The sequence below is a fragment of the Vipera berus genome (assembly GCF_964194415.1).
Source record: "Vipera berus genome assembly, chromosome: 2".
Lineage (NCBI taxonomy): Eukaryota > Metazoa > Chordata > Lepidosauria > Squamata > Viperidae > Vipera > Vipera berus.
In genome coordinates, this window is record NC_138203.1 from 134,893,921 (window position 1) to 134,966,009 (window position 72,089).

The 72,089-nt window shown below is 40.7% G+C and overlaps 3 protein-coding genes across 8 annotated transcripts; 2 read left to right on the forward strand and 1 right to left on the reverse strand.

Moving 5' to 3' along the window:
* Positions 1–6,948: 6,948 nt before the first annotated feature.
* On the forward strand, positions 6,949–35,950 carry TAC3 (tachykinin precursor 3). Of its 5 annotated transcripts, none has more exons than XM_081315792.1 (7): positions 6,949–7,195; positions 16,164–16,314; positions 23,305–23,413; positions 25,944–25,973; positions 27,873–27,926; positions 31,585–31,691; positions 35,552–35,950. In XM_081315792.1, exons 2-6 carry the CDS (start codon positions 16,201–16,203, stop codon positions 31,665–31,667), a joined length of 390 nt encoding a protein of 129 aa, XP_081171918.1. In that variant the 5' UTR covers positions 6,949–7,195; positions 16,164–16,200; the 3' UTR covers positions 31,668–31,691; positions 35,552–35,950. The 5 variants fall into 5 exon arrangements, with proteins under 5 accessions (XP_081171918.1, XP_081171919.1, XP_081171916.1 ...); XM_081315793.1 differs by lacking the exon at positions 35,552–35,950 and adding an exon at positions 29,608–29,682 and having other exon boundaries at positions 31,585–31,692; XM_081315790.1 differs by lacking the exon at positions 31,585–31,691 and adding an exon at positions 29,608–29,682 and having other exon boundaries at positions 7,063–7,195.
* A 7,393-nt stretch (positions 35,951–43,343) lies between these two features.
* Positions 43,344–47,688, forward strand: ZBTB39 (zinc finger and BTB domain containing 39). 2 transcript variants are annotated; one of them, XM_081316678.1, is made up of 2 exons: positions 43,344–43,651; positions 45,117–47,688. In XM_081316678.1, exon 2 carries the CDS (start codon positions 45,215–45,217, stop codon positions 47,312–47,314), a length of 2,100 nt encoding a protein of 699 aa, XP_081172804.1. In that variant the 5' UTR covers positions 43,344–43,651; positions 45,117–45,214; the 3' UTR covers positions 47,315–47,688. The 2 variants fall into 2 exon arrangements, with proteins under 2 accessions (XP_081172804.1, XP_081172803.1); XM_081316677.1 differs by having other exon boundaries at positions 43,344–43,582.
* A 6,897-nt stretch (positions 47,689–54,585) lies between these two features.
* On the reverse strand, positions 54,586–58,586 carry ACKR5 (atypical chemokine receptor 5). The gene is made up of 2 exons (XM_081318144.1): positions 58,348–58,586; positions 54,586–56,416 (listed from the first exon to the last, which is right to left on the reverse strand). The coding sequence occupies exon 2, from the start codon at positions 56,395–56,397 to the stop codon at positions 55,330–55,332; it is 1,068 nt and encodes a 355-aa protein (XP_081174270.1). The 5' UTR covers positions 56,398–56,416; positions 58,348–58,586; the 3' UTR covers positions 54,586–55,329.
* Between the last annotated feature and the right edge of the window lie 13,503 nt (positions 58,587–72,089).

Here is a 72,089-nt window from a genome sequence, read left to right on the forward strand (position 1 = left end):
TTTCACTTTTTTCTTCTTTTAGAAGATTACCATAAAAAGTTTCCAGTCTTTTGAAAAAGAACTTGTTGTTTTTCCCCTGACCAAACAGGTCAGTTTTGCCATTTCTGCTAATTCTGATAGTTTTACAATCCATTGCTCTATTGTGGGAATATATCAATACTCTTCTGTCTTTGTGCATTTAATAATCTTGCTGCCATTGTTATATACAAAGCTATTCTTGAATGAGTCTTTTGTAATTTAGTATCCCTAAGTCCTAATAAAAAGAATTTCTGGTTTCTTTGTAACATTAATCCTTAAAATTCTTTCTATCATTGTATGCAATTTTATCCAAAATTTCTTGGCTTTTTCACGTCCAATGTGCATGATAAACTGTCCTTTCATGTTTTTCACATTTCCAACATTGACTTCAGACACCTTTTACATTTTTGATAGTGTCCCTGGTGTCACATACCAACAATACATCATTTTATATAAAAAGTTCTCTCCAGCTATAACACAATGTAAATTTTATCCAATTTATCTACCTTTTTCCCCATGTAACTGTCTGTATATCACAGCCAATTGGCAGCCCATTTTAATAAACAATCCTTAACTTGTTCCCTTTCTTTTTTGAAATCTTAAGAAAAGTTTATATAGTTTTGCAATCACATGTTCATGTACAGTATTTGTACATAATTCATTTTCAAATTCCATTTTTATGTTTTTTAAATTCGTTACCCTCTTGCCCATATTAAATCTTTCTTTTAATTGTGCACAAGAAAACCCATCGAAAACGATGTTCCTCTGCAGTTAATTGTTCCCTTGACTTCATCTTAAATTTGCCATCCTTAAAGAAAGGAATGGTACATTTTAATATCCTTGCATCTGTAGAAGATTAACCAATTGACTGTATAGGTGCCTGGTTATCGATTTTCATTCTGGCTGATGACAATAGATTTTTGTTAGTGTTTGAAATGATTAGAAATGACTAATACTTTCATTGTTCAGCTATATACTTTTTACAGGCTGAGATGCGGACTGCCCTTCTCCCCTCCCCCTGGGGTTCCTATATCAAGTGTGTCTGAATCAGCCTGCTCAATTAACACAGATCAGTTTTGTCTGGCAGCACCAGGCAGCATTGTATGGTTCTTTTGTCATGAAATATGAATGTCTCAAACAGCAGCCATCTCTCAGTGGTGAGAACAACACCCAAGGTGACTGTTTCCCTTGCAGGATATTTGAGGGGAACTGAGGAGAGACCACCACTGTGGAGCTATTATGTCCTTGCAATTAGGAGGGGCAATGCTTTTATTAATTATCTTCCCACTACTTGTTTAATTATCATCCTTGCCATCACAGATGCTCCCCTCTGCTCGGGGCTGAGAGCTGGATTTGTTCATGACTTACATTGTCCCTTCTCCTCTTGGCCTGTATGTGTCGAAGTGATACTGTAGGCTGAAGTGCTTCTGGTAACAATGATGATAGATAGGAAAGTGCTAAAGTAGAAGCGTGAACCCTGGAGTGGAGGGGAAAAAAGGAAGTTGGGGGTTAGGTAGGGAAGGAAAGAAAAAAAGTCACGGAGAACGATAAGAAGTTCAGGAGTGCCATATACTATCAACTGATGTAAAAAAAAGAAAGACTTTGCCTCAAAAAGATGTGTGTAGTCTAAATTTTTTGTCAGATGCAATTTCACCCCCAAAATAATTAGAACTGTTCCACAAGCATTTAGGAGAACATGAAATTCATTTATTTATGATTTTTGTCCCACCTTTGTAAGTAACTCAAGGTGGCAAACATATCTAATATTCTTCTAATTTTTACCACAACAAACCTCTGAGGTAGATTGGCCTGGGAAAGAGAGGTTGGTCCAAGGTTACCCCACCAGTTTTTGTGCCTAAGGAGGGACGAGAACTCAGTTTCCTGGTTTTATTTTGGATTGATTTATTTCTGTATTGGTTAGTTAGTTGGCTTGTTGGGTGTATATCCTCCTTTTCCTTCAAGATTCAAAGTGGCTTCCCTAGGGAATCTCCCTTCATTTTATTCCTCTACTGGCTATCTTACGAGGTAGGTTGGGCTGAGAGGAAGTCAGAAAAGTCATCCAAAGGATTTCCCTGGCTAAGGATAGACTTTTACCTAGGTCTTGTCAGCCCTAATCCAACAATTTAGCCACTGGGACAAAAGCATGCAGGGCCTTATGGACCAAGGGCTGTATTTTACTTTTAATAATAGGCAGAACTGGAACAAACACTAGGTTTGATGCTAGTTCATTTACACTTAATTCATCAGTATGAGTCATTGCCATATTTTAAAATATGAAATTAAAATGTTTTGGCTGCCAATTTCACCCTTTTCATCCCAAAGAAAAATCCTCAAAGTGCTTTTTCAAAAGGCAAGTGATTCTAAAAGCACCTTTGGGACATCCATGGCTTGGATGACTGATAATCTCCGTAGACATTATGCTTCCAAAGGTTTCCCATCTCCCATCCAGCTACATCTTGGTCCGCAGACCACTACATTCAACTCCTTCCAACACGTTCTGCTGGCTGAGTTTATAGCCTTCGCTTTGGTATAATCTCTGCAGCCCTGAAATCATCCACTAGTCGCTCGGCTATCCTGATGTCTCTGCAGTTCCAAGGTGACTGATCTGATGATATGCTCCGCAATTTTCTCCATCCCGGCCCTTCCTTGTGTGCAAAAACCCTACATATATCTAGTGCTATTTCATGTTCCTTTGGTGAAACTCAGAAACTCCTCTTTTCTAGAATTTATATTCTAAAAGTTCAGTTTCCATCTTCTTTGCTAGGCCTTTTGTAAGACTTTAAAAATGTCGCTGTGTACCCGGGCCTGGGCCTTGGAATCTGTTAAGGATCTTGTTTATTGGCTTTACTGTTAGTTAACTATCTTAATTGCTACACTAATTTTATTTTTGGATGTTTGATTGTTTTTAACTGCTTTACAGTTTTAAAATTGTAAGCTACCCAGAGTCACTTGGCTGACATGGGCAGCTATAGAAATAGAATTAATAAACAAATAGAGTAATATTATTTGCCTAAAGTATTAAAACTCTTTGGCTATGGTTCACCTGAAATTTCCTTTCTGTAAATTCTCGTATCAAATATGTTCCATGATATAAAGGTGTGTCCCAATATAAATTCAGCCGCTTTGAAATCATATTGGCTACCAAAATGGCTTTTATTAGACTAGGGTTTGCTAACAGGTTGTTAAATTAAGATGCTAGCCTAAAAAATTGACTTCCAAACACTTTATTTTCTTTTAAAACTTCTGGAAACTTGATGGAATAATTGTATCCACTGTGACATTTCTCATACCTAACTTGATGGCAAGCTCCTAAGAAGAAATTTCCATTTCAAAAATTGTCAAGTTCTAGCTGCAAAGTTTATTTTAGCCTGACCATAAACATCCAAACCTAACTATGACAATGCCAAAATAATAAAAGATGCATTGTGACTTTTATAACCCCAAATTCTGCATGGTTGTACTTGCAAACCAAAATTACATGCAAGTATGCCACAGGCAGAATTTCCACCTTGATGCGGAGACAGATTAATTCACTGCTTGCCACTCATATCCATATCCATCTCCTTTATTTTTGACACTAATTGTCACCCAGCTTACAAAAAGTACAAGAAAAGACTGCAGACTTCCGCTATTTTATTTGGCAGATGGGGGAATCTTTGCAGAAATCTGTGTTAGCACCATTATAAAATGGCAATAGTTGGGATCTATAATATCAAATGTAATAGCTCTGCTTTTCCTTATTGCAGTGTTCTGAAGATAATAAGGAATATCAAACTGAACTTTAAGTAGCCCCACTTTTTCTCATTTCAGTGTCCTGAAAATAATTAGAAAGTTGAACTGGGGTTTTTTTTGTTTGTCTGTTTCTCTGTATTTGTCAATTTCAATCATTTCTCCATTTTCCCTGAAGTAGGAGATGTGGATGCTAAGTTTCAGTTCTTCTACTCTACAAGTAGCTACAAGCAGTGGTGGGATTCAGGCAGTTCGCATCACTTCAGCAGGACACGTAGCTAATTTTTTGTTGCCCAGGCCCAGGATGGACTTCCAGAAGCGGCATCCACAGAAAGAACTGGTTGTTCACATATTTGAATCCCACCATTGGCTACAAGTAGTTCCGGACTTACCACCACAAATGGAACCATAATTCCTGTTGCTAAATAAGATGATTGTTAAGTGAGTTGTGCCTATTTTGCCTCCCCCCCCCATGGTTAATAAGTGAATTGTGCAATTGTTAAGTGAATCTGACTTCTCCCATTGACTTTGCTTGTTGGAAGCCAGCTGAGGTCACAAATGATGATCACATGACCCCAGGATTCTACAACTGTTGTAAATACATGCCAGTTACCAAGCACCACAACTGTGATGATGTGACTATGGGAATGCTGCAATAGTCATAAGTATGAGGATTTCTTACAAGTCACTTTTTTCAGTGCTGTTGTAACTTCAAACCGTGACTAAACAAATGGTGGTAAGTCGGGGACTACCTGTAGTTGCACAATCATGGCAGGGTCTCTCACCTGTCTTTTTCTTCTGCCCTAGTGTCTACTTACCTTTCTTTCTTTCTTTCTTTCTTTCTTTCTTTCTTTCTTTCTTTCTTTCTTTCTTTCTTTCTTTCTTTCTTTCTTTCTTTCTTTCTTTCTTTCTTTCTTTCTTTCTTTCTTTCTTTCTTTCTTCACATTATTCTAGCTCGCCAAATGAAATATGGAGTATGGAAGGAGGTCCTGATAAGGCAGCCTAGACAGGCTCCAGGCACAATTTTGAAGTCATGTTCACCCCATTCATCTGCACTGCCCACTAGTGGTTGGGGACACATTGAATGGAGACAGAAGCAAAGCCAGAGGAGAATAACTGGCAACACAATTTGACAGTAACACAATAATTGGCTATAAAAACTGGCACACACAATTTGAAAGTATATCAGAACTGATGTGGCATAGACAAACTCCTATAGTTTCATTGTTTTGTGCCAGCTCCAGGAGAAATAGAAGGCTCTTTCTCCATTATCGAGTCTAAGAATTCTCTATTCTGGTTCTGGCTGAAGAAGCTTCTCGGATGAGGAGCGAAATGTCTTCAAAGAGAAAAAAAGTCAGTTGCTTCATGAAAAAGCACCTCTGGGACAACCATGACCTGGATGACTGAGAATCTCCATAGACAAGTGAATTAAACAAACAAAAAGACTCTGTCAGAGTAACAGGTAGAGTATAAGCCTTGGAAATGTGATGGACAGATAAACAATGAATGTCTGTTGAGGATGAAATGGTGCAATCATTTCCAAACATTTTAATCATAATTCAACAACCTTCACTGTAATGATACAGTCTTCATCTATAAAAAAAGAAATTACCACAACTGGATTTGTATATTTCCCACTTAAAATGTTATCATAGCACCCTTTAATAATTGATGCAACAGAAGGCTTCCCCACTTGTCTGACCGGGATTCAGATCTATAGTGCATTGAGAGTAAATTAGCTTGGTGTCAGTATTGCCATCTTATTTTTTCTACCTCACCCTCAATACTGATAAAGAAGAAGGGAAAAGCAAGAGAATACAATACCAGGACACTTTGAAAATAGAAACTGTGCCTCTTATAAGTCAGTAAATTAATAACAGAACTTGCGATTGTTTGTGACAGATCAATAGTCGGACTTACCATGAGGTATCATGCTGGTCACCAGGAGTTAGAGCCAACAGGAAAAGATTAACTCTACTTCTCCAATCATAAGGCAGGGCACGGACTTTTTTATTCCACAGACGTAGTCCCTATCAATACAATCACCTATTGTACAAGAGGTACGAAAACATCCATTTTATCAATAAAACAACATCAATATAGTAAAGAAAATCAGAACATAAATATTGTAGATTCATATCCCATATACAGTATGTATGTGTATATGGGATCAGCCCAGGTTCGAATCTCAGAAGGGTATGGCTGACTGATGAAAACTAATAAGTTTGAAATGCATATCAGTCTCCCTTAATTCTTTGTTAGTAATTTACATAAATATATGAGCTGTCACCGGTGTGACTACTGCCTGTTCGATGGCCTTCAAGATAGGCTGAAACAGGAAATAAAGATTTGTCCCATGTTTGGGGCCTAGCAAGGTAATCTAAACAGTTAACAAGTATTTGACACATACATATATACATATATACATGTATACATATACATATACATACACACACACACACACACACACACATATATATGCATTGTTTAGGCATCCTGTGGATGGGACTGGGTCCATCTTCTGGTGATCACAGTGATACTTCACTGTAAGTTCAGCTGCTGTTCTTAATGATTGTAAATTATGCCGACAGGAAAGAGATAATGCTGTAGGTAGGCCAATGTTTTATATTTTCTGCTAGATTGTGTATCCAAAGGCAACTTCCACGGAGGAGAACTTAACTGGAGGAAGCCTTCAGACAAGTTATTTAGAGAAAAATTCTGCTTCCACTGCTGTGTATTACTGACATCCTGGATATGGGCAATTTCAAAAGCCTGTGGTGAGATATGAACTCCAAAATGATCTGTGCACATGTGGACCTAAATATGTCTGAAACCCAGGGGGATTAAGTAAGAATAGGCTTGGCAGGTGAAGGGCTACACGACCATTTTCCTGCAAAGGCGGACGTCCAGCCAATGGATGGGCATAGGGGAGACTGTGAAGGTATTGTGGAGGTAGCACATCACGAGAGGTGGGGTACGCATGTGTGCATCGTTATCTGGTAGGTATGATGACGTGTGAGATTTGTTGTGTGTTGTTATCTATATGTGAGCGTGGCGAACCAGCGGAGAAACTTGTGCAACGGTCCGCGTGGGCGTACTGCGCGAGAAGAGGTCGCTTTCCGTGGGCCCTTCCTCCCTTTCTCCTCCACCCCCTATCGGCGCTCTCCAATCCACCGCAGCCCGCCCTTTATTAAAGTGGCGGGAACAGGCGGCGAGGAACTCTCGTCGTCGACTTTGGGCTTTGCCTCCAGCGCGGTTGCTGCTGCTGCTGCTGCTGCTGCTGCTGCCGCTGCGCACGAGGGACGCCAAACTCTTCGCCCGGGAGCCAGAAGCTGCGGAAAGAGCCTCTTCTCTGCCCATCTCGGCAAAGCAGTTCTCGCCGCTGGCACGGAGGCGGCCCGCCGAGGCTGCTTAGCCCGCTTGCCCTCCTTCTTCATCAAGTGGCCGGGTAGGATTTTGACGGCAGTGTGGAAAAACTAGTGATTTGGGGGCAAGAGCAAACAGAGCGGGGAGCGGAGGGACATGGCGAAAGTTTCGTCTAACTTTATTGGGAGGATGGTGGTGGCGTTTTCATTGCGGGGGGAGTCTTGCCTGGCTGGCATTCTTCCTGCCTTTCCGATCTGTAAGAGGTCTTTGACAATGGTCCACAGGTGCATTTTGTTTATGATACTGTCGCATCATCCATCACCGATACTAATGAAAAGTGAATGACGAGGGGGGGGGAAGGTGGTTTAGAAGAGACTCAAGAAAGCACTTCTTCACAAGCCATCAATAACTTGGGGAATTTGTTGCCGCGGCCACTGACTTGTGTGGTTTAAAAAGGGATTGGATAAATTCATGAAAATTCAACATTACCTGTGGGTCTGGGGCTAGATATCAGCTGCAAGGGAATAACAGCTGGAAGAGCTGTCTCTGTGTCTTGCCTACTTAACTGTAAACTTAACATTAGGGGCGTCTGGTTGGCCACTCTGACAAAATGCCCCAAATTCAGACTGTTCTTATGTCTTTAATGATTAAAAGTATATATAAGCATGCTAATTTGCATTTAAGGGGGAGCATGGATACCACTTTCCCATTATAGATGCTGGACTACAGTTCCTAACTGTCAGACAGCAAGGCAATGGATATCTAAACAGGAGAACAGCAGATAGCCAGAGTAGAGAATGTCAGTTAGTTGTTTTGAATTGATAATAGAAGATAAATATATATGTATAGAATCCAGGGTCGGGATGGGAAGAGAAAGTGTCTGATGCGGAGAGCTCTTATGCACCCCAACAAAGGAGATGCATGGAGTTATGATATGGTAACATGATTAAACTATTTGAATTGCTGCAGTGCATAAGACATTGCAGGATTGAAATATAGGAAAACAGACTTTGCTGAATATGTGGAGAAATTCCTTAACAATACAGATTATTCAACAGTGGACAAATTGCCTCCAAAGGAATTCTCCTTTGCTTGAAAATGCTGAAGCAATGTCAGAATGGTAATCTGTTAAGGGTTTAATAATTTTTCCCTTGTCCCTGGACTGTACCAAATGAACTGAAAAAAATCTATTCCAGATCTAAAATGTTACAAATTTTCATGTAATGGTCAATAATGGCCTATTGCACCTGGTCTGATAGTTTGGGCCAGAGTAAGGTTGGTAGCAATTGCCCCTCTGCTTTGTAGAGCAAGAGACAAACATTTAGTTAGAGTGGCAGTGAGCAGAGAGATGCTTGCTTCTTCCTGGCCAGTCCCTTCCTGACTCTACTTAGGATTTAGTCATGCTGAGTCCACAAAAAAAAGGTACACAAGGTATTAAGGTATACATTTTATATCATTTGCAAGGATTCTGAGTATGCATCCCACAGAAGGCTGAAGAAGGCCTGGCATCTTGAGAACCGGCATGTGTATAACACAAGTGTTTACATGCATGTGTTGATTGCCTTCATATTTGTGGAGTAAGAAAGACAGTAGCTACTTTGATAAGGCAAACACCATCCTAGGATACTAAAGGCTGCTTCACCTCTGAAGACTTTGAATGCACAAACTAAGTTTTTCACATAAACCAAAAGTAGCACAGAAAAAATAAATAAAAAGTTAATAAAACAAAGAGCCCCAAGTAGTCTATTTTAATTGCTAATCTGGTCCTGCCTGACTACTTGGATTTCTCCTGTGAAGAAATCATTTCATAGGCGGGAATAAGGACTGCTGACTGCTCAAAGATTGTTACGTATATTGCATGAACGGTGGTGGATGGCTGATCAGGTTTTGATTTGAATGTATGAGTGAGGTGCAGTTAAATATTGCATTGCAAAAATGAAAAACCAAAAATTTAGATGTGGTAAAGTAGATGAATGAAAAATCTAATAGCGCATTTGTTTTATATGGTCTTAATATAAGCAAATGCGTTTCTGTCTAAATGTATTCTTCACAGAATTACAAAACTTAAAATACAGGTGTTTTGCCTAAATATAAGAAACTTTCATGAGCCTTTGCTATATATTATTTGTATGCATACTGTACAAATCACATAGACATAAAGTTTACATGCATATTAAGAAAAGTCATGCATATATTATTTTAAATTAGAATTGGAGGTTATAAATGTGATCCTTAGTTTATTCATCCAGCCTACGAGCTTTCCTTTTGTTAGAATTCAAAAGTACTTACTATTCATATGTAAAACATGTAAAGGGATTAAAACTCCTGAGAAATTTAAATACAATTTGAAAAGTGAAGATTTAATGCAAATACCGAAGAAACACTTTAAAAAGCTAACTATGGAATTAAAAGAGTTGTAAAACACAACTTTACAGTGAATAGTTAAAAAGCTCGAAAGAATGACAGATTTTTTTTCTGCAGAATACATCAGATGAATCTGAAGTGTGTAGTCGTAGAATCCATACATTCTATATGGGAAAGTTGGTGATACTCTGTGTGAAAATTTGTTTGTATTTATTCCCTGCTCTCCTAAAGCTTATAATCCAACCCTAATAGTTTCTTAGGAGCCCACACCAAACATATAACTTGCTAGAATGTATTTATTATGTGCATTTATTAAAACTGGAAAAATACTGAAATATATCTGTATCATAAGGATATCTGGATTATATTCAGGAGATATTATTAAAGACACATCCATATCTGTGAATGAACATAACATCAATATATTAAAAGCAATGAAAAGGTTTATGTTTCCATGAATATAAACTAGCAGTAATCTTGATTATAAAGTTAGAGTACAAAGTTTATAAGGATTAAAATTGTATGAATATCATGCCATTAGTTTAAAATATTGCATAGCTGAATACAAAAATTAATTAGTGTAAGTTAAAATTTCAGGGTGATATAAGTGTGCATAAAAGAAGCAAGAGTAAAAAAAGGATAAGCTAAGAAGATTATAATTAAAGGGAAATGAACCATAGTAGCAGTCTTGATGATCAGTCTTGAGCAGTATATTATATTAAAAATACAAAGGAATTCTATCATTGCACAATGAACTAAAATACAGAAATATTGCAGACATGTAATTAGCTGCTTAAAGCCCATTGAACAGAACTGTAGCTTGGAAGTCATTGAGTGATCTCATCAACCCTGTTGTAAGTTTTGTTGATTGTGAAAGAATTAACTCTTTATAAGAAATTGCTTGTATCATCTTTCCATATGTTCCCAGTGTTGAAAATCAATATGATAATCTTTATATAGAAGACTTAAGTGCCCATCATCAGACAGAACAAAGAAAGAGGACTTCTATACAGGAGGCTGCACAAAATCTGATAATTTAAAATGTTATACCATAAACATTGGGCAGGATTTTTTTTAATTGCAGCACATAGCATTAAACTGTGGTTTGACTGTGACAAGCTAAGTGATGTATGCCAATAAAAAAGGTGAACTAAAGGTAGAATTCCAAGCATTTTCTCTCACAAAACTTACTTTAGCTTTTTCAAATACAATAAAGGTAAAGGTAAAGGTTCCCCTGCACATGCGTGCTAGTCGTTTCCAACTCTAGGGGCCAGTGCTCATCTCTGTTTCAAAGCTGAAGAGCCAGTGCTTGTCCGAGGACGTCTCCGTGGTCATGTGGCCGGCATGAGCTAAAGGTGCATGGAACACTGTTACCTTCCCATCATTGTGGTCCCTATTTTTCTACTTGCATTTTTATGTGCTTTTGAACTGCTAGGTTGGCAGAAGCTGGGACGAGTAACAGGCACTCACTCTGCTACGCGGCACTCGGGATTTGACCTGCCAAACTGCTGACCTGATCGACAAGTTCAGCGTCCTAACTCACTGAGCCACTGCGTCCCTCTTTCAAATACAATACAGGCAGCCAATTACTAGAGTTGAGAGTATTTACTGCAAGAGGATGGAAGGATGATTGAGAATATGATGATGAGGGCTGTTATTATTATTTAAAAACTTAAAGTGGTCCTCACAAGAGGAAGCTATCATCAGGGGGCATGGTTTTGTGTGCTGCCTGCATCCCAAGAATGCTTGTTTGCCCAGCTTGGTTACTGGCATGCTGCGGCCCGGTAGCAGTCCATGGACTGGGGGTTGGGGACCCCTGAGCTAGAGCCATAGACTGGAGTAGCAGAAGATTATGAAGAAGGGGGAAGCCAAGCCAAGATCACAGATTTTTTCCCCTCTCCACCTAACTCTTCTTTCGACAATGGCTCAATTCCCCCAAAGGAAGGCTCTATAATGAAGTTGTTGCATGACTGTCATTAGCGCCTCACTGTATGTTTAAGCTTTGCTGGTTGAACTGGAGTAAACCTATCCTAAGAATTTGCCCTCATGAATCAACAATTTTACATGTTGACAAGAAATGACACTCCCTTAGAGAGGAACTGAACTATGTTGGGAGATACGGAGAGTGAGGATTCAAATGACCCCAGGCTTAACTATTGGAAATTCTAATGAATTATTAAGATTAAGTTAGTTAAGGTTAACAGTGATATGATAGCCCAATGGTTTCAATCAAAGGAAGGAATAATGTATTCTCCAACCCTCTGCAACTTAGGGGCATACCCAGACCCAACGAGCTCACCTGATAGTAGAATGTTGATGCATATCACAATCCCACAGTTAAGCTCCAATCTTTTATAATAAAGGCAAAAGGCCATCTGTTCATGAAGGCTGAAGAAATTGTTTGATCAATCTTGCATTGCTGCCAAAGCAGCACTACTGGGCTCCTTATTGATATCAAGGTAGCTTTTGACAGCATCTCAAGGGTAAGACTTTGGGACATCCTGAGCAGATCCTCCACAGATAAAAAAAAACCTCCTGCTCACAGTTCATAAATTATACGATAAAACTGGGCTTTGAGTAAGATGCAACTGGGAAGGGGACCTTTCCGACTTTATCGAGTCTGTCAAGGCGGTGAAACAAGGATGAATCCTTGCACTGTTGCTTTTTAACAACGTGGACACCCCCGCTCCAAAAGTAGCTAACACACATCTCCCGATTTTACTTTATGTTGTTGATGCAGTTTAATTTAATAATTTAATTTAATAATTTGATTTCTATACCGCCCTTCTCCCGAAGGACTCAGGGCGGTGAACAGGGCAATACACAATAAAAATCAGATACAAAAATTAAAAAACCATTAAAAACCAATTAAACATCATGCCCATAAAATCAATACATATTAAGTTAAAAACTAATTTTAAAAACCCAACCCCATCCCGTCAGACCAGGCCAGCTTGTTCAAAAAAGAATGTTTTAAGATCGCGCCGGAAGGAGCGAAGGTCGGGGGCCGTCCGGAGCTCAACCGGTAAGCTGTTCCAAAGGTCTGGCGCGCCCACAGAGAACGCTCTCCCCCTGGGGGTCACCAATCGGCATTCTTTGATCGGCGGCACCCTTCTCTTCTCCTTGTCTTTTGTAGTTCTCTTCTCCTTGTCTTTTGTAGGCATGAAGTGGGCACTGACAACCCTGGCAACCTACTGTAATGAGGATCAATTAATAATTGATTATGATAAATCTAAAGTGCTAGTCTTTTCTAACAAAAGACAAAAGTATAAATGGACAATTGATTCCCATGAACTGGAACAGGTCAAAAGCTTTTAAGTATTGGGCATAATATTTCAGACTTTGAGAAAATTAACAGCCCAGGTAAATTATATCTTTTTTTTATTGCCCCAAAGAGTTCACAAGCAATAATTAAATTTCATGGGCAACAAGGGGCAAATTATATCCCAGCAGCAGTTAAATTGCCCAGCTGTTATATGTCATACAAATAGGGTCATACATAAACCTGAAGACTTAGGAAGCAATTCAGTTAAATTTTCTCAGGACCTTGTTTGACACCACAAAATGCATCCCCAATGCAGTAGCAAGGCTTGAAACTAACGTGCCTGTATTAAGGCTCAGGCCTGGATTAGGAATTATATCTCAGAATCACGTTTGAGCCTACAGGGCTGATGCTTTTGCTGCTGTTAAACAATTATCAATCCCATTGGCACCATACTTGCATAGTGGAAAAATCTACAGTCTTGGCCATTCTCCTGAGTATTTAGCCCAATTAACCTTGGAGAAGATCAAATCAATAGTAAAAAGAGAGAACAAAATGATATCAACAGTGCCCCAAACCTATCGCCAATTATTAGGCAGTCACAAGCCCTCCATTGTGGGATACTTGCACAATTTAACACTAAGCAAATATAGATGGTCCTTTTCTAGAGCCCATTTTGATGCTCTCTCATCAGACTTACTAGAGGGAAGATTTCACAGGACCCTTTATTCACAGAGATTTTGCCCCTATAGTTCTAAGAAGGTAGATACTCTTGCCCATGTTCTCATATGATACTTCTATAATGCCTCAAGGTTTGCTTTGATTGCACCAATAATTTCCAGATATGAGGGCCTTGCAGATACAGTTTATGTTCATTAGATTTTAAGGGACACTAACCCTACACTAGACAGTTTTATTGTCCCATATTTTTGCCTTCCCCTAACAACTAATTGTTGTATTAATTAAATAATTCCTTTTTTACTGCAATTATTATTGATCATCACACAGTCAGCCAGATGTTCAGACTGGATTTGGCATTTTTGTTTACCTATCGAGTCCTTACCAAGGACCTGGGCTAGGCAGATGTGGATGTTTTATGGTATTACAGATATTGTCACAGGATGGAAGCAGTTCTTAGTAAGACCGCCTTTTGCAATTGACTAATGGCCAATGGTCCAGAACTGGTGCATTTGTTTTAGATATCCTCTTCTTGTTGGACTTGATCTGTAATAACAGATCATTATTTCTTTGTTTTTAATCACTGTTTATTTGCGACAGGTAAACACTTTTTCTTCCAGTAGTTCTGCAGCTGCTGGCCCTGGTTGCTTAGCCAACAGTCCTGTAACCCATTTTTCACTAGATATCCAGGGACTCCAACGTCTAGCATGGACCTTGTTAACCAGGGCGACATCCGAGCCGGTATGGCATTCTGAAATTTATGTCTCACCATATTTTTTATGGGAGAGACACTCTTTGTCTGACTCCTCTGATGAGATCTGTCCAGTATGGTTGAACCTCTGGCATAGCTCTCATCTTCCTCAGAGTACACAAGCCCCACAACCACATCAAGGTAGTGCCTCACTGGGGCCAATTACTACTACTACTACTACTACTACTACTACTACTACTACTATTACTACCAGTGCTTTTTTTGTAAAAGAAAAAGGTGCTGGAACTCACACATGTCATACAACCCACTTTGCCTACCCTACAAGGTTCCATCCAAAAAAGGTGCCGGAACTCCGTTCTGAGCGTTCTATGAGAAAAAAAAGCCCTGATTACTACTACTACTATTATTATTATCATAATAATAATATCATAACTTCAGAAACTACAGCAATAGCTATTTTAGGTGATGAAGAAAAAGGGTATGTTAAATACTGTACATTTTTGTTAGGGTTAAGAAGAAACTTCCAAAATTAAACAGTGAAATTTATAAAAACAACTGGAATTAATGTAGGAAATACAAAGATCTGAGACCACAAGTAGAGGATATTGAACATAACCCAGCTAGGGATAGTGGAAAAACACAGCTGGTGAAAAGCCTAATTAATGCAGAAGTAAATCTCCCAATAACGTGTGATCAAAAGAAAGAGCTCTGGCAAAGCAATATACAGTAAACACGGTTAATGATCATGAAGGAAGTTATATAAATGGACATAATCTAGAACAACCAGTGATTCACAGAGCACCACAAAATCCATTGCCAGTTCAGATGGATAAGGCAATGAAGATAAAAAGTGTAAGAGTTTACAAGATACTGCAGAAGTGCACAATACAAAGCAATCAGAAATAGAGTCGAACTTGAGGTCCTTTAAGGAAGCATAGGATGCAACATGCAAGTTTACACCAAATATCCCTGGGGTTAAAAATAATTATGTTTACAAAGATATTCAGTTTTAAAACTCAAATGTAATAAAATATATGAAATGGCTAGAGGATGATGCAAATATTTTTTTTAAAAGGGACCAGAGACTATCAGATATCATATTGCAGCACAATAGCAGGAGTCTTTGCAAGAGAATAAGGCAAAATATTCTGCTAAAGGGAGTCTAATGAGTCTAATGTTAGTTTATCTTGACATGAAAATAGAAGAAATGAATTCTGGAAATTATTATAAAGATGAAATTCAAATACTAAGGCTGAAATCAGGAGAATGTTAAGGTATGTGTTAGTATTTATATGCTACACAGACAACAGGTAAATTGGGATAACCTGGGTCATTGATATGTGTACCTAGAAATGTAGACTTAATTATTTATGGGGATTTTAATGGCATAATTATCCCAGGTTTTGAAATATTGAACTTAAACATCAAAGACTTTTTTGAAATGGCAATTTTCCTTCTGGGTCGTGTGTCACACGATACGATCCAGAATAAGCACTGACTAGAACTACTTAAATTAATTTATAAATAAAGAAAAAGAAGTCATCTTTAGATGAATATAGCTGATTAAAAATGAAGAGTGGAACTAAAACAACCAAAATAAAACCAAACCTTGAACTTAGAAGAAAAAGCAAAAACATTTATTTTAATTTGCTGCATTTATAGAAGTACTGAAAGGTAAGTGTAAACCCCAGAATATTCACTTTTAAAAATATTTGTGTTCACTGATGTACATTTAATGAACATGTTCACCAAATACAGAATGGAAGTACATTTTCTTAATACTTAGAATTTGCTTTCCTATTTTCAGAAAGTAAGTTCTGTTCTGTAGTTGAAATCTAATAATAGAAGATGAATTTCCTAAAAATGAAAATAATAGCTTCATTTTATACCATCACAAAAGATGGAATGGTTTATATTTCTTTGCACCTGACAGTTTTCTTTCCTATGCTGACTTCCCCACCCACCCACCCACCCACGCTATCTATTTCTGAATTCCCCTGCACCCCTTAATTATGTTTTTTCCCCCTTTCCAAGCTTTTTCTCCCTCAGGGAAAAACAACAACAATCCACAATGAAGTCTTCCCTTGTGCTGACAGTGCTGCTGTCCTTACTAGTGGCAAAGCTACGTCGTGGTTACTGTATTGAGTCTCTGGAGCAACAGATGCCCAGCGGAGTCCAAACAAAGGTGAGGCAAACTGAAATGTTATTGAATATATGGTGTGGCAGTTTGCTAACGAAAACACACAGCCACACACACACACACACCCCACACACACCTTCCTGTGCTCCCTCTGCTTTAAATCTATGTATAAAATCGTACTGGCATATTTAGGGAGGATGTCTCAGAGGGACTATAGAACTTGTCTGCAAATGGAGAAAGGCATACCTATATTCCTTGACCTATGATCACAGTTGGGAATGGAATTTCTGTCGCTAAGCAAGGCAGTTGTTAAGTGAGTTGTGCCCAATTTTACAACTTTTTTTTTGCCATGGTTGCCGTGGTTGTTAAGCAGGAGTTAAGTGAATCACAAGATTACATTATCCAACACCCCCAAATCTCTCCCCCCCCCAGTGTCTGAAATTGCCAGTTTGGGGCTGATTTTGGCATTTCCCCCCAAATTTAAGGTATTTGTTCAGGATGTTGAGTAGGAATTCTTGAGGAAGCAGAAACATCTTTGGATCAATGGTACTTAAAGCTGTAGGAAATAGTACTGGGAGAAATTAGCACAATAGCTAATTTCAAGCTAAGAAATAGTATACACACACACACACACACACACAAACACACACAAACACAGACCAGGGACGAGCTGGGCAAACAAGCATCCTTGGGATGCAGGTAGCACACAAAACCATGCACCCTGATGATAGCTTCCTCTTGTGAGGACCACTTTAAGTTTTTAAATAATAACAGCCCTCATCATCATACGTATTCTCAATCATCCTTCCATCCTCTTGCAGTAAATACTCTCAACTCTAGTAATTGGCTGCCTGTATTGTATTTGAAAGAGGGACGCAGTGGCTCAGTGAGTTAGGACGCTGAGCTTGTCGATAAGGTCGGCAGTTTGGCGGGTCAAATCCCAAGTGCCGCGTAGCAGAGTGAGCGCCTGTTACTCGTCCCAGCTTCTGCCAACCTAGCAGTTCAAAAGCACATAAAAATGCAAGTAGAAAAATAGGGACCACTACGGTGGGAAGGTAACAGCGTTCCTTGCGCCTTTGGTATCTAGTCATGCCAGCCACATGACCACGGAGACGTCCCCGGACAAGCGCTGGCTCTTCGGCTTTGAAACGGAGATGAGCACTGGCTCCTAGAGCCGGAAACGACTATGTGTGGGGGAACCTTTACACACGCACACACACACACACACACACACACAGATATTTTTTAAAAAATACCACTAATTTTTTGGGAGAGGGCTTTTTGATTTTTTAAAAATTATGCTACAATATTGTTTAATTTCAATGTACTTTTATTTAAATAATATTTTAAAGTGCAAGATTATTTCATTAAGCAGGAAGGAATGATGACATGGCTGAATGCAAATGTGCAAAACACAAAATATGGAATAGCAAGTAAATCTGTTAGCTTTGAGTATGAATAGGATAAGAAGAGATACAACAATTGCTTTTGTTGCTTATAACTTGTATTTTTTCTTCTTCTGTTCAGTTATGTCTGATTCTCAGAGACTGCCTGGACAAGTCCCTTCAGTTTTCTTGGCAAGGGTTTCCAGAAGTAGCTTACTATTGGCACTTTTTTAGGGCTGAGAGAAAGTGACTGGTCACCCAGATGGCTTTGTGATTAAGGCAGGACTAGAACTCACCTTCTCCCAGTTTCTAACCTGATGCCTTAACGTCAGTGCCAAACTTTTTCTCACAGCCTGTATGTAACTGTCTTACATGATGGGTTTGTTGTTGTGTCTATCTTGTTCATCATTGACAAGATAGTTAATCTTGTTGTTCGTCCAGAACTAAGTTAACTGAGATGTATTAACACAAATGTGTTGATGCCACCAGGTAATAGACTATCTAAGTTTGCCTTTTCTTGGTACTTCCTCAGTTCATAGCTATATTTTAATTACTGGCTCCATTGAGTCCCTCTGAACTTTTTCCACACATCTTTGGAATGCTTCTCCTGTATGTCACTTTACCAAACTTTACCAAACTACAGAGCTAGCTCATCAAATGGAGCCTCTTTTTCTAGGATGTCTTTTTTGATATTTATTTTAGCAAGGGGATTTCGTTTTTAAAAATGTGCCTCTTCCCATTCTGCAAAATCTGGTGGTGCAGTCCATTCTGAAATTTCTGCAGTCTACAGGTAGTCCTCGACTTACGACCACAGTTGCGCCCAAAATTTCTGTTACCAAGTGAGACAGTTGTTAAGTGAGTTTTGCCCCATTTTATTACTTTTTTGCCACAAATGTTAAGTGAATCACTGCAGTTATTAAGTCAGTAACATGGTTGTTCAGTGAATCTGGCTTCCCCATTGACTTTGCTTGCCAGAAGGTTGCAGAAGGGGATCACGTGACCCCAGAACACACCAACCATCATAAATACATGCCAGTTGCCAAGCATCCAAATTTTGATCACATGACTAGGGATGCTGCAATGATTATGTATGAAAAATGGTCTAAGTTATCTTTTTCAGTGTCATTGTAACTTCTAACAGTCACTAAACAGACCTGTTGTAAGTCAAGGATTACCACTCTCTTCTAAACATTCACAGACCACATTTAAGGCCTGTCATACATTTATTGAATACAGTAGTTCCTGGCAGAATAAGCTAAAACTTTCCTTTTTCATCAGGCTGACCTGGACTGATGACGGGTTTTTAAAATGTTTTAATTTTTAATTGTTTAGTTAATTTATTTTGGGGCTGTTTATTTAATTTCTTTTAACTTTTGTATTGTTGCTTTTATTGTTGTTAGCTGCCCTGAGTCCTTCGGGAGATAGGGCGGCATATAAGTCCCATAAATAAATAAATAAATAAATAAAACTCACATCAACTTTCTCTTTCCAAATCTATAGAAGAGACTGTCATCTTGTAGGTGGGCCAGAATCTAATCTGATACAAAAGGGACATTCATTCGTACATATAAAAAGAGGACATTCAATAGAGGATGAGGTACAATTTCCCTCTTCCTCCCATTTCAGTTTTAAAAAGGGGCTTTATGCATTTTAATTTGCTTTTGGGGGCAAGGCCTGCAAGGAGTCTTAAATGGCTTCTTTTGTCAAATCCCTTCTGAATTAGATCCGTTGAGGATAAAAAGCTCTGGGAAATCCATTTCTGTCCTCTGCCATCATAATCTCTTCTTGTTACTTCTGTGCAGTCCAAAATAGGACTCAAATTACCACAGCCTTACCGCTCTTAAAGCAATTCCTTATTTTTGGATGTTCTTGAAATTTGGATACAGTTTGCTCTGTCCCCTCCCTCAAATTGCTTTACTTACAGCAGCCACCACCAAATTAAAGTAGCGGTCTTTTCTTCTTCTAGGCTGATTAACATATTGTATAAGGAGCGGTAATTGGCAGCTTTTTAAGTGAAAATCTGCTCTTACCTGGAATTACAATTGAATTGGCATCCGAAGGGAGAGATTTCATTAGGGTTTGGAGACATTACTTGTTTAGCTGGTATTGTCAGTATATTGGTAGCTACTTCTCAGAAAGCACAGTCAAAGATAGATGAAGAATCTTAACACTCACACGAAGTTTGAAGGTGGGGGGTTAGCTGTGGAAATTGGTGTTCTGTTCTCAGAATATTCGGTGAGGAGAACAAGAGAGGAGCCAAAACTTCTGGAAGCTGCAGCTACTGGAAAGGGAGTTTTCTGCCAGAAATACAAGAGAGAAGTACTTTGTTACACTTCCTATTAATCCAGGGACAAGTCAGTCAATTGTCTAGGTCAGGGGTGTCAAACTCAATTTCATTGAGGGCCGCATCAGCATTGCAGTTGCCCTCGGGCTGGGTGGTTGTGGCCCGGGTGGGCGTGGCCTACTGGGTGGGCGTGGTTAACATCGTTCGCATCAAGGGTGCCTATGGGGGCCTGGGCAGGAGTGGGACAGATCTGAGGGTCTCTGGCAGGAGGAGGGTCTCTGGGCCAGGGCCAAGGCAGTGGGGGCCGTTCCCTCACTGTTTCCAGGATGGCTTCGTGGGCCGCATGAAACCACTTCCAGGGACGGATCTGGCCCCCGGGCCTTGTGTTTGACATGTCTGGTCTAGGTTGACCAATTGATAGGTGATCAACCCACTTGGAAATTTAAAAAATGGCTGTGGAAACCTGGGTTTTGGTCTTCCTCTAAGAGAGATAAAGGGTAGTTTACCAGTTGCACTAAGACTGACAAAATCATTGGGACCCACAGTTTCCCCTCATGGACCATGTCATTTCAGGTTACCCCTCCCATGTATATCAACATATTGTCCCTCACTTGCACAGAGCATCTAGAAGTGGGATAGAGGAAAAAAACTTTCAGAGCTGTGGGTGGAGAATAGCATACAGGAAGTAAGTTGGAAATCAAGTAAAGTTATTATGTGGATTATAGAGTATTGAGGCGGGACATAAAAATGAGGCATAAAGAAAATGTGTGTATTAGTTAGAAAAGAACAAGGAAATGGAAAATGCCAAACCATGAGTTCATCTGTCTCTCACACCTATTTAGTCAAAGCACAGAGTTCAGTTACATCTAACCACATATGTCTCGTTTGTGGCTAACCACAAAGATGGTGCTGGAAACTTAGGTGCTTCTGCAAGGAACCTGTGACCTCGATCAGTGAACGGTTGCAAGATATTTAGCTAAATTCAGCATAGCAACAAGGGGGGCTGGGGGCTGTACGACAAGGGGAGATGGGGTCTGTAATTCAAGTAACCAATCAATGCTCATAAGTTACATTTCTGTTTTTTGCTACTTTTGAAGACTATATATGTACTTGCTTTTTCATGAGAACTTGTTCAGACATTGATATTGCTTTTTGCTCTGAACCTTTTGCGCAAAATAAAACAAACTTCTTTTGATTCTGGGGTCTTGAGTCTCTTGATTCTGCAACATTATAGAAATCAACTGTTAGTGAATGTTTCTTAAATGTAAACACACTGTTTACCAAATATTATGGTGTTTATGTTAAAAAATTAATAAAACATATTTTTTTTAAAAAAGATACAGGATGTAAGTGAAGTCCTCTGGAAATGTCTAGCAGACCATCTTTATCCTGGGGCAAAGAAATGATGATGGTGGCTATATCTTCAATTCATAGTACTTATGTGGAATTTGATTTTTGTAGCACTTGCCGTCAACCCTACTAGGGACCAGGAAATCATCTCCACAGGAAGGCTAAAACTACTTTTATTGAAATTGGCTATAATAGCAGAACATTACAGATCTAACTGTGCTGTACATTCTCCTCCTTATTGTTCAGTAAATTAGGGAGGCTTCTGCCTGAACTGCTTCTAAATGTTAACTCTTTGTCCTAGAGTTTTAAAAAAATGCTTTAGCACCTTTGTCTAGGATGGCTCTGTATATCTCCATCAAGGTCAATCTCCTGACTCACTACACCTGTTGAAGAATCTCATAGCTTTTCTTGCTACTTATTGTTTCTGAAACATTTTCCCCATAGTTCAACACATGGTTCTCCAGGATGTGAGGTAACAGTAAGGTCTTTAGAATGACAATAGCAGTGATTTATCGCTATGGGGATTCTGGCTGTTTTGGGGGAGTGGAATTGTCATCTAATCCAAGACGATTTCTCCAAAACGGGTACCTTCTAAGAGTGTTGCACTAAATATCTTTCATCCCCAACCTTTTGTTAGTTTGTGGTGACGAATTAGAAATTTCAACATGTCTGAAGAAGTTCAACTGTAGGGAAGGCCATGTTTTCTTGGGGATTTGAACATTTGCAAACAAAATGCAATTCATCATCTGGTATCCAAAATCCATTGTGGGTAGTATTATTTTGAGGATCAATCAAAGCGAGACATAAAAATGTGTACAAGCTATACAAGCTGTGACAAAACTTAAGGAGTGGAGTGGAAACAAAGCCCTTTTTATAAAGATCAAGATCAAACCAATAAATCTTAATGGGAAATGTGGTGGTATCATTTCATACCTTTCCTTCAGGGATAAGAAACATTCAGAAAATTTGAATGTTAGAAAATTTTGGGGAATAGGCTGGAGAGAAGCCTATTTAGTTAAGAAAATTTATATGGCCGTCAATCTCTCAGTGACTGGGTGGCTTATAAGGATAAAAGCCCAATACAAAAACAAAAAGTAATACCTCTTCCCCAACAATCAAATGAGCCATTTGATGGGCTCCATCCCACTCTGGGATCCCCAGGCCTGTTGGCAAAACCAGATCATTTAGGGCAGAGGCCCCCGACTTTTTGGGCCCCAGGGACTTTTTCTGTGGAGAGAGGGTTTTCCACGGACCAGAGGAGGCATGGGTTTTGTGTGCTGCCTGCATCCAGCGAATGGGGCTTCGCTTGTTTGTGCAGGCCGGTTTTTGACATGCTGTGGATCGGTGTTGGTGCATGGACCAGGGGTTGGGGTCCCCTGCTTTAGGGCCTTACGAAAGAGTGTTGAAGTGGGTGCCAATTTAACTCTGTGGGGAGGATATTCTACAGGGAGGGAGCCATCACAGAGAAGGCCCTTCTTGGCCAGCTAGATGGACCTCCTTAGGAGAGGGGATTCATAACATTACTTGCCTCCATACTCTGGTGGGTTGGTGAGATGCAACTGGGAAAAGATAGTCTTTCAGGTAACCTGGTCCTAAGGCATGTAGGACTTTGAAGTTAACAACCAGCAACCTGAACTGAAGACAAGAATCCTGTAATTTCCTGGAATGAGGATAGGGTTGTTTATTTAGCAACTACATATTGGATTAATGAAGTTTACTATATATTTAATCTGCTGAACAAATGAAGCGAGATAGCCTTTAAAATTTTTGGTTTTGCCCTTTGTTGGACTGAGCTTCAAATAAGAAAGAGCTGAGAGGTTGCAGTAGGCATTTTCAACTATGATTTTGCTACCTGCATGGTACAGATTATGAGGAATTATACTTTGAAAATACTTGAAAAGGGTTGTGCCTAAGAGATGGGATCAAGATGGAAATAGAATGTTGAGAATGGGGAAAATACTAGTTTATGTATTGCTACATCAATTTTGATATCGTGTTGGTTTTTCATTTCAACAGATGAACCCAAATCTCTATAAGCTGCCACTATCCTTGCTCCGACGATTGTATGGTGGCCAAGGGATATCCTATGAGGCACTGCTGAGGCTGTCAGGCAAAGAAGAAATCAGTAAGTAATCACTAAGAAAACAGCCCCAAAACAACTCAAGAATGTTTGATAAGTTGAAAGGTTTTTGTCTATGTTTTGAGTGTCAAGTCAGCCTTATACTGTAATAGCATCTAATATTCAGCAACAAGATAGCCTGTACATGTTTTTGAATGGAATGAGAGTATTCGCTTCCTTCACACCCTCAGATTAAATGAGGGAGAGATTTTCAGTGAAACACAAAAATGTACAGCTAGGCATTCAACAAGTCACAGTAGAAACAGGTTACAATGGTATTAATTTTCTCTGAGACGGGAGAATTCCGCAAAGGATTTGTGAATATTTCTAACACTACAAAATGCAATGTGTATAACAAGATAATAAAATTCCTTTTGTTGTCTTAATAGTGTCAACATTTTAATCCCTCAAATTTACAACTCATTTATTTCAATATATTCATGCTGAAGTCATAGATTGATGAATAGTTTACATATACAAGGGGCTATAATACAAAAAACAGGGAGAAAAATGATAAAATATAATAGATACATAAAGAGTCAAATGTGTAGAAAAGGAATCATTATTTCTAAAGGCTTAGTGTCCACCATACTAGTAATTTGACAAACAAATCGCATTACTTTTAAAGGTTTAATAAGGTTATTCTCTGCAACTTTAAATATATATAATGTATATATAATAGTACAGGTAGTCCTTGACTTACAACCATTTGTTTAGTGACCGAAGTTACAGCAGCACTGAAAAAAGTGACTAATGACCGGTCTTCACACTTAATGACTGCTGCAGTAGCCCCATGGTCATGTGATCGACATTCAGGTGCTTGGCAACGGGGATGTATTTATAACAGTTGCACTGTCCCAGGATCAGTCGATCACCTTTTGTAGCTTCCCAACTGTGGCAACAAAGGTAATAAAATGGAGCAAACCCCAAAAACCTTAGTGAAGCGTGCATTTCCTGCGTCAGATGAGGAGAGCACATCTTTCTCCTTCTGTCCTGGCAGCTTTTTACAGAGGCACGATTGAGAGAATTTTAACAAACTGCATCACTGTCTGGTTTGGTGGCAGCAGATAGAAAGTCCATACAGAGAATGGTAAGGACAGCCGAGAAGATCATAGGAAGCTCGCTCCCTGGTATTCAGGATGCTCCTTGGTATTCATTATGTGCTTAGGGCTCAAAGCATTGTTAGAGACCCCACACACCCACTTCACGGTCTGTTTCTGTTGCTCCCCTCTGGGAGGAGGTTTTGAAGTATTTCTAGCAGGACTACCCGATTCTGTAATAGCTTTGTTCCCTATGACATCCGTCTGTCAAACTCGTAAGATTCGTTTTTCTCTCAATGCACATGTATACATAACCCGAACTAGACTGTTGATTCTCAGTGTCAGATGATATATGTGGGTATCTGCATAATTCTGTATGTATTTATTTATTTTTGTCATATTTATGTAGTGTATATTGGAGGTGGTGACCCTCTGAGAGCTGAATGCAATGAAATTTCATTTTAATGTATGCCGATTAGTGTACATTCAAAGTGACAAAGTTGTTATTCTATTTCTATTCTAATAACTGCCTTGCTTAGCAACAGAAATTTTGGGCTCAATTGTGGCTGTAAGTCGAAGACTACCTGTACATTTTAACTCAGGAGGGGTTAAAAATGGACTTGTTTTTCAACTGTACGTCATGTACTCCAAGAACTGGGTTTACTTTAAAAACTGTTTCTTCTATCTTAAAGAAGCTAAGTGTAGTTTGAGATTAGATAAATTTTGTTAACTCCATCTGTTCAAAAGTAGTAAGTGAAATAAGAAAATGGAGAGTAGAAGTGAAAAGATTTAGAATGGGAACAGAGTTTGGGAATTAAAAATGTTGGAGAAAGGAACAGCAGAGAGAGAAAGAGAAAATGTATAAATGACAGAAGGAGACTGCATGTCTTTCTATGGTTGTGTGTGCATTAAGTTTGTAGTTACATGTATAACTTATAAACTTAACTTATAACTTAACTTATAAAAAAATCTATCCATATTAGATTTTGATGATTGGAGGAGGCATGGATTTTTAAACAGAAAACCCAAACGTAGTGATATTGTCAATGCTGCAAACATTGACACGTTTTTGCACTGACAATATAGGAGGCAGCCTTTTGCTTTGAATCACAAAAAACGTGGGTGGAATGCAACTGGATGTTTTGACAAGATAAGGGGTGGCCGGAGGGGAAGTGAGACTTCTGTGTTGAATTAATTGGTAAATGTAATTCGTGACGTGTAAATAGGGGAGGGAAATTCTGTGTGTAGTGGGGAGGAGAATTCAGATTCTGGCATCCCTCAATGAGTGCCGATGCTCCATTTCTGCTCATTATAGACTTTTTAGAATAAATAATCATGCAGTACTCTTTGATGTGTCTTTTTAATCGGAACCATGACAGATGTATTTTCATGATAAATTGCAGTGTGTATCTATGTTCCATTCTTCATTAAAATGGGATATGGTTAGGGTTAGGGTTTTGGTGCATTTGAGCCTTCTGCTTTGTATTTGTTTTCAGATCCCCAGACCCTTGCCTCTTCCCAGAAACGTAAGTTAAATCAGTTGATCTCTGCAATCAGCACTGCTTTCTCTATGTTTCAGTCACTGACGGAATAAACTTTAGTAGTACAGGTCCATCACTGGAAAGGATAAGGTGGAAGGATAACTTCAGCCATGTAGTTGTAAGGTGAAGGCACATTTGAACTGAAGTCCCAAAGTGCTTTTCCAAGAGGCAACTGGATTCTCTTGTCCAGTTTGAATCCAAAGAAAGTCCAGTTGCCTCTTGAAAAAGTACCTTTGGAACAACCATGACCTGGATGACTGAGAATCTCTATAGACATTAGAATTGAAGAGAAAATCCTTTTGGCACTATTTTAAATGTATTCCTACTCTTTCAAAACAAACCAGCTTTGTGCTATCTGCAGCCAGCTCTGAGTTTAGGGAATTTTTGTTTCACCTGTTTCCCTTTTAAATTTAGCATTTACCATGGTTGTTCATTGAGGTTAGGATTTCCAACCACATTACAGTTCTAGTGGAGAATTCAAGTCTGAGAATGACAGATTCAAGAATTTTATTCTAGTTCTTAGTTAGGTCCAATGGGGGATAATATAGATCAGGGCTTTTCAACCAGTGGTACAGGTACCACCTGTGGTACATTGGCACCTGGCAGGTGGTACACGACCATCCTAGAAAAGTGGTAGTGGGGGAGGGGAATGAGCTGAACCGGTGGCAGCACCGCACAAGCCTAAGCAAGAGATGGCAGCACCGCACAAGCCTAAGCAAGAGATGGCTGGAGTGGTGGTACTCGGATGTTGCCATACTCTGAAAGTGGTACAATGGTTGAAAAGGTTGAAAAGCCCTGATATAGAGAATAAGATACAAGGTTGGAAAATGAAGACATTAAGTCTGTGTAGTAAGCTTTAGTTCAGAGAGATTTTTTAGATCATTAAATACATTTCTGATTTTCCAGTATACGAAAAAGACTTGTCTGCATAGCAAAATCCATTTTTGCTAGAGGTTTTTGTACCTGTATGTCACAATTTAATGTACACATACAAAAATGCATATCTTAAGAAAAAAAATTACATAGGATATCTACTGAGTGTACATAGATCTGAATTTTACTATGAAAAGTATGAAAAAATGTTTGGGAAAAATATTTCCACCCCCCCCCCTAAAAATTAACATTAATATTTGAACTGACTTTTTCTAAGAAATGTGTGGATTATGGGACTAAAAGTAACTTTCACATCGAGTAGAATTACGAATCTCCCTTTGGATCCTTCGTCTCCCCAGCTACATCTCTAATATTATGTAAAATGTGAAGATGTTCAGGAAAGGAGATAGAAAAACATGACTGAGAATAGCTGTAGCCAGCATGGCTCCTGGATAAGTCAAGGGATTTTGACATCAGAATGTACCAACCAGGACAAAGGATTGTTCTATTATTAAGTTACATTGAGTTCCATTCAGTTTATTTGCCTCTTCAAATGTTTAGGTTTACAGTATTAAAAACAAAATTAATCACCCCAACATAAAACAACTCTTTTTTATTGAATGATTGAAATAATCTGCTTTCAGTTAGTTATTTTATTGACTGAATTACCACAGAAGCTAAGATAGGATAGTAACAAGCCATTAGCCAAAAATGATTCAGATGGTGTCTCTGAGCGACACTTACATTCATCCCCAATACTTTGCAATAAAATATTCTACTTTGTTAATCAACAGCCCATTCTAGAAACTTATTTAATATAGATAAAAGTGGACTGTTATATACAAACATGCAGTTATTACCATCATGCCATATTCAGAATTATCTCTGAAATTCAGAATGCAGTAAATAAGCCTAGCAGATGATTTACAAGGGCTACATTAACTCAAGACTGTTGCTTTTTTCCCAGTTGGTTGAAAACTGTTTGGTCTAATAAACTTAATATTTCCATAGGAGACATGCATGATTTCTTCGTTGGACTGATGGGCAAAAGGACCATAGAGCCAGGTAGGTGTGTTTGTGAACTGAGGATGCATACGCTTCCTTAAGGGTCCTTTGTGAGTAGAGTAGAATGGAACAGAATTCTTTATTGGCCAAGTGTGATTGGGCACACAAATGTCCAAAGTGAAAAGTGAGACACAAGCAATTCCAGCATATCTTCTACCTGCTCACCTGATCTGCGTCCTTTCTCTAGCTGTGGAGGTGGTTGTTGATAAGCAGAGGAGTGGTTGTGGTCCTCATTTAGGGACAGGAAGTTGGATCAGACAGGCCTTTCATCTGATATAGTGAGAAAGCCTGTCTTATATTCCAAATTAAATTCAGAAGAATATCAGAAGAAAATCCATGTACTTGTGGTGGTTATTTAAATAATGAAATAGAAATGCTGCTGAGTCACATCACAGTTCAAAAGAGGCATAAGAAGGTAAACAGTACCCTATTACATACTTCCAGAAAAGAGGGAGGGACGGTCTTTGTCCCCAAATGCATATCTAACCCCGCTAGCATTTCCATACAGACCTGGAGCTCCCTTCAATTGCCAAATTTAATTTCCTATTGATTTGACGGAATACTAATGTAATACAATGTAATGTTTATTTCACCCAAAGACTATATAAAATACTGTATAGTAGACCACCTGTGTGTGTGTGTGTGTGTGTGTGTGTATGTGTATATGTATGTATATCTCTGTGTTTGTGTGTGTGTGTGTGTGTGTCTGTTTCCTGGTCAGACCGGTTTGTGGCCTGGAAGTTAATACAGCTGTCTACTATGCAGGCTGCCTAGGTTCGAATCCCATAAAGGGTATGGCTAGCTGATGAGAGCTAAAAATCTTGTAATAGCTATTCTAGTCTCCCATTTAACTCTTTGTCAGCAAAAAAGAAATTTGAATATATATATTCATGCTGAGAAAAACAGTCGAACAAAAACAACAACTGTTTAATAAACTTAGCTTTCATCGGAATGGCAGTTAGCCGACGAAAGCTAAGTTTATTAAACAGTTGTTGTTTTTTTCATATTATCCCGGTGTTCGACTATTTTTCTCAAAACACACACACACACACACACACTGTTAATCAGTATGAGGCATTCTATCACTTTATGTTACTTTCATATTAAAACTTTTATCTGCCCAAAATCTTCTAAGTGCAGGGGAAAGGGACAAAACTAATGAAAAGTGCGTTGCAATATTGTGATTCAAGTTCTGCCCCTTATGTACTTGTGACATGCAGTACAAACATTAAAAAACGAAGCCTGCATTGTTATATCATGATGCATATTTTTATCATTTAGGTGTCCTCCTCATTAGGAATGGCTATCTCTGCCGACCACCACAAGATTACTGTTATCATTATGGAAATTTGATATTCCTACATCTTTTCTCAATTACATTTTATGCTGTACTATAAGAAGAAAAACCTCTTCTCTTTTCCCCTTCTTTCATGGCAATTTTTGGACATTAGGAAAGGACAAACCTAATTCTGTATTTTTTTTTCCCTTCTTGTTCCTTCAGTTTTGAATTTTCCTTCTTGATTTAACCTTACCTCTCCCTATTACCAAAGTTGAGCAGACACAGAACTCTTTGCTTGTGTCCTCTTGTCAGCCATAGGAAACATCGAATCGGGTTTCCATCAAACTGATTGGAGCTAAATGCTTTGGCTAGAAACCAACTTTCCTTATACTTTAATTCTAGATAATTCCATGGAACTCAGTAAGGAAAGATTTGCTGGCTTGAGTGACATAAAGTACTCACCAAGTGCAGAATGAGGTAAGGAAAGAGGGGGTCAAAACTCAAAACTTTCAAATGGGGTAAAAAGAGAAATTCTTCCAACAGTTTTCATAGATTTTTACTCTTTACAAGATTTAAAATATGCAAACAACTTCACATATGGTAAAAGCACACACAAGCATTCATACAATTTCTTACATATATTTGTATGATTTAAGTTGAAGCAGATATGAACAGAGTGTGACTGTGATATTAGCGGTCTGCCGTCATTTTTTTTTTAGGGTAGGTTAGATGAACGCTGCGGATGCAGCAAGTCTGGTGAGTAACCTGCCAGCGAGCAAAGTCTAGAGGCAGTTGAATTCTCTAGAGCTGAAATAGGCAAATTTGTAAATAAAAATATTTGTAAAATGTAAAATATCTTAATGGTTTCTGCCTAGAGTCAAATTACAAGTCTAATTCCGATGTAGCCTTTCAAATATCCATATGTCCACAAGATAGCATCACATTCAAGCAGTTTTCTCTACATCTTTGCTGTCTAGCGATTATCTGGATTTTTGTCACCCAAATAGGGTAAGGCTTAACCACTCAGGATTTAGAAGATGTGTTTTGGGTGAAATTTGTATGCTTGTTCTTCTGTCAAAGTTTACCTTCACTTTTGGACTGTACCCAATGCCAGTTTACTATGCTCTTTATACTTCCCTGAGCAATGAGTGGTTCCAGGGGTAAGGTATTCAGGCTCAATGAGAAAGCGTTAGAGACTGGTGAAGTCTTTGTAAAAGTCACTTAATTTTTTAAAAGGTAACAGTAGGGAACAGAAGCCAACAGTCAACAGGGGAAGACAACTTGGACAGCGTACATACAGTCTATATAATTTTTGATTGGGAGCCACCCAGAGTTTGTCATAAGATGGGCAGCTATATAAATGTTTTAAATCAATAGGTAAAATTAAGTATAGGCTGCATTCTTTAGCGGTTTCCCAACTTTTTCTTCCCACACATTCTTCTATTTCCTTCCCTGCTGGAATGTATATCATATTCTGCAAGCTGCACTTAATATGCACTGAAGTAAAAATATTTTCTTTGCCGTTTGGGAAACCAGTTTCTGGCTTACTGTTAAAGCATTAGTTGATCAACATTACTAGTGATCCTTATGTATGTAACTAAAAACAGTCTTAACCAATTCTCAATGGTTTCAACCCTGAGATGTTAAATATTACATCTGATGAAAATGGTTGGCTGTAACTCCTACTGATGTGTCTTAGATGATTCCTTAGATCAGGGGTAGGCAACCTTGGCTCTTTTATGACTCGTGGACTTCCACTCCCAGAATTCCTCAGCCAGCTGGCTCAGGAATTCTGGGAGTGGAAGTCCACGAGTCATAAAAGAGCCAAGGTTGCCTACCCCAGATATTTCTCACTAGAACTGTAAGCAGACATCTGATCTGCTTTGTCTAAGTCCCCGATACAATATATCCTTGGAAATTTAGCAGTGCTTCATCAGTGATGATGAATTCATCTTGTAGTAAGTTCAGCTTTGCTGATGTCAAGTTAACATTACACAGAGTTGTGGGGCAGTGTTTTCCTTCAGATCCATCAAATTAAAATACCTGTGATGCATTTTTAAGACAGGAAAATCAAATTATTTTGGAACCCATAGATGATGTAAAATGATCACACTTGCTGCTTTCCAGTAATGGTCTCTCTACATCTTTTAGGCTGGTATCTATAAAATCAAATCCATAAATGAACAAAATTTCCCTATTTTCAAGTACTGTTTAGGTCAAATTAGGCTTTATTTGTAAATAACTTTAAAAGCCAATCATTCCAGATAGTGCTCTGGAATGATTTATTTATCATATTTATTTCTTGTAATTTCATGTAGCTATGCTCAGTCTGTATGCACATTATGCTAAACCATTGTGTATTTTATTATTTTTTTTAAGTTTTGCCACAGTGTGTAACTTCCTCCAATACAGCTTGGCACACAGCAGCACAGTTTCAGCCCAGGCAGTCTGCATCTTCCTGAAATCCTCGCAGGAAACTCTTCAAGGTTACCTCACAGTTGTTAGTAATTAAAAGTTATTAAGTATACAAGAAATAATTATTCCCATTATTAATAAGCACTGATAAATTAGGAAACCTGGTTAGGACCTGAGGGTGGTGTCCCTTTGGTAGATCTTTGCCCACCAGGTTTCCGGGTGCTACACAGGCCTCGGGCTCAGGGAAGAGGCGGGGGAGTGGCGGTGGCGGTGAGGGAGAACCTGTATCCGCGAGAGGCCACTGTTGTCCAAATAGCCGGGTGTGAGTCTCTCCTCCTTAGATGTGGCCCTAAGGGTCAGTTGGGCTTGCTGCTAGTGTACCTTTCACCTAGTCGCGTAGCAGCAGCCCTGCCCGAGCTTCTTGTCATCCTCTCGGGACTGGTGGTTGAGTTCCCCAAAATTATGATCTTGGGTGACTTCAACTTACCATCCCTGGGGAGATCATCTGAGTTGGCTCGGGAGTTCATGGCTTCCATGACGGCCATGGACCTGACGCAGATAATCCAGGGCCCAACCCATGTAGGAGGACACATGCTCGATTTGATTTTCCTATCTGGACAGTGGTTAGATGATCTGGGTGGGGGCTCTCCAATTGTTACGCCCCTGTCATGGACAGATCATCATCTCCTGCGGCTGACCTTCCGCTTTGCCACTCCCCGTCGTGGGGTTACTGAACCAACGAAATGGTACCGCCCCAGGCGGCTAATGGACCCTGGGCGGTTCCAAACAGCGCTTGGCCCCCCACCTGCCTCCTTTGCTCATAGCTCGGCCAGTGCCATGGTGGAAGCCTGGGAAAAGGCAGCCACAGAAGCACTCGACCGAGTTGTACCCATGCGGCCCCTGACCCGTTGCAGATCCCAGTGGGCCCCATGGTTTTCTACGGAGCTCCGGGAGATGAAACGTCAGAGACGGGGCCTAGAGAGCTGTTGGAGATCCAGCCGATCCGAATCCGACCGATCGCGACTAAGTTCCTTTACGAGGTCTTATCTCGCGGCGCTAAGGAGGGCAAGGTCTAATTACTTTGCTACCCTTATCGCGTCCGCACATAATCGCCCGACCGCCCTGTTTAAGGTGACCCGCTCCCTCCTGAATCTAGAGGTGAAGGAGGATCCCTTGCAGGGTCGTGCTGAGGAATTTAGCCAACATCTGCTGGACAAAATCGCTCGGATCTGGACCAGTCTGGATTCCAACTGGGCAGAGTCTGACGATGAGAACTTGGACAGTCTTGTTGATGTTATCTGGGAAGAGTTCGATCCTGTGACTCTGGACGAGGTAGAAAGGATCATGAGGAAGCTAAGCTCCACTACATCCTTATTGGACCTGTGCCCCTCCTGGCTGGTTTATGCGGCTCGGGATGGGACACGAGGCTGGATCCATGCAGTGGTAACTGCTTCATTGAAAGAGGGCAGTTTCCCCGCAGCCTTGAAAGAAGCGGTGGTGAGACCCCTCCTCAAAAAGCCTTCCCTGGACCCAGCTGTTTTAAACAACTTTCGCCCGGTCTCCAACCTTCGCTTTCTTGCGAAGGTTGTTGAGAGCGTAGTGGCGCATCAGCTTCCTCTGTTCCTTGAAGATGCTGATTATCTAGACCCGTACCAATCGGATTTCAGGCCCGGACACAGCACGGAGACGGCATTGGTCGCTCTGATGAATGATCTCTGGCGGGCTCGGGACAGGGGTCATTCCTCTGTCCTGGTCCTATTAGACCTCTGCGGCTTTTGATACCATCGACCATGGTATCTTACTGCGGCGTCTCAGGAGGTTGGGAGTGGGAGGCACTGTTCTTCAGTGGTTCTCCTCCTACCTTCTGGAACGTTCACAGTGGGTGTTGGCGGGTGGCCAGAGATCGACCCCGAGGCCTCTCATTTATGGAGTTCCTCAGGGGTCGGTCCTCTCACCTCTCCTGTTTAACATCTATATGAAGCCGCTAGGTGAGATCATCCGTGGTTTTGGAGTGGGTTATCATCAGTATGCTGACGACACCCAGCTTTTCATCTCGACCCCAAACCACATCAGTGATGCCCTCGACGTGATGTCCCGTTGCCTGGAAGCGGTCCAGGAATGGATGGGGAGGAACAGGCTTCAACTCAACCCGGACAAGACTGAATGGCTGTACATACCGGCATGTCAGGATATTCAGATTATTCCATCTCTTAATATCGGGGGCAAGTTATTACCCCCCGTAGATAAGGCTCGCAATCTGGGTGTCCTCTTAGATTCACAGCTCTCCTTAGAAGACCATATAGGAGCTGTGACTAGAGGGGCCTTCGCCCAGGTTCGTCTGGTGCGCCAGCTGCGACTATATCTGGACCTGGATGCCTTGCGTACAGTCACCCATGCACTTGTGACCTCTCGTCTTGACTACTGCAACGCTCTTTACATGGGGCTGCCCTTGAGAACCACTCGGAAGCTTCAGTTGGTGCAGAGTGCAGCTGCACGAGTGCTTTTGGGGGTCTCCCGATACTCCCATATTACACCTCTGCTCCGTGAGCTGCATTGGCTTCCAGTTGCCTTCCGGGTGAAATTCAAGGTGCTAGTGATGACATACAAAGCCCTACATGGCGTGGGTCCGGATTACCTACGGGAGCACCTACTGCCAGCGTCAACATCCCTCCGTCCTGTGCGCTCCCACAGAGAGGGCCTCCTCAGGGTGCCACCGGTCAGAGAATGTCGGCTGGTGACCCCCAGGGGGAGAGCATTCTCGGTGGGTGCGCCAATCCTTTGGAACCGCTTACCAGCTGAAATCCGGATGGCCCTCGACCTTCGCTCCTTCCGGCGTGATCTAAAAACTTATCTATTCCAACAAGCCGGCCTGGCCTGATGGATTTGGGCTTTAATAATTTTATTTTTATTGTATTCTTACTTTATTTCTCTGTACACCGCCCTGAGTCCTCCGGGAGAAGGGCGGTATATAAAATAAATAAATAAATAAATAAATTAAATTAGCAATATAGTTTTTCTCATGACACATCCAGGTTTTTGCTTTTGGCCTTAGCGTGCTACTCAAAGGACAGGTGTACTCCTTATCCTAAAAATGCCTACGACTCTCCAGTCATAAATAAACCAAGTAGGTTTTCCTATGTGTTAGTTCAACAAAATATCATTTTAAAAACCCTGTCCTAACAGGTATGCGCAGAACAGAAAATAACCTAGAACCTGCAGTAACAATTGTGTTAGGTGAGTTCTAAGGAACTATTTCAGAGCAGACACTGTTTGGTAGAACTGAACGTAGATAGTTCAAAGGTAGACCTTAGTTCTGGATTTGGGACAAAACAAATTCTGGAGTGGTGAGAGTTTGGCCAACCTGATACACCTCACCGTCTTTCCCCTCAGCAGTTTTTTGTGCAGGATTTTGGCCCAGGATGCCTGCCATCTCTTTTTTCCATTGCATTCCCTTCCCTTCACTATCACCACTGCTGTTATGCTCCAGGGCAGTATATGGCACCAGCCTGCTCCCATCTTCCCAGCATCTTCCCTCAACCATTAATGTTCTGAGCATTTTCACCATTCCCAATTCCAAAACATTTTTGTTCAGATACAATCCCCTTTCCAATTTGTGCATGGATCAACACAATTGTAACATACATGTTTCAATTTGGGCACAGGCTACCTCAAAACGACTGTTTGATGCACAAAATGACTCTTGCACTGAATTTGGTGTGTGTTTTTTTTTGAACATCCTAAATGTCTTAACTTTATATGTGAATGCAACCTTGTTCTCTTTGGTCTGGTTTATTATTATGTCAAAAGTACCTTTCCATCTGTTTGAATCCCTATCTACCTAATCTTCTGTGACGTAAGTTTTTTTTAACAGACAACTGCACTGTGTATTGCACTCAGCTTAGTAGTTTTTGCTTAATCTTTTCTTGTACAGGTTTCATGCAAGAGTGAGGACAAGCAAAAAAACTGCAAGACTGCAAGAAACCAACACAATTAGATTTCATCCACCAAAGCCCAGTACACTTTCAGCCAAATCAGAAACTTTGATGTACCATGGAGCTTCTTCATCTTGTCCCAGGCTCCTCCCATGTTCTTTTCCTTAATTATGCTCTAATTCCAGCCTATAACTGATTGTAATGCTTTAGTGTTCACTGTTTGAATATTTTGACAATTATCCCTAGTTCTCATGGTGCTTTCTCCCCCTGTATACATATGTGACTTGAATCTTGCAGAATCTCTTCCATGTAAAACCATCCTTTTGCGCGTCCTTTTGTGGCACAGATTAAGAACACCTCAGTCTTCTATATTAACAGGGTTTTTACTTATGACCTGCCACTGTGTCTGTCTCATTCTTTGATATTTCAGATGACTGCTGTCATTATTGGAGAGGGGGACATTGTTTTCACAAAATCAGCAAACCAACACATTTACAAAATGGCACAAGTTACTGGCACAACGTACAGTAGATATCCAAATCTGGCTGTTGTTTGGGAGATCATGGTTTAGGATTGTGTTACATTTTTGCATGGGAGGCCCTGTGGCAGTTTGTGCCATACATGTCCCAAAGGTGCTTTTTCAAGAGGTAACTGGACTTCTTTTGTTTTTCCTTGAAGACATTTTGCTTCTAATTCAAGAAGTTTCTTCACTGAAGTGAGGCATCTTCAAGGAAAAACAAAGAAAGTCCAGTTGCCTCATGAAAAAGCACCTTTGGGACAACCATGACCTGGATGACTGAGAATCTCCAAAGACATTGTGCCATGGATGTACAAAAGGCCACATTCATACATGGTCCAAAAGCATCCTACCACAACCCTAAGACCTTTGGAAACTGCTGATTTACAGAATAAGGACTAAATTAGATTTGATGGAATATTGAGCTGACATAGCAAAAGGCAGGCATATAGGTCTGATAATAGATGATCTGGGCAATACTCCAAAAAAGTCATCTTTCAAAATTTGGCTCTTCTAAGTTGGATACAGAACTACAAGTTTACAAAAGTAAATGTGCTTTGTCATTTAAAATGCCAAAATTAGTATAACTCAGGTAACTTAATCAACAATGAAATAAAGAGAGCCAGTTTGGTATAATAGTTAAGGCACCAGGCTAAAACTAAGGAGACTATGAGTTCTAGTCCTGCCTTGGGCACAAAGCCAGCTGGGTGACCTGTGAGACAGTCACTTTCTCTCAGCTCTAGGAGGAAGATAATGACAGATCACTTCTGAAAAACCTTGCCAAGAAAACTGCAAAGACTTTTCCCAGGCGGTTACCAGAATTCAAGATTGATTTGAAGTCATAAAAAGAAAGACTATCCTCGCTAAACATCAGACTATGTACGACGAAGGAGCTATTTCTTTTAATGAATGAAATAGCCCCACTTTCAACACGAGAGATGTAGAAACTGCAGAGGGAACTCTGGACTCGCCAGCTCACAATGATGTAATTTGGTTTGCATAATTTCCAGATTTTGCTCCTCCTAAAGATGCCAAAGGGCCTAAAAAGTCAACCCTTTGTGCCATCACTGAGCTCCTTCCTCCTGGAGCAATCTTTGAAACGGAGAAGGAATTGGAACAAGATGAAGATTTTCCCACAAAAGATCTTTGCTTAGAAATGTGCATATACGGTAAGCCCGTAGGAGTTCTTCAAAAGCACTGTGGTTTTTCCCTTTAAAGCCATAGGTGTCTTTTTGGAAGCTGAACAAAAACTGTTCCTGGTTGCTTCTGCAGCTACGTGCAATGAAGTGGCTGTGTGTGCAAAGGCAGCCAAGAGCACCTTCTGGACCAGTTCTGCAAACTCGCAAAAAGACACCGCCACTTTATTGCTTTCAAGAGGCCCTCCTGCAGAGCCATACGGTATTGAAAGCTCTGTATGAAGCCCATTGTAACTTTCCAGTGACTTATAAGAGAGCAGTTGCTTGGTGAAGAACTGGCACTTTCCCACTTTTATGAACAGTATAGGCTTGAACACAAGCTCTTTATCAGTACTTCTGCCATTCTCTGGGTTTCTGCTACCATTGTTCTCAGCAGCTTGAGTTGATAAGAACAATCGTATCCAGGGCCTGACCCTTTGAAAATCTCAAGATTCTCTACTTTGAAGTACAGAAACCTCTGTTGGAAAACCACTGAAGTTGAATACCTCAAGAGTATAGATAATTCTTGACTTACGACCATTCATTTTGCGACCGTTCGAAGTGACATGGTCACTGAAGACTTACCACTGGTCCTTGCGCTTACAACTCTCGCAGCATCCCCATAGTCACATGATCAAAATTTGGACATTTAGCAACCAGCATGGATTTATGATGGTTGTAATGTCTTGCTGTCCTGTGATTGCCATTTGCAACCTTCCCAGCTGGCCCCTGATAAGCAAAGTCAGCAGGGAAGACAGATTCGCTTAACAACTGCATTGAACCACTGCTGTGATTTGCTTGGGAAAAAGATAATAAAACCAGGTGCTATCATTTAACCACCACATTGCTTAGCAAGGGAAATTCTCACCCCAGTTGTGGTTGTACATTAAGGAATCACCTGTATTTTCCATTGAGCAAACTGTTAGTCACGGGTGTCAATTTTTCAGAGGAGGAAAAGGGGGAGAAACACTAGTTTGTCTAAGGAAAAATCTTACTAGAATTAACTAGTAGCAATTGATTGAGATCTTTTGATCTCTCATAACATGATTCATTGGTAAATCTGAGCTGCTAGGTGGTGGAACGCAAGTTTCCCTTAGTATTACCACATATTAACTTTTCAACCCTAAAGTTTAAATCAGAAGGTTTAAAGAAATACGAAAAGAGAATCCAAGGGAAATTCAGTGGTTTTTTAAAAAATAAAAACGCTTGGTATAGAGCAGTGATGGCGAACCTTTTAGAGACTGAGTGCCCAAACTACAACCCAAAACCCACTTATGTATCTTTGGGTGCTGGGTGGGCGTGACCAATTGGGTGGGTGTGGCCCATTGGGTAGGCGTGGCTGCAGTGGTAATGGCAGACTGGGTAGGACTAAAAAGTTCAATCAATCAATTCCAACTTTGCGAGATTTTTTTCCCCATGTGGTTGAAATTGACTGATTGATTGAACCTTTTTTTTTGCACACGGCAGCGGAGGCCTAAAGCAAAAAGGTTTTATAAAACCCAGCTGAACGCCTAGGACTGGGGCGACAGGGCACGTGCCCACAGAGAGAGCTCTGTGTACCACCTGTGGCATGTGTTCCATAGGTTCGCCACCACGGGTAAAGAGCAATTATTGAAAAGTCTTAGGAGTCACAAGGGACCTGTGAGATCTTAGGTGGCTCCATTGTTGCTGTTAATGTCTAATCTCCTGCATGTCTTATGATTTTATTTTTTTAAAAAATGATTGTTTCATATGTTTATTGTTTTATATCCTTATATGCCACCTAGTCACCCTTTGTGAGGTGGGTGGCCATATAAATTTGATATAAATAATAAATGATTATGTATATACAGTCAGAAAGAACAAATGATCACTATGAAAAAATAACTTCTGTTTCTAATTATAGTTTGGCATTTTTCTGTAGAGATGCTTCAGAAGATCACTGTCATGCAGCAATGACATCTCAGTCCAGTTCTCCATGTCCCTTTCAATCTTTTTTTTTAAATTAATTTTGGATTATCTCCACAATTTCCCATTCTCTGTGCAGCTAGCTCTTCATATCAGTATTTGCAATAGTTCTGAAATAGCACTGCCAAAGGATTAGCAGGGTGCCTTTGCAAGAATGAATTCAGTTCAAACGATAAATAACCAGGAGTTTCACAGAAGAGAATCAGTGAGACTGATTAATTGGAGGAGAATTTTCGTTCCTTTGGGCATCGGAAGCAGTGGGACCCACAGGAATTTCTGCATTTATTTATTGGTATCCTACTGCAGTACAAAAACCACCTTCAGAAAGAATAAATAAGCCCAGTTTGGATAAGAAGCAAGAGTAATATAACAAAACAAACACCCTTACGCTCTGCCTACTTGAGGCTTCAGCTATCTGAACAGTACATTAGTTTTTAAAATCCAAGTGACCGCCTAGGAAGACCAAAGGCTTTCTACAGTATTTATACTAAACTTGGTAGGAAACCCTTTTTTTGTTTTTTGTTCCTGCTGTTACCAAGTAGTGGCTTGATAAAGACTGTCATCTAGTGAATTGTGTCTTGCACTGCAGCAAAGTGATAATGGAAACAAAATTAAAAACTACAGGCTAGGACTGGTATCTGGTGTGAAGCAGGCCTCTAGTCAAATTTATAACTATTGAAATATTTTTTAACCATTAGGGCTTCTCCTGTTGCCTAAACTGGAAACTATTGGTTAAATGATAAAAAAGCATTTTTCATGGCAACAATGTTTTTAAAGGATCTTCATAGTCCCTCATAGTTTAGAATATTGAGATGAAGAAACCTGATTATTTATGCAATCCCAAGTGAGAACCTTAATGTTTTATCTTTCTGGGGCTTGGAAAGTGAGCAGAGCTGAATCTTTTCCTAGGTTCAGATTCTCCTAAAGCTGGAAAGGGTTATTAAGGCCATCAAGTCTAAGTCCTTGCTCAGTGCAGGAATCCAAATTAAAGCATCCCTAACAAACGGCTATTTAGCTTCTGCTTAAAGATACTAAGAGAAAGGGAATTCTCCAACTCTCCAAGCAATTGTTTCACAGCCCAGTTACTCATCCACTTAGGATTTTTTTTAAGCATCAAGAGGAATCTGCCTTCTGTCTCTATGGAGATTCTCAGTCATTCAGATCAGCGTTGTCCCAAAGGTGCTTTTTCAAAAGGCAACTGGACTTTCTTCTTGTTGGTTTTTTTTTTGAAGAAATTCCACTTCTCATCTGAGGAGCTTCTTCAGTTCTGACTCAGAACTGCAGAACTGAACAAGCTTCTTGAATGAGAAGTGAAACGTCTTCAAGGAAAAAGCAAGAAAGTCCAGTTGCTTTTTGAAAAAGGACCTTTGGGACTGCCTTTTGTGTCTTTCACTCTGAAATGGGGAACAGTTTTGTATGACACATTTTCAGGTATTTGAATACTGCTAAGAAAGCACCTCCTCCCCTAGCCCCCACACAATTTTCCTCTTTATATGAATAACCATAACTGACTCCATCTCCCTTCTTTAATCTTAATTTCTAATCCCCAATCCTTATCACCTTACTCTGGACTTCTTCCAGTCTGTCTAAACCAGGGGTGCCAAACTCACAACATGACATGATACATCGCAACGTATCTCGACTTTCTTTTCAACTGCCGGCAATGGGATGGGCACGGTTTCGGCATGACACATCTGGCCCATGGGCCGGCAGTTTGACACCCCTGGTCTAAACCATTAAAGTATAATGCCAAAAAATGAGCAGAGTCCTGGAAGTTGTGTCTGACCAATATTGAATAAATTACAACTGTTAACTTCCTGTGATATAAAATGTATTCAGCCACCTGGGCACCAATTTTGCAGCCATAACTTACTGCTGATTCCTAGTTTGAATATATTCATTTTTAATTTTTTTTATTATTTTTATTCACTTGTACTCTTATTTTACTTAAGGCACCAAATATATCCAACACACCTTCTACTAACCTCTTTCCTCCACAGCAAAAATTCTGTGAAGTGGGTTAGGCTGAGAGACTTTGCCCAAAGTCATCCAACTGGTTTACTATTGAATATCCAATTATTCCAAGACAAAGATCTCACAACCTACACCTATGCGCTGATTTTGTTTCCTAAGTGAAGAACTTAAGTGTTTGTTTTTGTTAAATTTCATTTTATTACTTTTAGCCCATTTTATTAATCTATCAAATTCAATTTGAAATTTGTCTTTTACAGTATCCCACTCAGCTTTATGTCATTTGCATATTTGTTAAGCATTCTCTCCACTCTTCAGCTAGGGTCTTTAATAAAAATATTGAAGAGAAGAGGCCACAGAATTGAATCCTATATTACTTGATGCTACTCTCCATTTTGATAAGAGATGATTGATTAGCACACTTGGCATGATTTTCGGCCCAACTTTCTTGATCACATTCTCTAGTTTGTTAATTGTAGACAGAAATTATTTCATCTTCTACATCATTAGAAACATGAACTGTCTTGCTTCTGAATCTGATTATAAATTTATTACTGCAAATTTATACGCACTTAATATAGACTAATTCCACTAAACCTAATGAATGCCAGAATAGACATGTCTTGCATATATGCATAGAAAAGACAAAATCAGTAGCTTACTATTTCAACAAAACCAAGAATTTTCTATAAACCCAGTCTGAAATGTAGCCTATTTCTTATCTCTTCACCCTTTTGCATCTCTCACATACAGATTCTCTGCCTATTGATAAGGTTTGTCTGTTAACTTTTATAAACTTGAGGTTGAGATCAACTCGTGGTGACAGCGGAGTTTTCCAAATCTGGAAAGGTAGAATGGCAAGCCTTCAGCAAATCATCCATACCCAATTTTTCAGCAACCTCATAAATGACACCCACATTTATAAGATCTGTGAAGAGCTCTGATGTATAAACAAAATTCAGAATCTTTTCAAAGTTGGCTGGAGTAATGAAATCTACTACATAAGTGCGGGCGGCATCCAATCTTGTATTCAGGAAATCCTAGAATTATAAGCTATACTGGGTACTTGAAACAAGCAGAAGAAAGCAATAGTCCCCATTATTCTGATATTAAGAAAACTCTATGATTGTGTTCATGTGGTCACCATGAGTTAGAATACAGAATGTGTATATTTTGGAAAACATTAGCCAGGTTTTCTTGACTCCTGCTGATTTGTCACACACACATACACACTCGCCATCTCAGTGACTTTGGGTGGTGTATAACTAAGAGGCATGGTCACAAGAAGGCTTTAGTGTTTGGATCATGAAGCAGGTATATGTGGCACCCAAAGCATGTACACTTACAAAATGCAAAAATAATATTCTTGTAGATTGAGATGGGAGAGCTAGTTTAGTGTCAAGGTTAAAGTACTAGAATACAAACTGGGAGATCGTGAGTTCTAGTCTCTCCTTAGGCTGGTGACTCTGTGCCACTTACTGTCTCTCAGCCCTAGGAAAATACAAAAGGCAAATCTTTTCTCAAAAACCTTGCCAAGAAAATTGCGGGGACTAATCCAGGAAGTCGCCAGGAATTATAAACTGACCGGAAGGCACACACAAACTGAGGTGGAGAGAAGATAAAGATCTGACTGCTGAGAACCCTGCATTTCTTTCGGGGAAGGTGGCCATTTCAAAACTATCCCTCCAGATAAGCTGGACTGGCTTCCCGCCAATCCATGGACAGAAGCGGCTCGTCCCCAATTGCCAATTGTCTTCCGAGCAGCACCCTTGCTTCCCCAAGGCAATTTCATACGCTCCATGTATACATATACCCTGCATTATTCTCGTATGATCTGTACCCTGTCGAGCTCGTTTGGGGGGGGCACTAGCGAAGCGGAGACCCTAAAAATATTAAATGCTCCCGATCGTAGAAGAGAAGGTGCAGAGGGAGGCAGAGCTCCAACGCTGCAGGGTCCGGTTCCTAAAGTTTTGCACCACGCCGCGATTCCTTCTCCTTCCCGCCGGCTCAGCGCCGCCTCTCGGGCGCCTCCTTCCGTGGGCTCTCGGTGCCTTAGCGGGCGTTTTCCGTGCCTCCCCGCGGAGCCGCGGCTGCCGTACCCGGCGGAGCTCCTTTTTCTACCTCCCCAGCTTCCGGCTTCCCTCGGCGGCGGCTCCATCCTCCTCAGCCTTGGAAGGGCTCCCTTCTCCCAGCCTCGCACCGGCGGCTGATGGCTTCCCGCGCCAATCCCCTGAAGCCGGGGCTGCTGCAGTGCCCCCTCCGGGGCTGGGGGCGGCGCTGGGCCCGGCCGTCTCGGGGCCGGATGGAGCCTCTTGGCCGGGGCCGGAGCAGCACCTCCTCGGCGAGGCCGGGCTGGAGGGTAGGGGAGGCCGGAGCCCTTTGTGTATGCGAAAGCGGGGATGCTGCCCACCGCCTCCAGGGTAAGGGGCCACCTTCCCTTCCCTTCCCTTCCCTTCTGGGGAAAGAGCTCCTTTCTACAGCCTACAAAGGTGCGAGACTCCCCCTTCAGCATCAGGGATTCCCGGTCGGGGCCGCCCTTCCTCCGTGCCTTGCAAACCCCCTTGCCTTTACCCCGTTCCCTGCGCCCTCATCGCCGCCCTCTACTCTTCTGGCCTCGGGTAGCCCTTCTTCCTGTCTCCCGGGCTCTCCGAAATATTTCCCGGCCCTTTGTTCCCACTTACGGGTCGACCCAGAGAAGCCCCATCCTGACGATCCTCTTTCTCTTCCCATCCCACATCCCCTCGCTGGACATCCTCTCTGCTCCACAAACGCGTGCATTTTTAAACTCCTCCCCATCTACTCTAAATCAAAACTGCCCCTCTGCCTCTTTTCTTTTGCTCTTCCTCATTATTCCAGGATTCAGTATGGGTGTCTCATCTCACCTCATGTTCCAGATAAGGAAAACTTCTAAGGGTCACCATTCCGCCCACCCACCCACCCACCCCCAAACTTATGGGCACTCAGTTTAACACTGCCTCCACTTCTATTTTCTTTAAGCAATAAAAACCATTGATAAATAACTTGCTTTTTTACCTATCTGCCTTCCAGTAAGGAATTTGTTTTTTGGGGAAAAAAGGTAGCGGAAATAATTTTTCTTAAGGTATGAGAAGTTATGACTTCCATGTTCTTGATTGAAGGGTTTTTGCATAGAGCATCCTTTATTAATATTAGTCTTTCCAATCTATTTTGATAGCAGGCATGGTCCCACATGAAGTTTAGAGTGGGATATGTGGGTTAAGGTGGCATTTTTTACTGCTGCTTTCTAAACTTTAAGAAAGCACAAATATGAGCAATCTACTGTGCATATTTTATTTTATTATTAGCCAATTAAGGCTCAGAAACAAAGATGCAACAGGTTGGGTTTGAAGAAAGTATGAAGGGAGAACTTCAAGTCTTTAGCACTTATCTTGTGATCAATTTCATTTTCAGGTTTTCTCTGCTCATGTTTTAAAAAGAGTCAGTAGAACATGCATCTTAAGCTAGAGGTTTTCATTTTGGATACTATAATTTACAAAAAGCCCTTCAAGATATGGATTGGCAAACCAGTTTTCTTATTTATGAAACTGCATATCTCTGGAGTGTAGATATCTGAGCAACTAGTTGGAGAACTGTGAATAAGAAGAGATGAAAATGGAAGTAGATGATAACTTTGTAACTCTTTAATAATATTGCTTTAAAGCATGAAAGGATGCTTCTTGTGGCTCTGTGATTTGTAATTTCTGCTTCTCACATGCATTCATTTTTTCCCTTCCTATTGTGACTATTAGACCAAAGCAACTATGTTCTTTTGTTCTGTGAACAATACATTTGCTTATATCCTACAGTCATTTTTATCCTTGCTTTTTCATTTACGGTTTTTCCAATGTGGATTATAATGTAATAAAAATTATGACTTAGATTTCACTCCAAATCAGTAAGAATCAAAACTGTGAACTTCATTTTTTCTCTCTCTAGAGCTTTTCACCCAATTGCCCCCTCTTCGGTGCATCTGAAAAATGTGGCAGTAGAAGCCAAAAGTGAACAGGAGAAGGAAACTTTAAGGAACAATCAAGATGGGCATGAGGATCAAGCTACATAGTACTGACCATCCGAATAACTTGTTGAAGGAACTTAACAAATCTCGACTGACAGAGTCTATGTGTGATGTCACCATTGTTGTGGGTAGCCGTTCCTTCCCTGCACACAAAGCAGTGCTGGCATGTGCAGCAGGCTATTTCCAGAATCTTTTCCTGAATACAGGATTGGATGCCGCCCGCACTTATGTAGTAGATTTCATTACTCCAGCCAACTTTGAAAAGATTCTGAATTTTGTTTATACATCAGAGCTCTTCACAGATCTTATAAATGTGGGTGTCATTTATGAGGTTGCTGAAAAATTGGGCATGGATGATTTGCTGAAGGCTTGCCATTCTACCTTTCCAGATTTGGAAAACTCAGCTGTCACTAAACAGCCTTCTGCCTCAAATGAAAACCGGGCTAGTGGTGCTTTAGCTGAACCAAATCATTCTCTAGGTGAAAGTCGAAATAGCGGGGAACAACTGGGATCAGAGCGAAATTGCAGTATGCATGGTGAAGCAGCCACTGGCTACAAGGAAGATCCTACCAATGAAGTTAGCCACAATTTAATACACCCACAGACTCCCAAAGCTGAAGAGCAAGAAGCAACAGGACCATTTACTGGTGCCATGAGTATAGTGACCCAGGCTGGCCTCGGTAATATTAGCATGGCTGTTCAAACCACTGTGAACTCTTGTCCGCAGTATAAGGTCCAGAGCAACGGGGATTATAACAAAGGTAATCTTTTTGCCTCTGATGTCTCCTTAGATATATCAACAAGTAGCAATTCCTGTCCCAGCAATAGTGACCATTCCAAAGATCATGTTTTTGGGCCAATGGATGAACTGCAGCTGGAAGATTTGGGGGAAGAAGATCTGCATTTTGAAGATCCCAGTGAAGAGCTCGGTGCAGCAGAGGAAGTGATAGAGCTGAGCGATGATAGTGAGGAGGAGATATCGTTTGAGAACGACAGCCGAGAAAACAAGGCCATGCCCTGTCAAGTGTGCAAAAAGGTTTTGGAACCCAACATTCAGTTGATCCGTCAGCATGCCAGGGATCACGTAGACCTTCTGACTGGCAACTGCAAGGTTTGTGAGACCCATTTCCAAGACAGGAACTCTAGAGTCACTCATGTCCTGTCACACATTGGGATATTCCTCTTTTCCTGTGATATGTGTGAGACTAAGTTTTTCACCCAGTGGCAGCTGAACCTTCATCGCCGAGAAGGGGTGTTTGACAACAATATTATTGTCCATCCCAGTGACCCTCTGATAGGGAAGGTCAATTTGTTCAGTGGGGATTTGGCATGTGCTGCCTGTAGGAAACCTTTGGCCAAAGATTTTCATGTGGTTCGTGGCCACATCTTGGACCATGTGAATTTGAAAGGCCAAATATGTGGCATATGTGACCAGCAACATCTCAATCTCTGCAGCTTGATGTGGCACACACTTTCCCACTTGGGAATTTCTGTCTTCTCTTGCTCTATCTGTGCCAGTAGTTTTGTAGATAGACATCTTTTGGAGAAACATGTGGCTGTCCACCAAAGTATGGAAGAAGCTCTCTTCCGGTGTCATTACTGTGGTCAGGCTTTCAAACTTGAAGCTGCATATCGCTACCATGTTAGTCAGCACAAGTGTAACTCTACCTTGGACCTTGTCCGGCCGAACTTTGGCGATCGTCTTCATCAGCAAGCATTGCAAAAGCGGAAGCTGACGGAGAAGTTCCTAAATGAGGATGTGGCTCTCCAGAACCAACCTGGGAATAGTAAATATAGCTGTAAGGTTTGTGGGAAAAGATTTGCTCATACCAGTGAATTCAACTACCATCGGCGGATCCACACCGGGGAGAAGCCCTATCAGTGCAAAGTGTGTCACAAGTTCTTCCGTGGACGTTCTACCATAAAGTGTCATTTGAAGACACATTCTGGGGCCCTCATGTACCGGTGCACAGTTTGTGGCCACTACAGTTCCACCCTTAACCTTATGAGCAAGCATATAGGTGTGCACAAAGGGAGCCTCCCACCAGACTTCACCATTGAGCAAACTTTCATGTACATCATCCATTCCAAAGAGGCAGAAAAAAGTACAGACAGCTGATGCAGCTATACTGGGGGAAGTAAACACTACCTTGAAATAGCAGTGAAACCTGTTTCAGAATTTTTTAAAATTACTTTTAATGGTCTGTATACTTTTATTTTCTTATGTTTCTTGTAGACTTTTCCTTAAATGACTGTCCTGTGAAACTTCACATTAGATGTGTTACTGTTCTCAAAAAACAAAACAAAAACCCCATTGTGCTTGCCTCCGGCTGAGTTGTTTCAAATGTAAGAGATAAGACCTTTTGTTCTCCATCTGATATATTTCCCAACTCATGACTTCTCCCCTCCTCTCACAGGCTTTACCTGACATCATTAGAAGATTGATGCTGCTAAGATGTATCAGTGCTCCATATCAGTAGGGCTAGCAGGGGGGAAATAGGAAAGTATGAAAAAATGCTTCTGGTTTATTGATGACAAGGTTTAATTTCCAAAAATTAAAAATGCAATCCTAAGGTTACTTACTGAGAAATAAGACTGTCATTGTTTTGAGGGAATTATTTCCTATTGGTACATGTATTGTAGAAACATCTGTGATTCTTTCAAAAGGATTGCCTTTTCTTATATAAATTCTTAAATTTAACTGTCATGCCATCTACACTTTAATTGAGAGAAAGCTTACCTCCATACAGTGAAAAACTGATTTCTTTGAATGAAGCTGATATTAAAGGTACAAGGGCTGGATACATTTGGAACTTTAATCAGTCACCAGTTCTACCTTGTGTTAAAGCCTTAATTTGCATTTGCCCTTTTCCTAAGGAAAATGTCTAGTTTATAGCAAAGAGATCAAGGTAAAAAGAGAATACATAGATTTTAGGAGGCAAGAGGAAGTGGAGTTTGCCAATTTTGGGTTAATTTTCAGTGGAGAGGAAAGAATATTATGAGAAACAATTCTTAGTTTTGGCAAGGCACACTTATTTTAGTTGTTCAAACAATAAGGTTTAATCTGAAGTACTTTCAAAAAAATTTAGGGCATGAAAAAATTGCAAGAGGTAAGGTTGCTTTCTTAATGCCACTGTGGAATTCTGTCATTTATAAAAAGGTGTGTTCAGAGGCTACATTTTAAAAAGCAATTTATATTATGCTAGAGCTTGGAATCTTCCTTTTGGCCTACAATATTTATTTGCCTGATAAAATTTAGTAGGATTTATTTCTGAGTAAAGATGGGTAGGAATGCACAGTTGTGTTTGAAAAAACATTGTTGCCTTAAAATATCTCTATAAGGGAGAATGAAAAGATTAGAGTTTTTGTATGACCTGCAAGCAGGACACTGAATACACTGTTTTTACTTTTTGTTTAGAGTGATTCAGAAGTTTTCTTAACAGTGGCACTTATTTTTACACTTTACAGATTATAGCATTTGTTACACTGAAAATGCCAGTCCTCCTTGCCCCTGCTACTATGTCAGATTGTGACATGAGGAATATAGTTACCCTGGTATCACAGATGTAACTTTTCTAAAGAATTAAAGCCAATTTAGAAATATTTTCATCACATTTAGTTATGTGCATAACTTTTTCTCTCCATAATTGAATTTTATTAACAATAAAACGAACAATTACTTGGATAAATTCAGAGGTTCCAGTGGCACTGATTGGCTAATGTTGACTGCATTACCAAAAGGCATCCTGATTCTTTCCTGGAACATTGGTAGTTCTGAAAATATTTCCAGTATTTGCACAGCTGAAGGTGATGAAAGTTATAGCTCAGCTTATATGGAAGATACCCTATTGCTGCTCAAATGAAGAACTCAATCAAAACATAGGAGCAGGGTCAAGACTAGTAACTAAAAACCATTTATCTTGATGAATGATTGTTGGATGCACAAATCGTTGGAGGTAGGAATTGGGTTTGGGAAGAAGAACCTTTATTTATAAGGCTGCCATAGTTGCACTGCAGAATTGCCACAAGATGGTAGCAAAGAGGTACATAAAACTTATGATTAGATTTTTTTAGAGCCCACATACCCTCCCCTACTTATTAATAAACATGTCTCTTATTGTTGCCCTCATATAGTGCCTATGACATCACAACCACTGTGGACCATTATTTCCTATACCTGTTTTACATTTGTTTTGTCAGGTTTAATATGTTTCATTATGAGTCCAAGAAAATCCATCCTGCAATTAAAAGAAAAAGAAAAACAGCAAAACTATCTTTTTTTTAAAATCCCATTTATATCCCGCCCTTCTCCGAAGACTCAGGGCGGCTTACAATTTAAAGCACAAATCAATGTGCTTAGCAATAGCCTTCATTCTATGTATATGCCTGCTTATTAGGGCTTTTGGGCCCCCCCAAGCGGCATTATTACAAAGTCAGCTTATTGCCCCCAACAATCTGGGTCTTGTCTCTCTTACCTTGTCACAGTAATCTGATTTATAGTTTTCAAGTTATTCTGATCACGTGCAGTTTTCTTCTGCTACCAACACCTTTTCTTTTTTTAAAAAAAAACAAATTGTGTCTGGTTCTTCCCTTACGTCATTCCTTTTTTTAAAAAAAAATAGCACAGAAGGTTGTAAGTTCTGTCTCTGTGCTAACGTAAAAATATGCTAGCAGAAAGTACATATTTGTTTTATCAACTGAAAAGGCCAATATATATTTGCTCTGTAATAATGAAAAGTCACAGTAGAGGTTGACATTGGAGCTTTCTTCCCATTTTTTTGAGGGGATGGAAAATTGGAAGTGGAATGAAGTGCAACTAACATTTAGAAGGAGAGCAGAAGGCCTTGATTTGGATTATAGTTTGCTTCATTTGTGGACTGTGTTTGATCCCGCAAACAAGTATAGTGCTGTGATTTCCATTCATCAATGGGGAATCAGTAGGAAAGGTGCTTATTGAGAGATGGAACAGCTGGTTTGAGAACTGGCCCTTGGTATAATGCAAACTACCTCATCAGGAGAAAGCACTAGAGTCTTCACAGCTCCTGTTGTGTACAAATGGATCCTTGGGCTTCTATATATAAACACACTGTTAGTAAATGTAAACCTGGCCTATGGGAGTGTATGTTGTGTATGTATGTAAAAACCGCAACTCCAGGAATCTCAGCTGTGAAACTAATTCTAGTAGGGCAGCCTTTGGGCAGGTTTGCTTTGTCTTTGCATATAGTACCTACCTCTGAAGGATGTTGTGAAGATAAATGTTTTGATATGTGTTCAAGAGAAAAGCACTTCTGTCTTGTTTTCATACCCTAGGAAAATAGTATTTCCATAATACATACATTGTGTGCTGCAGATATTCAGATCTTTTTTTTTTTGGTTCCTTTCCCTCTGTGGCCTTGGACCCAACAAGATATGCTAAGGAACTGAACAATGTATATGGCAGTTGGGAATAGCCCGAGGAAATATTAATGCTGAGAGTTATTTGTAATGATCTAAAAGCTGCCCAGGGACTGAACCACTAATCTTCATCTACTGATATGTTAATGGCAGGGCCTTGACCAGGAAGGTGGAACCAAAAATATGCCAAGCCAAAGGATTTTGCTGTTGAATAGATATTAAAGATTAATCTCCTAGTACTGGCTAATCAGGAAGCTTCATGCTACCTATTAATGTTGATGAAGTTAGTATTTCTTCCTTTTCTATGCTGAAAGATGGTTCTTGCCTGGACCTTATCTATGCCCCTACCTAAGGCTGCTGCTACATTTATGTATTTCAGACAATGCATCCAGTGCCGAACCATGTTTCCTGAATAAAATTGTGGCCTTCAGTAGGAGAAGTGGAGAAGTTCCTATACGTCGCTTGTATGTAGTAGGAATGAATTTATCTTTAAATCAAAGCAGAATTCTACGGCTGCTTTTCTCTGGTTCTCCAGTGCCAAACCTGTCCTCCTGCTCCACGGGGGAAGCCATTGCAGCTTGAGAAGTTTTTTTCATGAACACTTTCTAGCAAAATCACGATGAATAATTGGGCCTCATAATTAGGGCATTCGGAACCAGAGAATTGGGGATTGGCTTCAACTTCTAAACATCTGCATGAGTTTAGCTTTGGCCAAATAACATCACCTGCCTGCCTCGTACATTTATCCACTCATGAATGAAGGTGGGGAGGAGGAATAATTAAAAATACCTACCTCACAGGTGACAAGTTGTGAGGTGTAATAAATGTCTGTAAAGTGCTTTGGAACCCTTAGGCTTGTAGAAGGACTTAACTATTGTAATTAAATAGCTTCACTGTTTGACATGCTATCATTTGTGAAGAATCGCTTCTCATCATTATCATCCTAGCAGGGAAGGATTTAGGCATGGAACAGGTATTCCAATCTCACGTAGAATCCTTTGAAATAATGGAAAAAAATATTTTGGAAATGGATGCATTATTAATTATTATTTTCTGTAAACTCCAGCTCTGCCCTCCCCCTCCATTTCCTCCAAAGATCCAGATGTCTTGAGACGAAACAGCAAAAACAGAAAACTGAGCATTGCGATTGCTGTCAAATCTCTTGGTTAAGTGAATTGTAGGTACTGACCTCTCAGTTATTTAAGTGTTTACTATCTATTTGCTGTAAAGTTTGTATATTTTGTAAAACTTTTCTCCTTCCTAAAGAAAAGAAAGTAGATGTCTAAAATGGTTGTACATCGGATTCTTTTATACTCCATTGTTTGGCACAAAAGTGTGTTTTTTATTTAGAATAATAAAAGTGAAAACTGAAAGAGTCTCCTGCACCATTTTTTCTTGTTTGTAAACGGTGATACATTCTAACCAAGTGCTTTGTTATAGCCCAGTGTGAGGCTGAGCACATTCTTTGCCTGCAGGACATCACTAATTCCTTCTCTTGCATTTCCAAGGACAGGGTAAAGCTCTTATGTGGTGAACTATTTCACTCAGTCAACGGTCTTCTACGCTATACTGAGCAATGCTGATTTTTTTTCCATTGAAGAAAATGTATATAAACCAGTTTCCTATAAAATCAGCAACCTTTATTTCAAGGACTTGGGGAAAGAATAGCTGGGAGATTCCCGTGGAGGCAGTCACCATATTATGGCTTGGCGCTTAAATACTTACAGGACCACTTACTTCAACTGGATTCAGCAGCCCTGAGGAGGTGGCTGCTTGTAATATTCCACTTCTATGAGGTGAAAGAGCTAATCTAGCTGGCCTCTAAAATTTGGACATCCCTCTGCTGATGACCTACCCCACACTCGCCGTGTCATGTGATGTATCGTGACGTATCACAACTTTTTGCATTGCCGGAGCTGGGGTGGGCGTGGCCTCCGTATGATGCAACCAGCCCACAGGCCGGCAGTTTGACACCCATGACCTACCCTAAGCTGTTAAAAGAGTGAACTACTTCAAGGGAATTATTGTGGTTGTTATGAGCTGAGGTGGTGCAGTGGTTAGAATGCAGTATTGTAGGCTAACTCTGCCCACAGAAGCAGGTGTTTGATCCTGCCAGGCCTCAAGATTGTCTCAGCCTTCCATCCTGAGGTCAGTAAAATGATGGCCCAGATTGTTGGGGGCAATATGCTGATTCTGTAACCCTCCCGGAGCACGATTTAAGTACTATTAAGTGGTATATAAATGCCATTGCTACTTAGATGTCTCTCTTTGTCATTATTAGCTACTAGAATTGTTATTTTTAACTAGTGTGTTTTAATGGTTTATTATTTGCTGTATGTTTATTTGTTAAATTCATTTTGCCGACTGTCTTGCCACGGGAGTATTCTAGGCAGCCTACAACAGTAAAAACAGGAATGAAAAGAAGTGTGTGTGTGTGTGTGTGTGTGTGTGTGTGTGTGTTGAGTGTTTTGAGCACCTCGTCCACCCAAATATGGGCAAAATCGTTTGCCTATATCAGCCCAAACTAGGGCCATCCACAGGCAGCAGTCGCAACTGCGACAATTGTTTGTATTAAATAAATTTGGATTGCAATCCAAATACACACACACACACACACACACACACACAAAATTATACTGGCTTGTTTTAAAAGATGAACCAGTGATATTTTTAAACAAGAGAGCAGTGGTGTCTGTGAGAGAGGATGGGGGTCAGAATATACAACAAGATGGTAAGCATAATACTTTGATACAGGTTTTTTGAGGCATGTAAGGCCAATGTGTGTTCAAAAGAGGCAGGGCTTTTAATGGTGACACCATGCTGTTGTCTTGCAATATTTTACCCACCCGCTCCCATCTGCAGATACCTCTGGGAAACGGGATGGAATGTGGGGGTCTTACGATTCCTGCCTGCCTTCTCTGACTCTGTAAGTCACATACGTAAGTGTACATTCGACTAAACTGGTATATTCAAAGTGCGGTTCCCTGAACTGATTGAGAAGATCTGCATTTGAGTAGAGCAAGGTTTCTCAAGTATATTTTTGATTAGTGCTCCCTTTTCAAATGACTCGTCTTTCTAGTTTGGGCCAAGAGGTCATTTCCTTCCTAGCTGGGCAAGGAACACTTTGAAATGACCCTGTTTACTATAAAATGCCATGGATTATATAATAATTTTATTCACTAAAACAATGAATAAAGTCATTATTATATGAATATTAACATGGGAGGAAAACATAAAAATGGAGTGCATGTAAGTTAGACTAGCTCTCTTATTCCTTCTCCAGCTGCACCTTTGATAGGTGCAATAACAGCTAACTGCAGCCCAAACCATTTACAATTAAAAGGAAGGAATTAGTATCTTCAAGGGATCCATCAAACAATGAAATCAATCAGTCAATCAGTCAAAATGCCACTTTATTGAGTGCAAGACTGATTGAGTCCATTTTCCCAATTTTACATCACTTTTGTAAATTTGGTAAAATATTAAAAGTGCTTGAAATTTCACATAGATTATCTTGCATATTTCTGTAAAATAAAATGTTTACAAATATCTTTATAGGTGTCTACACTGTACTGCACTATTCCATCGCTGCATTAGGTTAAATAATTATTCTATGCATCCCTTGAATGATGTTTGGACGCAACATCTCCTTACATTGTTCTTCATTTAAGAAACAGAGATTTTATCCCTAGCATTTCATTCAGTTCATTCATGAATTTCTTCTTCAAACCAGTTATGTCCGCTTTCTGTACACAGAGAGCCTTTATGCCTTGTTCAGTTCTTTACAAACATGACCCATGGCCAGTAATAGCAGTACTTTGCAAGCATTGAACACTGAAGTAATTCTTTCTTAAATTTATTTCCATACCAGGCAAAAGTTAGAACGGTATATCTCAAGGAGGAGGAAAACTCAAGGATAGACAAATGTTCTAGCTGCAGAAAGAGGCAAAGGAAAAAAAAGATACATCAGTATCTAGTTTGGGATATTTAATACAATGAAAGAATTCAGGGTGATGTTCATTCTCTCAGGAGTGAGAAACTCTAGAATCACTTGTGATATAATCTTCTAGAGATACTCTTCACATTTTCCTAAATTTACATTTTCACTGGGTATAATTTTCTGTTGTGGTGTTAGATAATTGTTAGTGGTTTGGACTAAAAAGACATATGTAGGAATTGCTAGGATTGGATTGGTAGTGTCCTGATTTCCCAGTTCCAAGAAACAACTAATTGAATGTTCATATTAAAATAGGGATAGATCCTGTTTTATCTTCACAGATCACTTCAGTTCTTTAGTTTCATGTAGGTTGGAGCTATATTTTGCCGTTGCTTCAGCTATAAGTTGCTCTGCCCAACAATTCTGTTTAATCAGCAGACCAGCATTAAGTTTTCAGAATGTTATTTTCATGCAAAAACTGAAGAAATTAAGAGAGATACATCTCTTTTCTACAGTAAAATGTTAAAGCGGCATTGCAAGTTTCAAGATGAAGGAAATAGATGAGGACTAATAACAATGTTAGATTTTGATTGATTAAGGTCAGTCAGTTTGACACAGCAGCATATAATCTTCCTCTCTACCTCATTTTTACCCATACTGACCTTCTTTTCAAATTGTGAAAGACATTGGCAACAATAACAACAAGTATCCTAATTAAGCCTATCCTTTGCTGATAAGAGAGAAAAATGCAAATACATTCTTATGGCAATGAACCAAAACACAGAAAAGCTGTTTAAATTGGTTTAAATCTTCTCTTGCGCGATGACTATAGAGTGTTGGGTATTGGAGGAAGAGCCATCTCTGTTCTTCTGATCCATCTGGTCTTTGGGAATGTATCTAACTACAGCAGAAATAAGCTTTCCTTGGAAGTTCTTGCTCAGGAAGTTGTACAGAATGGGATTGACCACACAGTGGGAAAGGCTGAAACAGTCTATGATATCGTAGAAGAAGTACAGGAACTCAAGCATGTAGCAGTGGAGGAAGATATGTGATCCTTCAAAGGTGAGGAGCAGCAAAATTAGGTGGAATGGCAGCCAACTGATCAAGAAGACAATTATGTAAGCATAGATGAGGCGACAGTTTTTTCTGCTCTCTGGCTTGTCACAACGCTTGATGTGTCTGGCGGTCAATATATTGAAGACTGCCATGGTGGAGAATGGGATAAAGAACCCAATTAAAGCAAGAAGGAGGTTGAGACCGATGGCCCACTCATTGAAGGTCTCCAGTGGGGCCATAAAGTAACACATTGGTTCAATGGAATCAGTTAACTCCATGTGTACCACCTCTGGCAAAGGGAGGATGGCGGCAAAGGCCCAGATGCAGCAGCAGGTGATCCGTCGCACAAGATGTTGGCGTTGGTGCCAGAAGTGGGAGGAAGTTGTCATGGAGACATACCGATCAATGCTGAGACAGGTGAGAAAGAAAATACTGCTGTACATGTTGGCAAAATAAAAATAGTGGGTGAAGCGACAGAGGAAATCTCCCCAAAGCCAAGTGTAATCAAGCATGACTTCCAACATCCAGACTGGTAAGGAGAGAATCACCCCCAAGTCTGCAAGGGCCATGTTGAAAATGTATAGATTGACCAAGTTCCGGTGGTTTCGGGTCTGCCAGTTGACCCATATGACCAAGAGGTTCTCCACCAATCCCACCACAAAGATGATGAGATAGAGAACAAAGAGACATACCCGTTTGATGTTATCATCTAGTCTCAAATCACAAGAGCTGAATGTGTGGTTGAATGCCTGGAAAAGTTCTGTCAAGTTGTGGTATGCTTCATTGAAAGGGGGGAGGGTCTCTGGCTCTCCCATTTTGAGGGGAAAAGATGAACTGCAAAAAAGAAAGAAAGAAAGAAAGAAATTAGAATGTATTCTTCCCCTGAACCAAGATCATTTATAGCAGGAATCTGATTTTTTAAATAGCTATGGGTTTTAAATCTGTGCATGATTGCAGTGTGTGCCTCAAAAAGTAATTGGAGTTGGATTACTGTTGACTAAATTGACCCTGTATGCTAGTTTTGGATATAAGCTGCATTTTTATCAAGATACTGCTTTTGGAGATGTGTGGAAGCTGAAGACATATGACTATAAACCAGCCCAATTATTTTACTGAATGAGGCTGATATCCCTTGGCAAGCACGGACGTCATGCTGATATAGTATCTAGGCAGGTAGGATGGTTCTAGGTAGATTTGCTAGCAATTGTGTCTTTGCTGTCTCTAAATATTAGACATAATATGGCCCAGACAAGTGGAGAAGGGAGCTGATTTATTGATGAAAACCCTGGACAGATTCTGGGACTGGAAATAATTGGCAAGGGGGGACATAAACTGCATAGACAAAGAAAAATAAGAGCTGAAAATGGAGGTGGACGATATAATAGGAGAAACTTCTGATCTAGATGATCTCTCTTTCTATTTGCAGAATCAAATGTCATACATACAGACTCCAGTGCTTCACATTTGCTCCTTACTTACTTAATTTTCACTCCATTGAATGATGTAAGAACTCCTCTAACTAGCAGGATTGCCAAAGTTTTAGTCTCTTACTACATTGGCCAGAATCCATAGGATGCTTCAAAATGGTTTAAAGCAGGGGTCCCTAACCCCTGGGCTGTGGCCCATTACTAGGCCATGTCCTTTTCACAACCGGGCTGTGCGAGCAGTGGGCTGGTGTGCATGTGCACGCAGCTTGACTCACACATGCAACTCAGTAAGTTGAGGTGTGGGCATGTGTGCACGCCAGCCCACTGCTTGCATGGCCCAGTTCCTCTCTCCCCTCCCACTGTGCCATCAAGCTCCAAAGGTTGAGGACTTAAGAGGATATATAGATCTGTTTCAGACTAAGTCATAATAGTAACCTATTTTACCAAGAAATATCTACCAGGTTTTCAGAGCTTTCCAGCCCTGCAACATGAGACTCTTTATGCCACTTTTTTCCAACCTGATTGTTGCAAATATATTGGGGCTATCTTGCGTGTCATTGCCATTTGCAACAGCTATGGTATGAGTAATTTGGCAGATGATGGTAAAAGTTGTAATTCAACACATCTGAAGGGCTCCAGACTGGGGGAATAGCTTTAGGTGGAGGTAACAGGATTTGTTCCGAGAATCAAATGCACAGAAAATGCTACAGATGGCTTTCCCCATTCTGCCTTAAACAAAGCTCAGCGTCATTCTTAGCACTCTAGAATAGATTACTTCTCTTTTGAGCTTCTTTTTTTGTTCCTGTTTCCTCAGATCTTTTAACTAAAGGTCTCACTGAGGATCGTATACCTCCAACAAATGTGCTTTGTGAAGATAATAATACTTCTCTAAATATTTTCTTCGGGTTTGAAAGAGCTGGAGATAACTATCAAACTGGCCTAACAGGAGATTATGATTAAATGATTCAAAGGATGGATTTTTATTAGATCAGATGAAAGCACTGGCTGGTTTTTGCATTCCATGGAATTTTTCCTTCAAGAGAAAAATGCAAGGAAAAAACAGAGTGTGATACATCTAAAAATTTGACATATCCTATCAATTGTCAAATTTTGAGCCATAAAGAATGTTCAAAAGAAACAAGTGTCTCAAATGAGCTTCCCCCCCCCCACACCCTCTCCACGTTATATACCGTAGGTAAGAAGCACATTTCCTACAGGTCATTAGGAGGAAGAGAAGCTACTTCATAATCCAAATTAAATCTCCCCCCCCCCTAAAAAACAAACTAAGCTCCTAGTAACAAAATTTGTTTTTGGAGAACAGGTCAATCTATTGCTTACCTTCTTAGAAATCAAAATTGGTTCTGTTGATGTTGCAATAAAGAGATCTACTCTTCAGTCCCTCCAACTTGGATGTGAGGTGCAGCCTTTCCAGGAATGTGAATTTGTTGGTGTCTCACAGATTTGTTGCTGTTTTCCCTCCCTCCTATCTCTCACACACAGGAAATGAACATCACAGTTTGTTACTCTGAAGGCAAGGCCCCATGTGAGGATTTTGCCTGAACCCTCCAGCACTGCTCCGCTTCCAGGAATGGGCAGCACGCCTCATTCTCAGCCCCACACTTTTGAAGAAATCTAGAGGATGTCTGCTTTCCTGAGGCAAATTTCCTTTTTCCGCTCTGCATTTTTGAAACCAGCTTCCCTGCTTTCAGATAACACAGAGTGTACTGCCAAAAGAACAGGAGAGAGAGAGAGAGAAAGAAAGAGGCTGCCCTGGCCAGTTTCACCATTAGGTAGAGTGAGACAACTGCAGGTGCTGAGGAGAGGAAGAACAAGGCCTTGGAGGAAGGAACCAATTAGCCTCAATTAACCAGTTGTCCTCCCATGGAGAGAACATTTACCCATTGCTTTTTCTTGGAACCCCCTCTCAGCTCTGTTCTGCTTGTGAAACAGAGAAGGAGCACCCCTTGCTCTTCATCTCAACAGCAAAGCAACCTTGCCTGGAGACGCCTGTTCTGACATGCCCAGATTGCACGAGGCATTTTCAGACAGTTTCACTGGTAGCCATTGCTCTTTTCCTTTTGCTTCACCTTCCTCCTCTGAACAATGGGGGATAAATCATGAACTCTTATGGTTTCATTCCTTTCAACTGCTAACAGTTAAGTCTCCCAACTTGTATCTGCAGTAATGTTTACAGGCTGTCCTTGACTTACGACCATTTAATTAATAACTATTCGAAGTTATGACAGCTCTGAAAAAAGAGATCCTTGCGCTTATAATGGTTGCAGTGTTCCTGTGGTCACGTGATCAAATTTAGGATGTGTGGCAACTGGTATATTGTATATTTACAACGGCTGCAGCATTCTGGGTTACGTGGTTGCCATTTGCGACCTTCCCAGTGGGCTTCCGACAAGCAAAGCCAAGGGAGGGAAAGGAGTCGCTTAACAACTGTGGAGATTCACTTAACAAGCATGGCAAAAAGGCTGTAAAATCACTTCACTGCATCGCTTAGTGACAGAAACCCTGGTAATAAGTTGAGGACTTCCAGTAGTTCCTTTTCAGCAAGTTTCCAGTCCTCTGTTGTGGGGGGGGGACACTTAATGTAGACATGAAGAACTAGAAACACTGGGAGAAGTAACACTGAATGGGAATTAAAGCATGCTGCTGGAGCCTTTCCACCATGAGGGCTATATTTCTCTTTTACACAGAGCTGCACGATAAAGGTAAACATGGTTGCTCATGTATATAATCACCACCTTGATGGTATTTGAGGAAAGGTACTGCATAAAGAAAATTAATAAATAGCATAATATATATTGTTGCAGGAGACTATAAGGAAGGGAAAGAAATTTACTTATTTTAGTATTAGAATGTGAGTTGATGTAATTTCTTGCATTTTTGAAACAGTAGGCAACCATCAAGTTGTGATTTTGAATTTATTCTTCTCTGAATTTTGCAATGTACTTTGCCAATAGCATAACATTGGTGAAAAGTAATTATGCATATTAAGGAAAAGTCTGTATAGAAATGCGTACAGCCATGAAAGTAATATCTAAAATGTGTGTGTGCATTTTTATATCACTTTATAGAAGTTTAAGTTTAAGTTTAAGTTTAAGTTTATTAAATTTTTATACCGCCCTTCTCCCGAAGGACTCAGGGCGGTGAACAGGGCATAAATAAAAATACACAAGTACAAAAGTTAAAAAAAGAATTAAATTATTGCCCAAAGTAAAACAGTAAAAATATACAAATATTAAAACCCTGAGTTAACTCCCCATCAGGCCAGGCCAGCTTGTTCGAATAAATGGGTCTTTAACCCGCGCCGGAAGGAGCGGAGATCCGGTGCCATCCGGAGCTCAACCGGCAGTTGATTCCACAAAGCCGGGGAGCCCACAGAGAAGGCCCTCCCCCTGGGGGCCACCAGCCGGCATTCTCTGACCGGCGGCACCCTGAGGAGGCCCTCTCTGTGGGAACGCACAGGGCGGAGGGGAGTCGACGCCGGCAGCAGGTGGTCCCCGAGGTATTCCGGACCCATGCCATGTAAGGACTTAAAAGCCATCACCAAGACCTTGAACCTCACCCGGAAGACAACTGGTAACCAATGCAGCTCGCGGAGCAAAGGTGTAACATGGGAGTACCGGGAAACTCCCAAGACAACTCTCGCGGCCGCATTCTGTACCAGCTGGAGCCTCCGAGTGGTCTTCAAGGGAAGCCCCATGTAGAGAGCATTGCAATAGTCAAGACGAGAGGTCACGAGCGCATGAGTGACCGTACACAGGGCATCCCGGTCTAGATAGGGCCGCAACTGACGCACCAGGCGAACCTGAGCGAAAGCCCCCCTAGTCATGGCTACTATGTGGTCTTCTAAGGCAAGCCGTGAAACTAGGAGGACTCCCAAGTTGCGAGCCCTATCCACGGGGGGTAAAGACTCACCCCCCCATAGAAAGCGATGGAAAATTTTGAATGTCCCGGGATGCCGGAATGTACAGCCACTCAGTCTTGTCAGGGTTGAGTTGAAGTCTGTTCCTCCCCATCCAGACCCGAACCGCCTCCAGGCAATGGGACATCACAGCGAGGGCATCACTGGGGTGGTTTGGGGTCGAAATGAAAAGTTGGGTATCATCGGCATATTGATGATACCCAACTCCAAAACCACGAATGATCTCACCCAGCGGTTTCATGTAGATGTTGAACAGGAGAGGCGAGAGAACCGACCCCTGAGGGACTCCACAAACGAGAGACCTAGGGGCCGATCTCTGCCCCCCTGCCAACACCGACTGCGAACGTCCCAGGAGATAGGAGGAGAACCACCGAAGAACCGTGCCTCCCACTCCCAATCCCCTGAGACGCCGCAGCAGGATACCATGGTCGATGGTATCGAAAGCCGCCGAGAGGTCTAATAGGACTAGGACAGAGGAATGTCCCCTATCCCGGGCCCTCCAGAGATCATTCACCAGAGCGACCAATGCCGTCTCCGTGCTGTACCCGGGCCTGAAACCCGATTGGTACGGGTCCAAATAATCCGCTTCATCCAGGACCAGGGGGAGCTGATGCGCCACCACACTCTCAACAACCTTCGCAAGAAATCGAAGGTTGGAGACTGGGCGAAAGTTGTTCAACACAGCTGGGTCCAAGGCAGGCTTCTTGAGGAGAGGTCTCACCACCGCCTCCTTCAAGACGGTGGGGAAATTACCCTCACTCAAAGAAGCAGATATAACCGCCTGGAACCAGCCTCGTGTCCTCTCCCTAGCTGCATAAACCAGCCAAGAAGGGCACGGGTCCAATAAACATGTGGTGGAGCTCAACCTCCCCATAATCCTGTCCACTTCATCAGGGGTCACAGAATCAAACTCCTCCCAGATAACATTGACAAGACCGCCCGTGTCCTGATCGTCAGACTCTGCCCAGCTGGAGTCCAAACCGGTCCGAATCCAAGCGATTTTATCCGACAGATGTTGACCAAACTCCTCGGCGCGACCCTGCAAGGGATCCTCCCTCACCTCCTGATTAAGGAGGGAGCGAGTCACCCTAAACAGGGCGGCTGGGCGATTATCTGCGGACGCGATGAGGGCAGAGAAGTAATTACACCTCGCCGCCCTCATCGCTGCGAGATAAGACCTAATATAGGTTCTTAACCGCAACCGGTCGGATTCGGATCGGCTGGACCTCCAACAGCTCTCTAGGCCCCGTTTCCGAATCAGAGTACTCAAGGGCCAATCCCACCTAATAATAATAAATAATTATTATTTGTGATTTATAGCTGTCCAGCCTTTACTTGGACATATCCAATGAAGAGAGGATTTATAACAGGGAAAGATGCTTGCAAAAACTGTACCGTAGATCCGTACCTGAATGTTCATTGAAGCTGATTTATTGCTAAAGCCTATGCAGAGAGATCTTTTCAACTAATGGTCAACGCTTAGTTAGAACTAGATAAGGGTAAACGGCAGTCAAGGGGGCGATTGGACTTAGTTTGCTTGTGGTTATGTAATGATTCTAGACTGGTTCCCCTTTTCACTCTGTCCCCAGGCTCTACCACTCCTCCTACAGAGGTGGGGTAGGTGTGGGATAGAGAATAGGTTTCAATATAAGCTTAGGAAGACCAAGTATCTGTGGGTTTGGGCTGTTTATATATATATATATATATATATATATATATATATATATATATATATATATATATATATATATATATATATATATATATATATATATATATATATATATATATATATATATATATATATATATATATGTATGTGTGTGTGTGTGTGTGTGTGTGTGTGTGTGTGTGTGTGTATGTATATATGTGTATATATATATATCTTCTGCCAACCTAGCAGTTCGAAAGCACGTAAAAATGCAAGTAGAAAAATAGGGACCACTACAGTGGGAAGGTAACAGCGTTCCGTGCGCCTTTGGCGTCTAGTCATGCCGGCCACATGACCACGGAGACGTCCTCGGACAAGCGCTGGCTCTTCGGCTTTGAAACGGAGATGAGCACCGGCCCCTAGAGTTGGAAACGACTAGCACGCATGTGCAGGGGAACCTTTACCTTTACTTTATATATATAGGGGCCGGTGCTCATCTCCGTTTCAAAGCCGAAGAGCCAGCGCTCATCTGAGGATGTCTCCGTGGTCATGTGGCTGGCATGACTAGACGCCAAAGGCGCACGGAACGCTGTTACCTTCCCACCGTAGTGGTCCCTATTTTTCTACTTGCATTTTTACGTGCTTTCGAACTGCTAGGTTGGCAGAAGCTGGGACGAGTAGCAGGCGCTCACTCTGCTACGCGGCACTCGGGATTCGACCCGCCAAACTGCCGACCTTCTGATCGACAAGCTCAGCGTCCTAACCCACTGAGCCACCGCGTCCCTTATATATATATATGTATGTATGTATGTATGTATGTATGTATGTATGTATATGTATATGTATATGTATATGTATATGTATATGTATATGTATATGTATATGTATATGTATATGTATATGTATATGTATATGTATATGTATATATAAAAGGTAAAGATTCCCCCGCACATGCGTGCTAGTCGTTTTCCGACTCTAGGGGCCGGTGCTCATCTCCGTTTCAAAGCATATGTGTATATATATATATATATATATATATATATATATATATATATATATATATATATATATATATATATATATATATATATATATATATATATATATATATATATATATATATATATATATATATATATATATATATATATATATATATATATATATATATATATATATATATATATATATATATATATATATATATATATATATATATATATATATATATATATATATATATATATATATATATATATATATATATATATAATGTTTTCTGAGGTTTTCGCGGGTGTTTGTATGTGGATGTTTGGTCATTCGGGTTTTTCCCCGCGTAGAACTAAAGGTGTAGGAGCAACGTTTCGACGAAATCCCATCCGTCATCATCAGGCTAGTGGCTTCAGCTTCCTTCTTCTGGGAGAAGCATGTGGCTGTTTGTTCCTCTTTTTTAAACTGTCAGAGGGGGTGTGTTCTGTGGGTGGAGGTGTGCTCTGATTGGGTGGGGATTAAGTGTGTTCTGATTGGGTGGGAGTGTGTTTTGAATGGTGGGTGTGTTCTGATTGGGTGGGGGTGTGTTTTGAGTGGATGGGCTGGTCTCAGCTGCCAGCCTTAGACCTGAGCTGGTGAGTTGTGCTGCTTTTGTTCGGCTTCGTGTTTGTGGTGGTGCCATGTTTTTATAGTGGGTGTCAGTTTGCTTATTGTGTGGTTTGGAGGGGTTTAAAGTGGATGATGTTGCAGCTGTAGTTAGGTTTCTGTTTTGTGGTTGTGCCTCGTTATCATTGTGGGTTCGGATTTGCTTTTTGAATAGTTGTGTGGTGGTGATGTCATGTGATGTTATCATGAGTTTGGGTCTGGTATCATTCTTGGTGGTTGGGACTCGTCTGTCAATCAAGGCGGGTTTCCAAATAGCTGGTAGGCGAGAGGTATCATCTCGTTTGTTCATGCTGTGGGGGCGTTTTTCTATCTCAATGGCTTCTCTGATTATTCTGTTGTTAAAATGTTCAATTTTGGCGATAGTTTTGGTTTTTTTAAAATCAATTTCATGTCCCGTGGCTTCAAAGTGTTGGACCAGGGATGAAGTTTGTTCTCCCTTTCTGAGTGAGTTTTTGTGCTCTTCAATGCGTGCACTTATTCTTCTGTTGGTCTGTCCGATGTATGTGGTGGGGCAGGTGGTGCATGGGATTTCGTATACTCCTTGGTTTTCTAACCCAATTATGTCCTTGGGGTTTCTTAGGATGGTGGATACTTTTCTGTCTGTGTAGAATGCTGTTTTGATGAGACCAGCCCATCCACTCAAAACACACCCCCACCCAATCAGAACACACCCACCATTCAAAACACACTCCCACCCAATCAGAGCACACCTCCACCCACAGAACACACCCCCTCTGGCAGTTTAAAAAAGAGGAACAAACAGCCACATGCTTCTCCCAGAAGAAGGAAGCTGAAGCCACTAGCCTGATGATGACGGATGGGATATATATAAACAGCCCAAACCCACAGATACTTGGTCTTCCTAAGCTTATATTGAAACCTATTCTCTGTATGTATGTATGTATGTATGTATGTATGTATGTATGTATATATGTTAAATGTTTGTTAAGCATTCAGAATACACTTGCTTAGTCCCAGACACGGGACAAATCTTATTTCCTGTTTCAGCCTAGCCCAAGGCCATCTACATGCATCTTCTTCATATTAATCTCAAAAAAATCCTTCATCCTCTGTTTACATTCTTCCACGTTTCTCTGATTTCTAAACAAGTTCTCATTTACACGCCACGAGCGCCTGTCTCTTTTCTCCTTATCAATCTCCAACCAAACTGGACTGTGGTCAGAAATAGTTCTTGCACAAATCTTCACCTTTTTAGTTCTCAAAAAAAAATCATTAGTCAACAAAATAAAATCAATCCTCGAAAAAGATTGGTGTCTGTCAGAATAAAAAGTATAATCCTTCTCCCGTAAATGTCTCTCACGCCAAATATCTCGCAATTCCAGGTCATCCTTCATTTCAAAAAAAGATTTAGGCAGTCTAGCATGACTTGGAATGCGCTTAAAAGCTCCAGCCTTATCCAACTGTACATCCAAAACACCATTCCAGTCTCCCATAAAAATAAAAGATTTATAATCCAACTGGGTAAGCTTTGTGTGGAGTAAGCTAAAAAAATCAGCTTGTTGTTGGTTAGGTGCATATAATCCAACTAGAAGCGTCTTTTTACCTTCTAACAACAGCTCAATCATAACATATCTTCCATGTTTATCTACTTCAATTAAGTCTGCTGTTAAGGCACTTTTAACATAAACAACCACTCCATTTTTCTTATTCTCTGCAGAGGCAACAAATTGCGTACCCAGTCTCGAGTTCAATAAATGCTTTTGATCCAAAAGTCTAATATGCGTTTCTTGCAAACATATAACATCTATCTTAAATTGTTTTAAATATTGAAAAACTTTCTTCCTCTTCTGCGGTGAATTTAGTCCATTAACATTCCAGGTTAAAAATTTAGTTGCCATGCATATCCTCCCAAAGCTCTTGGAGCACAGCTTTGATAGGACTAAGTTCTTTAGGCCGTGCTCCTCCCACAGCTTGACTATATGTACGTTGTGAAGAATCTGAGGACTTTTGCTGATCTTGTTCTTTTATTTTCTTTGCTCGTCTTAAAGCAGCACGCGTTACTCTTTGCTCTCTAGGATCATCCAGAGAAGTTGTAATTTGATCTCCTCCAACACCACTTTCCTCTGTTTCATCCTCTTGATGTTCTCCTTCTCCCGATCCCTTTCCAGCTTCCAGAAGTGTTAATGGGGTTGCTTTTAAGACATTATTATAGAAATCATGCGCTTGCTTCACAGTAATCAGCCGATACCTTTTACCTTCATGCATCACCATCAGCCCATCTGGAATCTCCCATCTGAACCTTATATCTCTTTGCTTGAGCTCATGCACGAGAAATGTATAGTCCTTCCTTCCCCTTAAAATCCTTGGAGGAATTTCTTTTAAAACCAAGACTTCTTGTTCAGCAATCACCACTTTAGCATCATAGGCAGCTTGTATAACTTGATCTCTAATCTCTCTTTTTGCAAAATAAACCACCACATCTCTAGGCAATTTTCTCTGTCTGGCAATCCATGAGTTCACCCGAAACACTTTATCCATAGCTGCTCTTATTTCAGATGCTGGCTGCTTTAATACCACTTCAAGAGCCTCAGAAATCAGCTGCTTTAAATCTTCTTTAATATTCTCTTTTAAACCTCTGATTCTAACAGCAAACTGCATCTGGTAATATTGGGCTAGACTTAACTCCCTTTCCACTTTTTCTCTTGCATTTTCATTCTCCCGTGCTTTTACTTCTAATATAGCATTCCTTTGAGCCAGATCATCCATTTTTTCATCTAATTCTTCCACACATCCCGCCACTTTATGCACTGAAGACAAAATGTCTACCTTCATCACGCTGAACTTCTGTTCCATCCTCTCTTCCATTCTCTCCTCCAATTTCTCCAATTTCTCCTCCATCTGTGCAAATTTATCACCCATTGATTGATTGATTGATTCCAAAAGTTTATCCAGAGCATCTCGTAAATCCTTCGATGTCAGCACTTCAGGAGGGTGTAATGCCTGTAGTGATGATTGTTGCACCGGCGAAGATCCACCGCTCCGAAGAGTTTTAGGGGGAGGTTTCGCCGCCATCTTTTAGTCCTCAGTTATGACGCACTTTCACTTAAAGTTTAAAAAGTCCAAAAAGCTAGAGAGTATAGTAAAATAATCCTCTTCACCATTACCTCTTGTACCGCTCTGCCTGCTCCTTTAAATCATAGTCCTTTCTTCAGGTAGGGATGGTTCGCAGACGCCTGGCTCTGCTCCAAGAAGTTCGGAGCAGAGACGCCGGCCAGCTGGGAGCAACCCAGGCTTCGGGGGAGTTCAATCCTTCAGCCGCCCAAGCTCCAAGCTCAGGCGGCCCCGGAGAACTCTACCCCTACCTGGGGCCTCACCCCCTCCTCTTCTCCCGAGGAGGGGGCTTCAATTTCGCCCGAACAGCTGATCGGCGCTGTTTCGGGCGAAAAAACAAACAGCTGAGCCGCGGGCAGCCCGGGAAGGCTGTCTTCGGCGCCGCGCCGCCACCGGAAGACAAAGAAGAAGAAGAATGAATTGAATAATTGATTTTGGGGGGGGTCTCCCTTGGGAGCAGCATTCAAAATTATTTACACTTAGGTTAAAAAGCTAATTATCCTAACAAAAAACAAGGTGACAAGAGTATCAAGAATCACATAAATAGGAGTGCACATGTGTTGTCTATATTAATTTAGATATTACTAAACTCTGACCAAAGAACAATGCATTCACATTAAAATATCATTACAGGGTAAAACGTCTGTAAGTAGAAATCCCGGAGTCAGATCTGAGATATCTGATTTAGGTTTTATCAAAAAGTAGGTCTTGATTAGTTTGCTATTTACATGAAATATCAATATCCAATTTACAGTATATAGAGTATCAAATACAGTGGCATCTTGGTATTCAGCTACTTTGGAACTCATTGAATTTGGTACTCAGTGCATTTTGACACAAAATTTTGTTCAGTATTCTTTATTTGTTTGACACTCAATGCAGAAGCTAGGACGTGTTGGTGCCTTATGACTCACTACATTATTCCTTATGGGAAAAACTTGTTTGCTACTCATCACTTTTGGTACTTATCTCACCTCTTGGAACCAATTAATGTTGAGTACCGAGGTATCACTGTACCGGTTGCTGAGCAAAATTATTGCCCCAAAACTATTTTCATGGGTTTCTTGGAAGTGTCTGCTGAGCCAGAGTTGCATAATCAGGCCACTGCTCTACAGCAGAAATGAATTCCTGAATCTCCTTAGCATGCCCTCCAAGCACGTCCCAATAGATTATTGAAATTCTATAATGTGGTTTCTTGCCATTTTGAGGTATGAAACATACAGACACTGCAATAAATACCTTGATATAGTTTTAAAAGAGAAAGGAAACTTCCCACCACCATGCCTGGAAAAATAGTCCAAGAAAAGAATGGAAATTGAAGCATTGCCTATTTCTACAGGTGAAACTCGAAAAATTAGAATATCGTGCAAAAGTTCATTTATTTCAGTAATGCAACTTAAAAGGGGAAACTAATATATGAGATAGACTCATTACATGCAAAGCAAGATAGTTCAAGCCGTGATTTGTCATAATTGTGATGATTATGGTGTACAGCTCATGAAAACCCCAAATCCACAATCTCAGAAAATTAGAATATTGAGAAAAGGTGCAATATTCTAGGCTCAAAGTGTCCCACTCTAATCAGCTAATTAAGCCATAACACCTGCAAAGGGTTCCTGAGCCTTTAAATGGTCTCTAAGTCTTGTTCAGTAGGAGTCACAATCATGGGGAAGACTGCTGACCTGACAGTTGTGCAGAAAACCATCATTGACACCCTCCATAAGGAGGGAAAGCCTCAAAAGGTAATTGCAAAAGAAGTTGGATGTTCCCAAAGTGCTGTATCAAAGCACATTAATAGAAAGTTATGTGGAAGGGAAAAGTGTGGAAGAAAAAGGTGCACAAGCAGCAGGGAGAGGATTGTCAGGAAAAGGCCATTCAAAAGTGTTGGGGACTTTCACAAGGAGTGGACTGAGGCTGGAGTCAGTGCATCAAGAGCCACCACACACAGACGGATCCTGGACATGGGCTTCAAATGTCGTATTCCTCTTGTCAAGCCGCTCCTGAACAACAAACAACGTCAGAAGCGTCTTACCTGGGCTAAAGAAAAACAGACCTGGTCTGTTGCTCAGTGGTCCAAAGTCCTCTTTTCTGATGAGAGCAACTTTTGCAATCTCATTTGGAAACCAAGGACCCAGAGTCTGGAGGAAGAATGGAGAGGCACACACTGCAAGATGCTTGAAGTCCAGTGTGAAGTTTCCACAGTCTGTGTTGATTTGGGGAGCCATGTCATTTGCTGGTGTTGGTCCATTATGCTTCATTAAGTCCAGGGTCAACGCAGCCATCTACCAGGAGATTTTGGAGCACTTCATGCTTCCTTCTGCAGACGAGCTTTATGGGGATGCTGACTTCATTTTCCAGCAGGACTTGGCACCTGCCCACACTGCCAAAAGCACCAAAACCTGGTTCAATGACTGTGGGATTACTGTGCTTGATTGGCCAGCAAACTCGCCTGACCTGAACCCCATAGAGAATCTATGGGGCATTGCCAAGAAAAAGATGAGAGACATGAGACCGAACAATGCAGAAGAGCTGAAGGCAGCTATTGAAGCATCCTGGTCTTCCATAACACCTCAGCAGTGCCACAGGCTGATAGCTTCCATGCCACGCCGCAATGAGGCAGTAATTGCTGCAAAGGGGGACCCAAACCAAGTACTGAGTACATGTGCATGCTTATACTTTTTAGAGGTCCAATATTGTTCTATGTACACTCCTTGTTTTATTGATTGCATGTAATATTCTAATTTTTTTGAGATTGTGGATTTGGGGTTTTCATGAGCTGTACGCCATAATCATCACAATTATGACAAATCATGGCTTGAACTATCTTGCTTTGCATGTAATGAGTCTATCTCATATATTAGTTTCCCCTTTTAAGTTGCATTACTGAAATAAATGAACTTTTGCACGATATTCTAATTTTTCAAGTTTCACCTGTACACCTCTATATCTCTGTCTCTGTCTATAGATCTAGCTTTGCCTTTCTTTGATATGAGTCAACAAATCCTTGGCCTTCAAAAACATTTTGAGTGTATCTTTTGGCCAACCAGAAGTAGATTATATCTTGACCAGGAAACCAGGTACACCAATTGAAGGATTTCAGTATTTTGTGCCTTCTTTTGGGGGGCATTGCTTCCCAAATAGATTCATAGAAATATGATAAGCCATTATAGGAGACCCTCTCCAAAGGAGAATTTAAATTTTGTTTATTAGTAGGGTTTATGTTTTACAGGTCTTACTGGCTTAAGTTCATCCGGGTCTCTCCTTAACCACAGGTATTTAAAAAAAAACCCTTTGCACTGGCCATCTTTAACAAAGCTTTAGTTAGAGTTGATTTAGGGGATAAGGATGAGCCTGATTCAAGAGGAAATGTTGCCTGGCCAATCTGACCTCACCATGATCACCCTACTATCTCTGTAATGCTAGGTTTGGAAATACTTATTGCACACAAAACACCGGTGCAATCTTTATGTTTTATTCTATCAGTCTGGCATTTCTTCCACCATTATATTTTGATAATGACTTGTTTGTCTTTTAACCTTCAGGCAATGCCATTTTGTAACTGTCTAGGGCTAGGCAAATAATTCTGAAACATGTTGGTCTTAGGACCTTTTGCATTCTAAAAATGACTAAGCTTTGATTTGTGTGGGTGAATGGAGATGAGCACTGGCCCCTAGAGTCAGAAACGACTAGCACGCATGTGCGGAGGAACCTTTACCTTTACCTTTTTATACAGCATTCATTAGGAATGAAACCTGAGAAATATTAAAATATTTATTTATATGACATTTATTTATATGATTTTGATCCACATTTTAAGAACTGCTGGTCCAGGCAGTGGCAGCCTCCTAGGAAGACTAGATTCTAACCTCAAGGTCCCAAGGCCAGGACAGGTAGAGTTCATTGAACACAGAAATGACCCAACTCTGTTTGGAGGTTCCCCAAGGCCATTCTGCTGCAGGCTGCTGATTGGACGTTACTGGCAGGAAGCCCCACAGCAGCCTCAAGAACACACCACATCTTTTGACCCTGTCTGAATCCTTTTCTTTCTGGAAATAAACAGTCTTGATTTGAGTATTTACATGCAGAATATAACTTGTTCTGGATTCAACATCCATTTTTTTAATTGCCTAATTAATTTCTAGACTTAACAAAACAATCTAGATGGAGTTGCAGAGAAGAAAAAGTATGAGCTAAAATCAAATGCTATAAAGTATAAACAATGCAATCTCAGTTTCACACTCTGAAGAAAATGGAATACTTATTTACTTATTGCAATTATGATTGCCTTTATTCCAACCACGCCACCACAAGCTCTCTCCTTGCATTTCATCTCCCCAACAATCTTAGAAGATGGGCTCAGTGAAATGGTAACTAGCTCTAAGTCTTCCAGTTGCAGGAGCTATGACCACCTTCTATGCTTCTACTCTTCCTCTATAGTTGTTTCACAGAAGGTTATTTAGAGCAGGGGTCCCCAACCCCCGGTCAGTGGACTAGTACTGGGCCTTAGGATGCCAGCAACCAGTCCGCACAAACAAGCAAAGCCCCATCTGTGGGATGCAGGCAGCACACAAAACCACACATTTTCTGGTTCGTGGAAAAACCTTTCTCCACGGAACCGGTCCCTGGTTCGCAAAAGGCTGGGGACCTCTGATTTAGAGGTATGTCTTCAGTGTATTCAGAATACTCACAAGCATGTGATTTTGGAAATCCAGGATTGTGGGAGGTGAAATTGAGAGGCAATTCCAGTAAATAAGCCCCAGTTAT

Bases quoted from the DNA above. Each gene is read 5' to 3' on its own strand.
- TAC3 (XM_081315792.1), top strand. From the start codon at position 16,201: ATGAAGTCTTCCCTTGTGCTGACAGTGCTGCTGTCCTTACTAGTGGCA. The intron at 23,414-25,943 runs GTAAGTAATCAC...ATTTGTTTTCAG, and splicing joins GTCAGGCAAAGAAGAAATCA to ATCCCCAGACCCTTGCCTCT. The intron at 27,927-31,584 runs GTAGGTGTGTTT...ATTTTTTTTAAG, and splicing joins CAAAAGGACCATAGAGCCAG to TTTTGCCACAGTGTGTAACT.
- ACKR5 (XM_081318144.1), bottom strand. From the start codon at position 56,397: ATGGGAGAGCCAGAGACCCTCCCCCCTTTCAATGAAGCATACCACAAC.
- ZBTB39 (XM_081316678.1), top strand. From the start codon at position 45,215: ATGGGCATGAGGATCAAGCTACATAGTACTGACCATCCGAATAACTTG.